At 30.7% G+C, this 72089-nt stretch overlaps 2 protein-coding genes across 4 annotated transcripts; one reads left to right on the top strand and one right to left on the bottom strand.

Moving 5' to 3' along the window:
• Nucleotides 1-22124: 22124 nt before the first annotated feature.
• On the top strand, nucleotides 22125-35967 carry LOC117911387 (polyadenylate-binding protein 2-like). Of its 3 annotated transcripts, none has more exons than XM_034825743.1 (6): nucleotides 22125-22230; nucleotides 22308-22389; nucleotides 27550-27605; nucleotides 35059-35250; nucleotides 35379-35491; nucleotides 35617-35967. In XM_034825743.1, the coding sequence occupies exons 1-6, from the start codon at nucleotides 22183-22185 to the stop codon at nucleotides 35663-35665; spliced, it is 540 nt and encodes a 179-aa protein (XP_034681634.1). In that variant the 5' UTR covers nucleotides 22125-22182; the 3' UTR covers nucleotides 35666-35967. The 3 variants fall into 3 exon arrangements, with proteins under 3 accessions (XP_034681634.1, XP_034681633.1, XP_034681635.1); XM_034825742.1 differs by having other exon boundaries at nucleotides 27529-27605; XM_034825744.1 differs by lacking the exon at nucleotides 27550-27605 and having other exon boundaries at nucleotides 22140-22230.
• Nucleotides 35968-43962: 7995 nt separating this feature from the next.
• On the bottom strand, nucleotides 43963-45291 carry LOC117911405 (protein EXORDIUM-like 2). The gene has a single exon (XM_034825766.1). It carries the CDS (start codon nucleotides 45274-45276, stop codon nucleotides 44353-44355), a length of 924 nt encoding a protein of 307 aa, XP_034681657.1. The 5' UTR covers nucleotides 45277-45291; the 3' UTR covers nucleotides 43963-44352.
• Between the last annotated feature and the right edge of the window lie 26798 nt (nucleotides 45292-72089).

Here is a 72089-nt window from a genome sequence, read left to right as displayed (position 1 = left end):
GAAATTTAAAAGTAGAAATCATTAAAAGAAAAAATGATTTTTGTTGTATTAAGTTTATAATTGAGGAAAATCTTATAGTACCTTCTTTGATTTTATTATAAAAAGTATGAAAATAAATTAAATATAATTAAAATTAGTTAAAACTTTATATATTTATAAATTATTTAATCGATTATAAAAGAGTTAAAATAAGTAAAAATAATTTATTGACTTGAAATGTACTTGTGGACTTCATTTTTCATGTCCATCTCCACTCGATAACAAGACTTGCTTATTTTGGTGAAAATTTTGATTTTTTTTTAAAAAAGACTTGGAGTCGTCGCTTATTTTAGCTTTTATTTTTCTATAAGGGAAGACAAAATAAAAAAGAAAACTCCATGTGACTCATTCTTTGAAAAATACATGTCTGCAAAAACCGAGTTTGGATTCGAGGATCGGGTTACTTATTGGGAATATACGGTAGTGAGTCATAACATCCCTCCAATTTCATATACATATGGCCTCTAGTAAACAAATAAAGGGAATTGTGACAATTAATTAATTAATCATGAATACCGATAATAGAATTATATGAATAAATATATACAAGTCATGGTAAAGTCAAATTATAAGAATAGGCAAAATAAATAAAGAGAGAAAGACATGAATCAATTTATTGAGTTAATTAAAAAATGATTTTATTAATTCAAATGTCACGACACAATTTTAAGAAATTTTGAAAGAATTTATTTGCATTAAAAAAACAATTTTGAGTTGTTGTCCCTTAATAACAATTAAATAATGAATCTAAGGTATGCTTGAAGCGTGGTAGACCTTGAAGAGGCAAACACATTCCTTAAAAGAGGAAAACACAAGGAAATATATATGAAAGGTGGCACTCTTGAAGAAGTTGCATATAAAATGGGTTATTAAAATGATTTATTTATCTCAAGCAGCCCTTAAAAAGGCACAATTTAAACAATTATGAAAGGCATATATTTTATGATTAGCTCCTAAAAAATGTACAAGGACCTGATAATGATGAAATCTCAATTATCTACTTATATATGGAGAAAAATGGGATTGAAATATTGTTGTCATTGACAATATATTTTCTTTCCAAGTGGCAATTGACATCATAAGAAATGATGAGGATCCCAAACCAGAAACTATGGATGAATGCCAATATAGAAAAGATTGGCCAAAATGAAAAGAAAATATCCTTAAAAAATTAGACTCATTAGAAAAATGAGAAGTATTTGGACCTGTAGTCCAAACGCCTGAAGTTGTCAAGCTTGTTGGATATAAATGAGTATTTATAAGAAAGTGTAAAAAGAAAAATGAAATCACAAGATCTAAAGTGTGACTCATAGTTCAAGGTTTCTTATAGAGACCTGGTATTGACTATGAGGAAACATATTCTCTTATGATAGATACAACCATATTTAGATGTCTAATTTGTTTAGCAGTCTTAGAAGAACTGGATATGCGCCTCATGGATGTTGTTATTGTATATTTATATGGATCTTTAGATAGTGACATATATATGAAAATCCTTGAAAGATTTCAAATGTGTGAAGCAACTAATTCAAAAAATTGTAACATATACTTAATTAAGTTACAAAGATCCTTGTATCGATTAAGCAATCCAAAAGCAAGTGGTACAATCACTTCAATGAATATTTGAAACAGGAAGTATATGTGTATTACCTTATTTGTCTATGCATATTCATTATGTTGAATATTTGCAATTGTTATAGTATATGTGAAACATTTGAATTTTGTTGGAACCCTTGAAGGGCTTACAAGAATAGTTAACTATTTGATAAGTAAATTTGAAATAAAATATTTTTGAAAACAAAATTTTTGCCTCGACTTACAAATCAAGTGCTTTTCAAACAAAATATTGCTTTATTATTCAACATATACAAAGAAAGTCTTGAAGCCCTTTCATAGAGGTAAATTATATCCATTAAGTTCTTCGATGATAGTTTATTCACTTGAAGTGAAAAATGATCTCTTATGCCTTAACAAAGATAATGAAGAACTACTTAATCTAGAAGTACCATATTACAGTGTTATTAGTGCATTGATGTATCTTGCAAATTATATATGACTAGATATTGCATTCTTTGTTGACTTACTTGTGAGATATAGTCCTGCACCAACTAAGAGACATTGGAATAAAGTTAATCATGTACTACAATAACGTGGGCCTATGTTATTCAGAAAGATCATAATCTTAATTGTTTGAATATGTAAATGTTTACTATCTTTCAAACCCCCACAAAGCTCGATCTTAAATGTATGTATTGACCTATAGTGATATGACAATATTGTGGAGATCAATCAAGTAAATAATGGAAACATGTGGATTGCCTTCCATTAGAGGTAATGCTACCAAGTTATATGAAAATAATGTTGTATGCATTACACAAATTAAAGAATGACACATTAAGGGTGATAAAATTAAGGATATATCGCCCAAGTTCTTTTACATTCATTAGTTGCAGAAGAGTGATCAAAATGTTATTCAATGAGTAAGACCAAGTGACAATTTAGCTGATCTATTCACAATGGCATTGTCAACTATAATATTCAAGAAGCTCATCGGAATATGTTGACTTAAAGATTTTCATGTTACGTTACTAGAGAAAATATAATCATGTCAACATGAAGAGGAGCTAAATGATAAGAATATCACTACGTTGTACTCTTTTTTTCTCTATTCAGGTTTTGTCTCACTGGGTTTTACTAGTAAGGTTTTTAACGAGATAATTGTAGTAGTCCAAAAGAATATTGTATTTTTTTTTTCCTTCACTAGGGTTTTTCCTAGTAAGGTTTTAAAGAGGCATATTCTTGTGATCATCCAACGGGGAGTGTTATAAAATATGAGATTTTTTACCATTATGGTAACTGTGGATGATCATCCATATCGATGTATATCTCTTTATGACTCCCTATAAAATGATGAAACCTTTAATGAAAAGTCATTCTGTTTTTTTTCTACATTCTTATTTCTCTTTTTCGATTTCTTCCCCTTCCACTTTATTATTTTACAACATTAATATCTTTTTTATTTATCAAAAATGATTTATTATTTGATTTTATTTAAAAAAAAAAAAAAAAACTGATCGAAGAAGAGATTTTATCTTTGTTTGATTTAAAGGAAAATTTTTCAATTTTATTAGAACTTAAAAAAAATAAAAATAAAAATAGAATAAAATAATAAAAAATATTTAACTTTATTTATATTTAAATATTTGGATTTTATAGATAGACAAATAAATAAATAAAATAAAATAAAATAAAAAGAGTTTATCCAATTTTATTTTTTAAAAAAACTAATTTTTCATATTTTACTCATGAAAGCATCCCATTTTAATTTTCTAATTTGATTTTTGTTTTCTTTTAAATAGACTTTATTTGCTTGAAAAAGAAGTTTACACTTTAAAAATTTTATCTATTCGATTTACTTTTATGATTAAAAAAAAAAAAGATGCTTACAAATTATTTAGAAAAAGAATTTACCTTTTTTTTTAAAAATCTTTCATAATTTAATTCAAGAAAAAGGGAATATTGTTTGACTTTTATCCAAAAGGAATTCCTATCTAACTTTATTTAAAAAAGAAAAAAAAGAAAAGAATTTTGTCTTCTAAAAAAAATAATTTTATCTAAAAAAGCATTTTACCTAACATAAAAAGGATTTTTTTTAATTTTATTTAAAGAGATAGCTTTGCCTAAAATAATAATAATAATAATGAAATAAAATTATGAGTTTATCTAAGAGGTTGAATTTTGATTTACTCTTAATAAAGGTAGATTTGTATAGTTTTATTTACAAAACTAATCCAATTCAATTTATTTAAGAACAAATTTAAACAACTTTTATTTGGAAAATGGAGTTTTATTTATTTATTTTTTAAAATTATAGCTTTTATTTTGAAATTTGAATTTTACAAACTTATTTACAAAGAATATTTGAATTCAATTGCACCAAAAAAGTAATAGGTTTATTTTGAAAAACAATATGAATCTATTTACATATTCCAAATAGTTTTTATTAAAAAAGAAAAGATTTTTTTTTTATAAATTTTATTTGAAAAGACATTTCAATTCAATTTCCATTAAAAGACACTTATAAAAAATATATATTTTATTTAATAAACATTATTTAATTTTATAAAAAAATTAGTTTGACTTTTTATTTATTTCAAACAAGAAAGTTTTAAAATTGTTATTTAAAAAATTGTTTTCGAGATTCATTAGCCATGACTTTAGTTTATTAAAAAATCAACTTTAAGATTTTATTTAAACAAGAGAAAGAAAAAAAAAACATTTATTATAAAATTTTCAAAACAAGAATATCATATAGTGAACCAATAAATAGATAATCCTTATTCATTCAAATAACCTATAACCAATACATGTATTCCATTAATAACAAAATAAATAAATATTAAACAAAAATTATAACAGAATAATGGTGGAATATTTATGACAATAATATGTCTACAGAACAATGAATAAAAAAAAAACACCCAAACATATGCACAAATATATATATATATATATATACAAATATGAGTAGAAACATATACAAATATGTACAGAAATAAATACAAATATGTACAAAAATGGGAGGATAGGGATGGATAAATATATAACCTTTTACAATGCAATCCCAAGAGCTCTCAATATCTTTAAAAATGAAGCCCAAACATGCAATCAATCTCCATACTCTTTGAAGATCTCCAAAATGAAAGAAAAAAAGAAAATACAAAGAGAACTTTGAATATCTCTAAGAGTAATCCCCTTTTTTTCCTTGCTGCAAGTGATCTTTTTATCCCAAATCAAGTTTCACCAACTTTCTGCCCAATCCCATACCTACCTCTAACTACTCCACTTACCTCCAATAGAAATGTCATTCCTTCTCTGTCTCTCCCCATTTCAGTGCAATACCTAGACACCGGCTTAAATACAAGCAAGCTCGATTAACAACAAAAAAACAAAGGATCAAAGGTATTCCAAAGCCCAAGATAATACCCAATAGCAAGCCTAAGAAAAAAATCAAAAGAAAATAAATTGTGAAAATCAAACCAAGCCCAATCTAAACCAAATACAAATAAGCTCAAAATTACACCAAACTAAGCCCAAAGCCCAATCTATTAAATTAAAACCAATAATCATAAGCCTACAAGCCAAAATGTAAACCACAAAAAGCCCAAGCTTTCAAACAATGTATTGTGAAAATCAAAAAGAAAAAAAAAATATGAAGATTTACCCATTTGTGTTTTGGGAAGGAATGGAGTGGCAATAATGGAGGACTTGATTGGCTATAGGAAAGTGTTTATAGATAGCGAAAAAGTCAACCATGGGTGGCATTGTTCTAAGAAAAAGAAATAAAATCAAATAATTAAAATAAAAATAAAAAAGGAAAAGAAATAGAGTGAGATGGAAAGAGATAGAAAGAAAAATAAATGGATGAGAATGTGTGGGATCGATGCCTGCTGAAGTGGGACGGGGACAGCAAATGGTCGGCATAGGGTCATTACATGATGATGGTGTCGCGATGGCAAGGTGGAGATAGGTGGTGGTAGGTCTGTGAAGAAGTAGAGGAAGAAGAAAGGAAAAGAAAAGGAAATGAAAGGAAATGAAGAGAAGAATAAGGAGTGGGTGCTGTGAAAGGGGCAACAGAATGGGGGAAATGGGTCTTTTATGGACTTTTAGGGTTTGCTTTATGGAATGGATGGTAGAGATTAAAAGACAAAAGAATTGCTAGGATTGGTTCTCACATATGGATATGAAAGTTAGTCAAAAATTGAAATGGAATGAGCAAAAAAAAAAACACAAACAAAAAAAAGAAGCCTTATAAATAAATAAATAATAGTAAAAAAAATAAAGTAAAATAAAAGATAATGAGTATGAGACAAATTTAGGAGTCTACAGTGTGGGACCCCCTCTACAAGGTCGTCTTGAAGTCCTCCACTATCTCATGACCATTTGGTTGGACAAGCCGTTTAGGATACCGCACTCAGTCGTATGACCTAATGGCCTTAAGGTCGAATAACTGATTCATCCCAAAGTAAATCAAGCAGAAAAATCCTACACAGATACAACATGACTAAAGCTCGACCATCCATCTACACACCCATTAATGCACAAATTGCACGTCAGGCACACTCCATATTAACTACTGTCATTACTGGAAAACATTTCATCCCCAACGGCTCATCATGGAAAAACGGTCGTTATGCATTGGCAGTTAATGCCATAATATCGTGGAATCAAGCGTAGTTAAGGTGCTATTAAGACATCTAGAAAGACGGTGCACCATAGAAAATATAAATAACTATGCGAACTCTACAAATGGTAGAAGCTTCCTTTTTGCAAAATTCTTTTTCTTAAGTCACTCACTAACTTTAGCATCGAAGGGACATGCCTAGACAAACCATCCAGACAACCTTTTGTGCAAGGACTATAGTTGTCTGTACCTGGAGAGACTTAGACAGAATTGTTGGTCATTTCTTTCATCTAGCTCTTAGCAGATAGATGAAACCACTTACTCAGATTTTGTAACAACATAGGTGTCGTCTGTGGAAACGACACAAAAAAAATACTAGCATGATGGCCAATACATCTAATGCATCCCAATCAGCCACTATGGCCAACCAATTCTAAGCTTGGTAAGCTAGAATGAAAAGAAAGCAAGAAGAGAATGAGCGTTGTATGCAATCACTACTCCAGCAAGTCAAATAGCTAAGATAGGAAAATCAGGAGTTACGAGCTCAAATGGTTGAGGGACATTGCTCGCAAATCCGATGCACCCCTCATCAACAGACCAACCCTAAACGGAGTCATAGCCAAACGACACACTTATCTCGACAGCATGTAGAGCCATCTCACCATGTGCATAAGGAAGACTTTTCCTTAAATCGCTCTTTTACCTTGCCCGAACAGGCTTATGCCTCAACTAACCAATCTCATCCCGACGAAGCCACTAGTTCTAGCAAATAAAAATGGAAAATAGGACAATGACAGGGCTCCCATTTGTTTGACGCCATGAGGGCCTGCTTGGGACCCCAAGACCAACGTTCTAGGCACTTCTACGCATATCTAAAGCCTTGAAGACCCGGTTGGGCCAACCAAAACAAGAGGCATCACCAAACTTCCAACCTCTGTAAGCGGAACTACCAGTAGTGCCTTAGTCTACAGGAAATGCATCCCTAGGCTCCATCAGTCGATAGTTGGATGATATACTCTCCATGTCGTTCGACCCTCATATCATAAGCTACGAACCTCCCAGAGGGTTATTGGTGCCCAAGTTCACTATGTACAATGGTACAAGTGACCAATTTAATCATCTACCACACTACCAATAATTGATGACACTGGACATCGAGAACGATGTACTACTCTACAAGGTCTTTTCTACCAGTCTCCACGGTTCGGCTTGGCGTGGTTTCATCGCTTTCCTCAAAACTCCATTAATTAATTTTGCGATGTTTCTAAGGCATTTTTTTGGTCATTACTTATGTTCTACATGCCAAAAGAAAAATATAAGCACCTTGCAAAACATTAAGATGCAAGAGAACAAATCTCTGAGGGACTTCATGAAGCATTTCCGCCAAGCGGTACCTCAAATCCTACATCATTGACACCATATTCCAGATCTTCAAATGGAGCATAAACCTAGGCACTTCGTTCTTTGAGTCCCTCACCAAAAAGTTGCTCGCCTCGATGGACGACTTGTTCAGGTGGGCAGATAAGTATGCTATGCTTGAAGATGATGTTCAATCAACTTCTCAGCAGGTTCTGGTCATGAACCGGCCAACAAAAAATAATAAAGCTAGAAACTCAAAACCTCTGAACAACCAGTTTAAACAAGGGAGATGAAAATAGGATGAACGATAACAGCAGCCCTTCAGGCTTACCCCACTGACCATCTCTTGTGAGCAACTCATTCTATTGATTCAAGAGCTGCCCAAGTTTAGATGGCCAAAGCCGATCAAGACTGATTCAACTAGGCAAGATTGAAAGCAATGATGCTCCTACCATAAAGAGCATGGACATACCATGGAGTAGTGCAAGAATTTGCACTACCTAGTAGAAGAACTCATTAAGGTCAAATACTTAAAGTAATATGTCTGTGCCCTACAACGAGTAAGCATAGGACATGTGGATTTTGGCTACATGATTTCAAATCCTCCAAAAGTCGTAACTCTTGTATTTAGTTGTCTAATGTCTATCCAGGCCCAACTACAAGACTTAAGGGCCATTATGGGACCCCCTTTACAAGGTCGTCCTGAAGTCCTTCACTCTTTCTTGGTCATTTGGTTGGACAAGTTGTCTGGGAAACCGTACTCAATCATATGGCCCAACAACCCTAAGGCCGAGTGACTGATCCATCCCAAAGTAGATCAGATGGACAAATCCTACACAAATACAACATGACTAAGGTTCGACCATCCATCATGCATTTATACACCCATTAATGCACAAATTGTGCACCAGACACGTTCCATATTAACTACAACCATTACTAGAAAACATTCCATCCCCAACGAGTCATCATGGCAAAACAACCATTATGGATCGGTAGTCAATGCCATAATATCGTGCAATCAAGCGTAGTTAAGGTACTATTAAGACACTTGGAAATACGTTACACCGCAAAAAGTATAAATAACTATGCTGACTCTACAAATGGTAGAAGCTTTCTTTTTGCAAAATTCTCTTACTTGCTTAAGCCACTTACTGACTTTAGCATCAAAGGGGCGTGCCCAGACAAACCATCCGGATAGTCTTTTGTGCAAGGATTATAGTCATTTGCACCTTGAGAGACTTAGACGGAATTGTTAGTCGTTTCTTTCATCCAACTCTTGGCAGCTAGACAAAACCACTCACTTGAATCATGTAACAACATATCGTACTTTTATTTTACTTTTTTTCTCTATTTTCTTTTGTATTTTTTGTAAATTTTTTAAAAACCAAGTATAAACTTAATAGCTTTTTTCTTTTCTTAATATTCCTTTATTTTTCTGCAAATAATTTAGAAAGTATAAGTTTCTATCTAGTTTTAATTATATTTATTTTCTTTCATATTTTTTTACTAATAAAATCAAACATGAGAAAATTATTTTCATCAATAATTTTTTCCTTTCCTCGCCATTTTTTTGAAACTGAACATAACAATGATTTTTTAATGATTGGTTTGTAAAAAAAAATTATTTTTAAAATTAGTTAGAAACTTTATATTTTAAATTATTTTATTTGGTTTTTCTAAATAAAATGAGTTAAAGAAGCATGTAAAAAATAATTTGTTAACTTTAATTTTTTCTTTTTTCTTTTCTTATATTTTTTTCTATTATTTTCCTTATATTTTCTTTCAAATTTTTCAAGAACCAAACATAGAATAAAAATATATAAGATTCCTTCAAGAAATAAATTAAATTTCCCAAATTACCAAGTGAAAATTATATCTAGGTTATGAAATTACAATGACACTATTCAGGCTTTTAGTCAAACAAAAATGATCTTTCTTGTGATTATTTGTTTTTTTTGAGTAGTTGATCTCAACAAAAAACTTATACAAAAGTTTACTTAACCCTTTATCAAAATTAGGTTTGAATTAAGAGCTAGTTTAATTATATCATTGAAGAAAGTCAAAAGTGTTCCCTAGTAATTAAAAATGTTATTCTTAAAAAAAAAAAAACTTTTGCATTTAGAAAAGTATGAGCTTCTAAAACTTTTCTAAACATCTGAGTTTTAGATGTTTTAAAATTCTAACAAATCACTTTAAATGATTCTTGGACTAACATCTAATTGACATTTTTTTTTTTCTAAAAATCTATTATTACTGGGTAATATATTACCAAAAATATTACAAAAAAACTCGGTTTATATTCAAATAATAATTGATTCATTAGAAAAAATATTTTTTTTATAGAAGTTCTATCGATAAAAGTGATTAATAATAATTAATCTCAAAATAATCATATATAATTCCTCATAATTTATATTTGATATGCCTACAAAGTTGTGTAGCCATGGATCTGCTTGCCATGGTTACCTATACGTCTATGTTTTTTTCTTTTTCAACTTAATGAAAATATTAGATGAAAAATTATAGATGCATGAAGAGTTCAATATATAGTGCTATGTTTGGTTCTCAAGAAAAAAAAAATTAAGAGAGAATATGTTCTCATGTTTAGTTTTTTTTTATAAAAAAAATATATCAAAGAAACTCAAATATAATTAAAATTAGTTTAAAAAAATTATATATTTTTAAATTATTTCATTTTTTATGTAAAAGAGCTAAAATAGGTGAAATAAGTTTGAAGTGGTATATAAAATAATTTATTAACTTCATTTTTCATTCTACTTTGCTTTTCTATTTCTTTCTCTCTTATATTTTCCTACAAATTTTCTAAGAACCAAGCACGGTTTAAATTAAACTCTTTTTCTCATTCTTCTTAATTTCTTTCTTCAACAACTCATGACCAATGAAGATTAACCCCCAAAATCCCTAAATTCTAATATTGTAATTTTTCATTTTTTTTCCCCAAAATTATTCACATTGCATGGTCCTCTATAAGACTATAACCAAGAGGGTTAGATTTCACAGGTTAGAAGTGGCTTTAGGGTGGTTGGTTGGTTGGTGGTAGCATCAAAAGAATTGGGTGGTACTAGGGGATTTTCAGGAAAAGGTAACCTTCAAGATAGTAAAATGGTATAGGTGAGCTTAGGCAGTGCTTACGCTTTACATTAGTGATGGTTCTTAGTATTAAGAGTTATGTTCACCCTAACGTAGATTGATCCTATGTAGAGACAACATGCGGATTGCACGAAATTTTGTATGAGTATTTTAAGTTAGGATATTTTGGGATTTTATACATGTAATTTGATTACCCTAATTTTTTCATATTTAGGCTACCGACTTAGTGAGTTTGTATATGCAATTAAGAAAGACAAAAAAAATGCGGAGAGAAAAACCTAGAGGGCAAGGCGTTTATGATTCTCTTGTAATCTCTCTTTTTCATCATAATTAAAATTTACTATGGTTATAAGTGGACATAACTCTCACATTGAGAGTGAACCACTATAATTCTCATGTGTTCTTATGCTTTAATTTTTCATATTCATTTATTATCACTTTCAAAAAATATGATTAGGGTATTTTAGTCCTAACAACTGTATCAAAGCTTTTGGTTGTGATTAAGAGCGATGGTTAGCAAAGAAGAACTCATGGAACTAAACACCTTTGTTTTTTGGTGGACTCAAGTGCATCTTTCCATACAACTACACACCATGAAATCATGGAGAACTATGTTTCTAGAAATTATGGGAAGGTGTATTTGACATATGACTAACCATTGGATATTATGGGTGTTAAAGACATCCATCAAAAAATGTCAAATGGTTATGTGTGAAAGATTCATAAGGTGAGACATGTACCCAAATTGATGCATAATCTTATTTTGATAGGGCAGCTTGATGAGGAAAGACATAATGTGACTTTCACCAGTGGTGCATGGAAGGTTATGAAAGATGTCATGGTTATTGCACCAGAGAACAAAACTGGAACACTATACATGACATCTAGTTGTAGAGATATGGTTTCTATTATTAATAGTAATGCTAATTCATATTTGTGGCATTTTAGGCTCAAACACATTAGTGAAAAAGGAATGAAAGTACTCATATCAAATCATAAATTTCCAAGGTTGAAATGTATTGGGCATAAATTATATGGGAGCTACATTTTTAGAAAACAAAAAAGGGTAAGCTTCTCCAAAGTTGGCAAGGAGTTGAAAGAAGAAAAATTAGAGTTGGTTCATATAGAAGTTTGGGCCCCTTTGACTGTAGCCTCTATTAGAGGATCTAACTTTTATGTGACATTCATTGATGACTCAACTATGAAAATATGGGTTTATTTTCTAAAGAATAAATTTGATATATTTGATACATTTAAAAAGTGGAAGGTTATGGTTGAGAATGAGACGAATTTAAAAGTGAAGTGTTTAAGTTTGATAATGGGGGGAATACATTAATGATGATTTCAAGTGGTATTGCACTAAGAATGGGGTCAAGATGACAAAAACTATTCCTAGAAAACCTCAATAGAAAGATGTGACTAAAATGATGAATAAGAACTTAAATGAATGTGTGGGGAGTATGAGGATTCACATGAGATTGTCCAAGACATTTTAAGCAGATGCAGTTAACATTGCGACTTACTTGATCTATAAAGGTCCTTCGGTTCCTTTGGATTATAGAATACCTTAAGAGGTTTAGAGTGAAAAAAAGGTAAACCTTTCTTTTTTTAAAGTGTTCAGTTGTCTTTCTTATGTTCATATTGATGTTGCTACTAGAAGTAAACTTGATCCAAAATTTACGAAATGTTTCTTTATTAGTTATGGTGACACTGAGTTTGGTTATCATTTTTTAGATGACCAAAATCGAAATATCATTAGCTACTCTAAATAGATCCATCGTCAATTATAGTTGATCAGTTTACCGTAGCTATGTCAGTAATTCATAAGGCATTGGTCAATTTGGGTTAGAGAATTGATAGTCAACATAGCAAGTAGGTAGTTCCTAAGGGTACACCATATGATTCAATACCACCACCATCTCCACCTCATAGATACCAACTCTATAGACCTCACCTATTACTTTACATTATTAGACCACTATTGTTCCACCCATCACCGCACCATCTACTATCATTGAGGATCCTTACTCTCATATGGACCATTTTGAGCAAATGATGAAGCAAATGAGAGTCTTTAAGGGGATTATATCTTAGGATGATTTTGATGGTATTTTGGCGGCCCCTTTGTCGACAAAGTTCAGGATACCTAACATTGAGAGATATATTGATATTGGTTGTCCCCATATCCATCTCAGACTTTACAACACAATTATGAGAGCTTTTGGTCTAAATGATGTGTAGTTGTTTTGTTTTTATTATCATTAAGTGACACTACATAGAAGCAGTATGCTTCATTAGAGTTATCTCATTGAAGGCTGTAGAAATGGTCGAATGACCTATAAAAAGAGATTAGATAAATATGATTTTAAGGAGTTTGTGGCCTAGATTTGCTCAACATCAAATAGAGATCCATTTTCACGATTTCAAATCATTGGTTCAAGCTTTGTTCGGTATAGAAAAAGGCATGTTTATAGGATTATGGTCAAATACAACTTCTTCCTACTCTAATGCTAAGGTAAAGAAGGTTGTTGAGACTTTAAAAAGACTAGGAGAGATTAGCACCATCAATTCTCAAATAGAGACCTACTTTCATGCGACCATTGATAGTGACACCTCATTTTCCTCATCGATCAACATCACTAGTACTAGCAGTCTTTCTCTCATCATTCATTTGTTCATTAGTCTGTGATTGCTCAAATTGGTATGAGACCATAGTTGACACATCCAAGAGTTATTGTTCCCTAACTATTGAGACCATACGTTCATAAGCCTAAGAGACAGTACACTTCACTTGGCATGACTTTGACTCAAGCTTTTCAAAAGCTTCAACATGTTGGACTTTTGATTCCATTAGCACCATGGTCCTACCAAAGCCTCTCCCACAACATTTTCATCTACATGAACACTGCTTGTTTCATTAGACTTAGAGACATGTTATTGATTATTGATCGACACTTTCCAATTTCATTCAAGACTTGATGGATCAGGGTATGGTCAATTTGCCTGACCTAGACATGATTGCCAATTCCCTTCTAACTTGTTCTTCACATGCAGTTCCCCTTTTTTCTGACTTAAATCATCATGTTTCAAACACCTATGTTCATGCAACACCTTGATTTTTATAGACCTTGTTAATGTACTTTAGGACTATAGTTTTAGTTAGTCGTATGAGTCCTTTTGTTCTTGAGTTCTATTTTGTTATTTAAAGTTTGTAACTTGGTCTTCAAATGTTGTCTTTGTTATCCTTTGCTTTGTATGATGTACTCATTAGTTCATTTTGGTGAAATCAGTTTCCTTTATGAGTATATGTTTATGTTTTGTAGTATGATGTGTCATACTTTTCAACTTAAGGCATCTATTCACTTACACATGGTGATCTTGAGGCCTAGCCCTTCATGGAAGTTATTGAGCTTATTGACTTAAGACCAAAGACTTAAATTAGGGAGCTTAAGTCTATGACTCATCTATCTTACCATCACATTAGTACTCTATTCTATCCTTCCACACTTTGACCTTATCTACATACATCCACTTATTCTGAGCTTTGCACAATATCACCCTTGGCACCGCTGCATGACCTTTCCATCTCTACCTATTCTAGCTTTCATCATTTCTTATCTAATCCAACCAAGTAGAGTTTGAGGAGATTGATCTTGAAATGAGTGTTGAATGATAAGAGGTAGCTTATGATGAGAGAGTAGTTTGATCACTTGATGAGATCATTAATTATTTTATAATTAAGATAAACATCTTTGGGGTTGTTTGTAAAGTATCTATATTGGGCCCTTACACATGATTTCAAAGGGTTGGCATGGCCATAAGGGTTAACTTTATGAAATGGTGATGAGAGGATTATGATATTTAGTTTAGTTGATCCTTCCACACTTTGACCTTATCTACATACATCCACTTATTCTGAGCTTTGCACAATATCACCCTTGGCACCGCTGCATGACCTTTCCATCTCTACCTATTCTAGCTTTCATCATTTCTTATCTAATCCAACCAAGTAGAGTTTGAGGAGATTGATCTTGAAATGAGTGTTGAATGATAAGAGGTAGCTTATGATGAGAGAGTAGTTTGATCACTTGATAAGATCATTAATTATTTTATAATTAAGATAAACATCTTTGGGGTTGTTTGTAAAGTATCTATATCGGGCCCTTACACATGATTTCAAAGGGTTGGCATGGCCATAAGGGTTAACTTTATGAGATGGTGATGAGAGGATTATGATATTTAGTTAGTTGATTGTTGAATGACATTGATGATTATTTTACTATTGAGAGGATTATCTTTAAGATTATTATGGAGCATTTAGAGTACAATCTTTCACGTGATTCTCGGGAGTTGACAGGGTTATGATGGATGGATACTAGTCTTTAGTGTCGATGTGATGGTTTGAGAACATGATGTTTAAGGTCATGATCGTAGGATAGGTGACCTTCATTTTGGTTAGTTTTATACCTTATCAGTTTTGTTGATATCTGGACTATTGCTAGCCCATTAAATCTCACATGAGCATCATAGACTTTTATTCTCTTTGCCTTACTTACCTTTTACACCTAGACAAGGACCCTTTAGTCTATACATGCTTTGTTTATAAGTCTCATGAGTCTCAAACCTATAGGTGTATCTTCTTCATCATTTGTTGTCATCATATTATCACATTTCATTATATCTCATTGTTTGTGATCTTCATTCTATTTTTTGTTTTTATTATCACTTGTTTTGCTTTGTCTCTTCTTGTCTCTTAAGTGGTAATCCTTCACACTTTAGTGCATGAAGGATGACTATATCCTTCATGTTTTCCTTCCCATGGATATTGGTTTAGAGATCCTTAGTTGAGAGGGTCATCTTATCAAAGAGAGTTCATGTACATCAATGTTTAAGAGTACATCCATTTGTTATGTTTTTCTCATTAGAGCTCATTTGTTCATATATGGAGCATACGCAGTAAAAGAAAAAAAAACTCATAAAAAAAAAAAAGAAGTAAATGCATGTATATGTATGCAATATCCTCTCCATTGAGCATGTATATCGACATTTGAGGGTTACCTTATTGAGTTTATTTGATGATGGAAGATTGCATGTGAGTTTTCTAAGACCCTCCTCTCCTTATGTTTACCTTGTTATACCTTTTAGGGCACAAAATATGAGTGACCTTTTCCTAGGAACTCTAGGTTATTGTCTCTTCCATCATTCCATATATTGGTGATTTGATCTTTCTCCATGTTTTGATATGAGTTTATCCATACTCCTTCACGTTTCTTTTTGCTTTCTTTTACCCTCATTAGTTCTCTTATTCTACCTCATTTGTTATCTCCTTGTTCTTCCCTTACATTGATACACATTTTAGATTTAATATTTTCTTCATATCACTCTTACATATTTTGTTGATCATTCGATGTTTCTTCATTTTCTTCTTCTCACTAGTACGTTAACATTGGACATCTTTAAGTCCATGGCTTATGATATTTTGTGTACATATTCTATTTTATACATAAGTATATGAGGATTTTTTTTTCCATTGGGATTATTAAGCCTAGTTTTCCTTTGTTTCTTTTACTCTATTACCCTAGCCTACATTACATGTCAAGTCTTAAGTACACCTTGAGCTCATGACATATGTATTGTGTTCGATAGTTCGCACATGGGTGATACTTAAGAGTGGTTTGAGATTACTAGGATTGTGATAAATCAAGAGTTATTGTATGACCTATACTAAGGCATAGCCACCTTAGAGAGCTTTTATGGGATATGCAACCAATTTGCTTGGTATATTTGGGGCATGCCTCCCTTAGTCGATGGTTGATTTTTGAGATGATCACTTACACCGAGGTATAAACCTCTTAGCAGTGGTTAATTTGAAGGCATTACTATACACAGGGGCATACTCCTCTTAGTTAGTGATGGATTTTTTAGATGATGATTAACACCGAAGCATAGTCTTTCTTTGGAGGAGACTAGACATTCTCTTCATATTGGGGCATGAGACATGGCTAGGAGATTTCCTTTAGTGTGATTATGCAAGGGTATAGCCCTCTCATCGATGTTTATTGGTTTTTTGAGATGATATGATCAAGACATAGCCACTTCAAAGAGCTTGTAGTGAAGCTTAGCCATTTCAGAGATTGCCCTACACTAGGGCATAGCCTTCTTAGTCAATGATGGATTTTTCATATGACAATTTACATTGGAACATGCTAATTCTTTGGAGAAGGTTAGATACCCCCTTGATGTTAAATTACGAGGAAACTTTGGGGAGTAGAGATTTATTTTGACCTGATTATGTATACTGGGTTAAATTGCTTTCATCGATGACTTGACTTAGAGATAATGGCTTTATACTAGGGCATAACCACCAAAGTGATTTGTTTTGACATTAGGATTCAACTATCTATTTATGATTTTTTTTTTTATGGAGCTCAAGAGATGATGGTACCTTAGGTTCAGTCTTCTTAGCATACCTGGTTTGATTTGGATACCCACTTACTTATGTTACATATCTAGAAATTCCACATTTGACACCATTACACTTGCATCCCTTGTATCAGTGCCTAGTTGATATTGAGCCTACTTACTCCATCATCTCACATGAATTATCCTACTCTCTTGATCAAAGAATGACCAATCCCGAGTTTTCTAGTCGAGTTGTCCTATGCCTTTGGACATTGAGTTCAACATCTTCCATGATGGCAGGGCTTGATAGATTATTGATGTATTTGTGATTATATTCATTTTGATAATTGATATTTCATGCCTTGACTAGCTTGCATTTAGACTTAAAGTCTTTGGTTAGCTTTGTTTTTGTCCATCATTTGACTTTGTTTTATCGACGTTATCTCCATGATGTGTGATCTTATTTTTCATTGTTAACTTAGGTTAGACATTTTCATTGCATGATTGTTGTGCATATTCTAGAGTATGGTAGTTTTTGTAACACTTTTCATAACATCATATACTAGGGTGTATCCTCCTTTTTGGGTTTATTAAATCTTCTGTGGATTTCCTCGCCACTCGATCCATTAGTTGATCCTTGCGAGTTGTCATTTTGAGGCGTACCTGTCTTTTTCATCGAGTTTGTTTGCATCATTATCCCAATCATTTTATTTTTATTTTTTTAGCTTTTAGATGATTTTGGTCATGACAACAACATCCCTCATTTTTTTAGGTGATTTTGGCCATGGCAATAGTGTCCCTCAACTTTTAGGTGATTTCGGTCATGACGATCGCATCTCTCAATTTCTAGGTGATATTGGTCATACAACCATGTCCCTCATCTTTTAAGTGATTTCAATCATAGTGACTATGTTCCTTAGCTTTTAAGTGATTTCGGTCATGATGATTACATACATCATCTTGTAAGTGTCTTCGGTCATGACAATCGCGTCCCTCATCTTTTAGGTGATTTCGGTCATGACAATTGCATCTCTCATCTTTTAAGTGATTTTGGTCATGACAACTGAATCTTGTCCTTTTCAATTTTTAGGTGATTTTGGTTATCATGATCTCAAATTTTAGGTGATTTCGGTCATAGTGATTGTGTCCCTCATCTTTTAGGTGATTTCAGTGATGGCGATTGCATCCCATATATTTTTTTGGTGATTTCGATCATAGCTACCATGTCCTTCATATTTTTGGTGATTTTGATCATAGTGACAACATCCCATATCTTTTAGGTGATTTTGGTCATGGTGATCTCATTCCTTAACTTGTAAATGACTTTAGTCACAACAATTGCATCCCTCATCTTTAGGTGATTTTGATCATGGAAACCATGTCCGTGATCGTGCCCTTCAACTTTACATGATTTTGGTCATGGCAATTGTGTCCTTCATCTTTAAGTGATTTCAGTCATTGTGAACGCACTTCTCATTTTTTAGGTGATTTCAATCATGACAACTAAATCCCTCATTTTTTTGTAAATAAAGTTGTAAAACTAATTTTCTTAAATAACATTTGAATTTGGAGATAATTTTATAAATAGAAGTTGTAAAAAAAAAAAAATTGGCTTGAAAATAGAAGTTGTAAAAAAATCATTTTGAATCAAAATATTCTTTTATAAATAAATTTATAAAAATCCTTCTTTAAATCATTTGTAAGCATCATTTTTCTAATGAACAAAAATGGAACTAAAATACTTTTTTTGAAAATAGGGTTATAAAAAGTCATTATTTTTCTAGCAAAAATAAATAAAAACCATTTTCTTGTAAATTAAAACAAATTCAAACATTTCTATTCTAATAGAGTTGTACTTAATATATTCTTTTAATAAAAACAAAGAAAAACATTGTTTTTAAAACCGGACCGAACCGGTCAGTCATAGTTTCGGTCTGGTCCGACCAATTGGACCAAAAGTGAATTGAACCGGGATTGGACTACTTAAACCGATGGTCCAACCGGACAAACCGGTTGGTTCGATTAAAATTAATTTTTTATTTAAAAAAAAAAAACAGCATCAAAACGACGCCGTTTTGGATGGTATATAAGGAAAATCACAACTACAAAACCCTTCCGCCTCAGTCCTCCCCCCACAGCAACTGTCGTCGGCCCCCAACGCATCGCGACCCACGACACCAAGAGCTTCCACCTGCGACCGTTACAAGCTGGCAACCGTCCCTGCAAATCTCGTCTTCCTATCGGTAGTCGCTGCCGCCCCCACCCCCCCCCCCCTTGGTCGGGCGCTGGAAAGCTCCCCACCCCCGACGACGCATTGGAAAGCTTCCCCCCTCCCGACGGCAAAAAGCCCTCTCACAGGCTGGAACCTTCCACAGAGCCTTGCCTGAAGCCTTTTTGTTTTTTAAAATTTAATTTTGAAACCTTCCAAGTAGCCTTGCCTTCCATTTTTGTTTTTAAAATTTTAATTTTGATGTTATATATTTAATTTCTTTTTTTTAATTGATTATAATTGTAGTGATATGTTTAATATTTATTTTTTTTTATTTTTGCTTTATTTATTACACATTGAAATTTTAATTTATTGAAATGATTGAAAATATTGGGTTGATTGACATCTACAACTAAAAAATTTTGTGAAAAAACTCAACAAACATAATAGATACTGTCAAAATTTAGATAGAATTTATTATTTTTATTTATTAATTTAAAAAAAATTAATATTATATAAAATATATATTTATGACGTCACCGGTTCGACTATCGGTTCGACCAATGAACCGTGAACCGGTAAATTTTCTGGTTCGATGACCGGTTCGGTTTTGAAAACATTGAAAAAAAAAATTTTAAATAAATTTGAATGTGAAAAAAAGTAACTCTTTTGTGAATAAATTGAAGTTTGTGAATAATTAAGTTGAAATCATAAATTGAAATCTTTTTATTTAATGTAAATAAATACTTTCAATATTTCTTAAAATTGTATCATGACAGTTGGAATAATAAACATTTTTTTTTCTAATAAATCATTTTGTACATCTATCTTTTATATATATATATAATTTTCCTGAGTATCTATGTTTAATTAATCAATAGTCATGATTCCCTACATTTGTTTAATAAAGATTGTAGGTGTATGAGCTTAGAGAAGTACTATATCTTATCACCATATCTTTCCAATGAGTATTCTTGAATTTGTTTTTGATTTACAAACTTGTCTTTTTTCTAATCAAGAAGTCACAAAAAGTGTTTTTTTTTTTCATTTTTAAAATAAACTAAAGTAAATGGTGACTCTAAATTTTAAATAAAATAAAATAAAATTTTCATATAAAAACAAGTCTTGTCATCGAATAGGAATGCACATGAAAAATATAAATACACAAAATTTCAATATACAAATAATTATGTTTTATCAAAATAAATAAACATAATAAGATTAAGTATTATTACCATGTAAAAATACATAAAAAAAATTAAAACTAGAAAGCATTATTCAAACCAAACACAACCTAATTATTAAAATTAATTTTCAAACATTAAAATCTAACTCTCTAAAATTACCATAATAAATTTTAATTTATCTATATAATCAAATATGATTAGATAATATATTTGATATCAATAAATATTATTTACTAATTAATATCATATTCTTAATTGAATTATTAATATATCATGTCATTTTATATATGTACACACAGATTTCGTAAAGATCCTACAATGTAAGCAAAATAATAGAAAAATATATTAAACAAAATATTTATTAAAATTGATAAATTGTGGGGTACAATCTTTGTGATAATATTCTTTTACAAAAGAATATATCCCTTTAATTCTTTCACCTTGATCACAATTTGGAAGATGACGATGAAAATGTTTATTTGATTTTAGAGATCAATTGAGGGTTATAAGTAACTTGTTCTCACATGAACTTGTTGAAAGGCGAAGATTGTGTGTGTAGCACTTCTATTGTTTCTTGGACTTGTAGGGAGGCTTTGCAATACTTTTTCTTCTTAGTGAAGTCTCTTTTCCTGTGTAAAGTCATTTTACCGATCCGAAAAAATCCTCTTATGGAAAGAAGTCATCCCTATTTATAGGTGAAATCAGGGGATCCTCGAAGATTTAGTTGTTTAATTTTAACAGCTTCTCTTATTCATTAAGAAAATTTGCCAATAATATTTTTTTTATTATTTATTCTCTTTTAATATTTATTTCCTTTAAAAATTTGTCAACAAGAGATTTTTTTTTTCTTTAATTGCAATTGAAAAATTTTATTTGGAAGATTAAATTTTGTAGTCTTCCAAATTAACATATGTTGTGTGTCAAATGTATGTAGAACCTATCACTTGTCGATCCCAAATTTTGTCTAATTGGGGAGTCATATTTTTTTTAAGATCAATTTAGTGATAATTTATTTCACTAAAAATTTTGATTTCTACAATATATTATTTTAATTAATTTAAATTATTTATAAATTGTTTAAGGAAATAATTTATCTCAAATTAATTTTTTTTTAATATATGAATATGTCTATAGAAAACTCCAAAATCTAATTTAAATTATTTCATTAAATATAATAAAAAATAATTTATAAAAGTTTCAATTTAAAATAATAAAATTAAATCTTCATCGCCACTAATTATTGTTTGAAGCATTATTTCTTTTAACCAACTCCATCTATACCACATATTGATTTATATAAAAATAATTATTTTTGAATATTTTAACATTTGTATTAAAAAATTAATTTTCAAATATTAAATCATTTCATATTTAAGGTTATTATAACAAATTTTGATTTAAATGATTTAATTGAAATAATGATAAATAAAAATCTATGTGATTATAAGAAACAAATGCATATGTTAATTTTAAATTTTATATAATAAAGTGAAACATTTGAAGATACATACATAATATTTTTTTTTAAAAAAACAAAAAAAAATGCATCATCCACGTGCATAACACGTGTCCACCTCCTGTGACTACTGCTATTTACGAAAAACAAGAGGCGCATAAGAAGAGAGATTGTGTGTAGGGTTGGAAACTTAAATAAGAAATGGTGTGAAGAAAGAGAGGGAGAGGGAGAGATGGAAAATGAAGTGGAGATGGGTGGGCCAGAGTCCCACGATGAACATGTAATGGTTGCCTTTCTCACACACTTTCTTTCTCTGTCATCACAAACCCTAATCACACCTTTTTCTGAAATTTGCAGCAAATTGAGGATTTGAATCAACGGTTGGAACAGATGATGGAGGAGAAACCCAAGGCCCACAATGACATGCCTTCTGTACAAGGTTAATCTTTCTTCTTCTTCTTCAGTTCTCTGTTGTTCCAGGCCTTCTTGTGTTACTTTTGCCAGCAATTTTTTTTTTTTTTATACGGTTCTGTTTGGTGGGTAAGAAAACTCAGGAAAATAAATTTTCAAATTTTGAATCTGCCATTTTTCCATTATTGAGCTGTGTTTGGCTTATATGTAAAACTTTGGTTGCCCAGCATTGTTTTTTAATGATCCTGTTTGGTAGATAAGAAAACTAGGCAAAAGGAAGAAGAAAGATTAAAACTTTGAAAAGTCCATTTTCCATTATTTGGAAGTATTTAGTTTAGTTGAGTTGAAAAGGTTGTCACCCAGGATTGTTGTTTTATGATTCTGTATGGTACATAAGAACATTAGGGAAAAGAAAAATGGAAAATTAAAACTTTGAATCGCCCATTTTCAATTATTGTTTGGCTTAGTTGAGCTGACACTTTTGTTACCTAGTATTGTTTTTTCATGATTTTTTTTGGTAGACAAGAAAACCAGGGAAAAGAAAAATAAAAAATCAGAACCTTGAATCTTCCATTTTTCCATTACTGAGAAGTGTTTGGCGTAGTTGAGTTGAAAATTTTGTCATCCGGTATGGTTTTTTTATGATTCTGTTTGGTAGATAAGAAAACTATGGAAAAGAAAAGGAACAGTTACAATTTTTTATTAAAATTTTTTATCTTCAACTTTTTCATTATTAGGCAGTATCTAGCTTAGTTGAGTTTTTTGTTACTGTTACCAGTAATTGTTTTTTTAATGTTCTGTTTGATTCATGAGAAAATTAGGGAAAAGAAAAAGTGGATTTTGAATGTTCAAGTTTTTCATTATTCTGTAGTATTTCCCTTGGTTGAGTTGAGTTTCTTGTTACTTTTACCAGTAATTATTTGTTTTATGATTATGTTTGGTCGACAAGAAATATTGGAAAAAGGTAAAAAAAAAAAAAATTAATTAATTTTGAATATTCCATGTTTCATGATTGAGCAGTATTTGGCTTAGTTGATTAGGCTTCTTACTTTTTTCTCTTTTCTTCTCACTCCTTTCTCTTAGCAACCAAATGGAGGGCCACTCTCTGTTCGGAACAATAAAACTTTAATTAATGTAAAGGGAAGGAAAAGGAAAAAACAGCAATTAGATTTGGCTTGGTTTGTCATCTTGGGCAAATAGGATTGCGATGATAATTGCTGGAACCAGTAGCAGCGAGAGTGAAGCAATAATTGAAAGAGACAGTTCAAATCTTTGGATGAATATATTGCCTTACAATGATATTCTGTAGCTTGTTGTTACCTATCAAAAAAAATATTCTGTAGCTTCTTGTTAAAATTTTTTAGGATTATTGACTGATAGTACTCAACAAAGTGAAGAAACTACCATAAGAGAGAGAGAGAGAGAGAGAGAGTTGTGATGAGGATTGTTTGTAGGAAACTAAGTTTTCCCTCTTATGTTATAATGAATTCATCCTTCCATGCTCAATCTCTTTCAGGAAATTGAAAGCTTTAAAAAGATTCACCAAATCATGAAGTCCGTTCTGTCCATAAATACCATTCATTCCAACTACTAATTCCAACCTTTCCTTTATCACCAAATTCCTCAATTCCAAATGCAGTGTGGTTGTATATTTTGTGCAGAGATGAGTATTGATGTAGCCATCATATAACTCATATCTTGTCAATATATTTTGATTTACCTTTTTGAAATGTATTAAATCAGAAGTTTACGTAACTAAAACCTTTTGTTCTTTTGTTATCTTTTGTCCACATAATTGAGCATTTATTTTATTTTATTTGTTTTTATTTAATTATTTATTTATTTATTTATTTTTTTGGGGTGAGGGTTGGAGGATGGAGAGTTGTTCTAAATGTTGAATTAGTTGTATTTATTTTGAGGTATTGAGTAGTATTTTGGTTCAAAGAATACTGTGTTTGGCCTACCATTTAGCTTTGTGATGGCTATACGAGTGATTGGAAAAGGTGGGATGATTGCCTTCTTTTCATTAGTTTGTCTTTTTGAAAGCAAAGGTTCTGAAGCTGAATATCAGAGTTTTTCTCCTTCAAGGACTTGGGTCAATCAGTCTCATGTGAGCTTCCTTTGCTAGTGGTTGGGACTGGCAATGGCTTTAGTTAGCAATGAGGCATTTGGTTTTGAAATTGTGTTGATGGCTTATGGAGTATATTCACTTGCCCATGCACTCATGCTTTGCTAAACAGTCAAGTTCAATTTCTGTCCCAAAAGACCACTAGGTTCTCCATTTTGAAGTAGTTCCTTGCAATATGATGGTGCTTATAGGTTTTAAGAAAGTGAAGATTGGAAATCGCCTTCATTTTGATGCATTTGCTTTGTTTGGTACTTAGGCAAAAATAGAATATAGAACTATCCATCTCGATTTTATTAGGACCAACACGATAATGATTTGAGATTGGCTTTAGATTAAATGAGCAGTATGTCTCACCCTAGGTTGGTGATGGACTCCAAATCTGTCTCAGCTTTCCCTTCCTTGAGGTCTTGTTCATTTTTTGACCTTCCTGATAGGGGCGCCTTCATTGAGCTTTGGAAGTTGTAAAAACTCTCACCAAATCCTTTGAATTCCCTTGATTTCAAATATTGGCATTGCTAGCTTCAGTTAATTTTTTCTGCCTGCCCAAATCCCTTGATTCCAAGCTTAGTTTTAATTATATTTAGAATTAAAATAGTTTTTCTTATAGTATATCTTACCAACATCTCTTTTGTAATGTGCATTTTTTTGGAAGGTTTTCATTAGTGCAGAACTATTGTTTTTAACACAGTTTATATGTATGTTTGAGAAGAAATCTTTGTGGGACAATGCATATTCTAGATGTAATCTTGTGGTGTTTTGACTATTTTTTTTATAGGTAAATTAGGAGGATATATTAAAAGCGCTTGCAAATTGGCACAACAGAGTACACACTGAGTGTACAAAAAAGGCCAAAGGGCAAGCAAAAGGGAGAGAAAGAAAAGAGAAAGCAAACACCAACCACCCTAACTAATCGACTTAACCCAAGCACAAAACAAAACTCTCGACTAGCCTCAAAAAACAGGTTCTATATCCCCAATGCTTCTTCCCCTTTCCTTGACAGTGATCGGAGACCTATAATTCACTGAACACTCTAGTTTACAAATTTCCCTCTTAAAACGGGAAGCCAAGGGGATAATCCTCTTTTCGCCTGAGACCTTAACCCACACCCTTTTCTTTACTCCAATTTCTGGAGCAGGGAACTGATCTACTTTTCAAACCCCTCAACATGTAACCCTAAAAGCCTACTAAACTTGAAAAAATTACTAAGGAGACTATCCAAAACCTCCTCCGGAACGCAACTGAGTTCCAAGGCCTTAGGTGGCTCCACCTCCTTAGCCAAAGCTACCACCTCCTTGCCCGAAGGGTCCTTTTCAGCATTTTCCAAAAACTCCAACAAATTACCATTTTGAAACAACATCCTTAGCAACCGATTTCCTGGGTCCAAAAGCCCTAAAGAAGAGAGTGGGGCAATCCTTGGAAACTTGTTAGCCTTCGCCGCGAGGGCTTTGTTAGTGAACGCCACGCAGGAACTCGCTGAGACTAACTTTGGCAACGCCTCAAGCCCCACATGCCCATCTTCAATGCAATTGAACTCCATCATTGCCTTGGTCTCTACAAAGAAAGCCCTTCCTTTGAGAAAACCCTAGAGAGTCCTCCCTTAACCAAATCCAAGAAGCAACAATCTCCACTTAAACAGACTAAACCCACCTCCCTTGTCGTACAAGACTTTTCTTAGGCCTGGCCCACTCTTAAATCCTTCCTCGCTTCATTAACTGAAGTTCTGAAGTAGCGGGTCCACCAAGCCGTTAAGCCTAGGTAAAAGCACGACCATTGGGACTTTGGGCTCCCTTCAACCACTTGCGGCCCAAACTTTGGGTCCCTAACTCAGCCCCACTAAAGGCGCCCTTAGCACAAAGTTCCACCAAACAAGCCCCTCTTACTCCAGTTGTACACCTCACACCACTTCCTTGGACATCCCCTCCTCCTGCAGCTTCTGTGGAACTGGTGCAATGGAAAGTTTGTTTCGAAACAAAACAAAAAAGCACTTGAGAAAAAAAAGAAAGATCACAATAGGATCTGAAAATTAGGGAATAATTATGATAAATTATATTGAATTAATTCTAACAATTACAATAAACCTTTAAATAATGTTTGTAATGCAAAAATAAAGAAAAAACTGAAATAGGAAACTAGAAATAGGAAACTAATGATGAACTTAAAATAGAAACTAAAGGAAACTAATGATGAACTTAAATAGAACTAATGATGAATTTAAAATAGAAACGAATAATGATCGTGTGCTACATCAAGAACAGTGATTTGCCACCTCTCCTGCCAGAGTTGTCTTGTCACAAGGCTGCAACATGTCAACGCTTATAAGCTGCCAGGAGAGCCCTTCCTTTCCCACTCCCACTCCAGTGTGTGGATCACCCTCCACACCTCTCCCTACCTCCAACTTGCAAGAATCACTATTACCGCTTCTCTGAGCCCCCAAAGAAAAGTTGGGTGGGGCTTCCCACCACAATTGTAAGGGGAAACTGGAGGATCCCACTACCACTTGCAGTGAGTTGGGCTTGGCTCTCCCATCAGCCCTAACCAAAATACTCGCCCATTGGAGATGAGACAAAAGCGTTGTGTCTTCGTCCACAATGACAAAATCCCCACAATAATGCCCTAGTTTCTTATGCACCTCCCAACTCCATAAATACAAGGGTAGACCCAACACCCTCACCCATACTTCCTTGGCAAATCCCCCTTTAAGCAAACGCCCCACTTCAAGAGTCCACTTTATTAGATGCAATACCTTGTCCTTGAGTCTTCTAGATTATACAGCATTTATTTATTTATTTTCATTAAAATTGGATGATGGGAAAATGGGATGAAAGATGATGAACAAAATAACTTTGAAAAGACAGCTGCAAATTTATCTTTTTTGTTTGTTTTCTTGAACGAGTAGTTCTATGATGCTTCTATTTTTTATTATTGTTATTATTATTATTTTTGTTTCTGAGCTGCTTAGCTAGTAAGATGGTAAAAAATAAATAGATGGATAAGTTATGCTTGCTCTTCCCCCCTCATTGTTTCTTATCTGCAACTTAGATCCTGCTGCTGCTGCTGCAGCTGCCGCACAGGCAAGCAGGGAGGAGGTAGATTCTCGATCGGTGTTTGTTGGTAATGTGAGGCTCTTTCTCCTTATTTAGTTTATGGCTTACCATGTAAATATATGAAACATCATTTTGGTAGGATTTCCTAGCTTTTGTGGATTTCCGTTAGTGGTCGTGGTTGGTATTATATAGTAGTGTCTTTGATGGCTATTGCCTGAACGCAAATTTCATGATTCTCTTTGTTTAATTTGATTTCAATTATCAATGAAAGAAGTTATGTTTGTTTTAGATTCTGGAAATACCATATCACATGTCATGCTTGTTTTATTAATGTAAACTTGTTATGGCTCGGTGGGAGTTTCTCCAAATGGTGGTGGTACATGCTCATACATGTATGCCAATGCCTATAAATGGCTTTGTGTGAATCTAGTCATCTTATGTAGAAATGTACATAATACATATATAATTCAAATTATTAAGAGAAAACACTTAATATTTGCACTACATTAATGAATTATGAAATATATTTGTAGAGCCAATTACTTTAAAAAAAAAAATTACTTGAAAACAAGAATAGTCAATTTTTTAAATGAAGAATATGCTAGCGCTTTCAATTTGTGACTTGAGCAAGAAGCTGTTAGGATTTATTCTTCTAGACCTTTGTATGCTAATTTTGTAGTGTTTCTTTTCCATTTCACACAGAACTGTGCAAGCTACTACATGTAAGAACTGCCCCTCAATGCCTTCTTCTTCACTCATGAGGTTTTAAATTCCATGGTGGCACAGGAAGACCTTTGAGTACTATTGACCTAAGAAGTGTTTTGGTAAACTTTGCAGTTGGAATGCCCTTTCATATATATATCTAGATGGTTTTTATGATTGAAACAATTTTAGTTTCTATTTTTTTAATAAAATTATAAAAAAGCTCAAAAAGAGTTGCAAACTAAGCGTCTATGATTTTTATAAGACATGCAAAAATGAGAAAAGGAAAAGAAAGCAAAAATGAAAAGTTATTCTTGAATCGTTATAGAAGTCAAGATCTGAAGGATTGTAACACAATCTCAAGCTTCCCTGCTTGTCAATTTAGTGCCCTCAGAAATAATTTTTATATCTGAAGCTTTTATTGAGTTAGCTCAAGGGCCTGCCAGGATAGATGTGGTTCTATCATGAGAGAACTACATGTCTTGCAAAATTAAGAGTGAGAAGAGCAGAATTTTGGTCTTGGAGTGGAAGAGTAATCTTCTTTAGGAGGTTCTGGCAACTACGCAGTGGATGACCATGCAGCAAAATTCTCTATGTAGATCACCTTATTAATAGATAATGGGTAATCCCTGACAATTTTTCAGGTATAAGTTGGGAACCACTTTTTTATCCATTGTCTAGTAGCACGTGAGCTTTGGAACTTTGTCTCTCTATCTTCAATGCTAGTTGGGTTCCTCCCAGAGCAGTGGATGATCTCTTGAGGGGGAGGAGGCATACTAAACCTAAATAATCCTTCAAAGGCCTGGAACATGGCTTCCTTTGGGCTTTTTCATTTGTGTATTCCAGTGCAGTGGAGGCTGATCTGACCAAGTTGACTTTAAAGGGAGCTTTTTGTATTCTATGTTAGCTACTTTCAAAAGTGGTTTGTGATATCTTGAGAGATTGGTGGCATATTGGTATATTAGGTTAAATATCTGTGCTTTAAAGGTTTCAAATGTGGCTTTTGTTGTGCATTTTACTGAGCATTACAGTTTATTCATAGAATATTTGAAGATACAAAGAGTTAGTTGTAACATTAAATTAGGGATTATACTACCATTAAAATTTACTAGTTAATTTACTGTAGGGATCCAAACTAAGTTATCATCAACATTTCTGAGATTTTCTTGAGAGATGATGAAACATTTGAATTTATTCAGATTTCTGAAATTATATAACTGTGACTAGATGGGACTACCAGATGGAAACACTGATCCAATATCCGTTGCTCTATCCTCTTTGACTTACACATATAAACCTATACTCAGTTGAGCAGAGTGGACACTTATGTCAAACTGTCAAACTATTGAGGATGTGTCTGCTGTTCATTAGTTGCGTGTGTATTTTACCTGAAGGGAAATCTTTGTTGTTTAGATCTGCAGGTTTTCTTCTTTGTCTCCTTGCAGAAAGGGGAAGTAGAAGGATCTCAATCCATAACTGAATTCCTATTAATCTCTTAAAACTTCATCAGAGGTAAATGTCTAGTAAGGAAGAAGTTCTTTCTTGTTTGGGGAGAACACAATTTGTTCAACTATGGTATGTACTTCTTAGAAAAAGGAGGGATGGGGATGGCACCATGAAGCTCCATTGCTGTCTTGACTTGCACATATATACATCGTATTAGCGGCCTATTTCTTTTGTTTCCTGCCTGGGTTTCCTGTTTGTTCTCCCTTTAGCCATTTCTTAACCATTGCATTAGTTTTTGGTTGCTAAGAATTCTATTAAGTGAGATGTCAGAAATATTATTATTACATGCCTTCTATCCTGACAAGCTTAAACTCATAAATTCTATGTGACTGATCTAACAAGACTGTGTTAACATATTCATATTCTTGTAGGCTGTGAGGTAAAGCTCAAGTGTTAAGGATTGGGAGGTTCCTGGTTTGATTGCATGTACAATAAAAGAAAAAGTCCCCTATCAAAGCAATATGTTGTTATTCTGGTTACTTTCTGGGTTTTAAGATGTTAAAATCAAGCTTTACTAGGATAGTGTTTGTGGTAATTTAGTGTGGATGGAGATGAGTTATGGAGGAAGGTCATCATTGGGCAGTTTGGTTAGGTGGGATGCTTTGGAGGGCTATTAGAAAAGGGTGGGATGCTTTTTGTACCTTGTGTGCAACAGGTTTTAAACTAACTTCTGGTTGACAATAGGTATGGGAAGTCCCCTCTCATAGATCATTTTCTTAATCTATTCTCCATTGTGGTGAATCCAGAAGCTAGGATGGCAGATTGTTGGAGTACGGTGAGCAGTCAAGGTCACTGGAATCTGAGATTCATTGGGAGCCTTCATAATTCGGAGTTGGAGATGGTGGTGTTGTATTGTATTTAAGATGTGATTGTGCTTCAGAAGAGTGAGAATAAGCTTGTGGGAAATTATTTAGTGATTTTGCTTCACAGGTTATAAGTTTTTTATTCTGAAATTGAAAATTGAGGTTGCAGGGTGTGGGATTGGCCATTGAGTCGGAGATCCTTGCTTTGGTAGAGGGTTCAACTCATTGAGCTTTATGAAGGGGGGATTTTGCATGGCAATAGCATGCATATCTCAAGTGAAATGTGGGCCACAGAAATTAGATTCATGGTCAGTGCAATTCTATTGACCTGGCAAGAGCTTTGAGTCGTTCTTCCCTTTGGACCCATAATCAGTCAATCAATTGTGAATCTTTTGGCCAAGTAATGAGCTTCTCGTTTATAGCCATTTCTGGGGGAAATTTTGCCGCATTGAGTTTGTAGTTTATCTTTTCCTGTGCTTAGCTAATCCTTATCCTCATCTTGTTTCATCATTCATCCTTCTAAAGGATAACTTGCCTTCTTGTATTGTCATATTCAAAATTTCTATGATGGTTTATTTCTTATAAAAATAGATAAATGGATAGATAATTAAATAAATAAAGTTGGTTTCTTTGTTTTGGGAGAAAATTCTCACTTTGGATTTGCTTAGAAAGGATAGGATTCTAGTCAGTTGGTGCTGTTTATGCACAATGGATGAGAATCAACCAATTATTTGCTCAAGCTGTGGGATTTCTTAGACTGTATGGGTCCCTATTCTTTTCGTTTTTTGGTGTTTATTGGATTTAGCATTACGTTAATGAAGGTTATTTTGGCCAGTTAAGAAGGTAGTTGTTTTTTCCAAAGTGGAAGGGAAGAATATGGAATGTGACACTATTTATTTTGGTGTTCATAGGAGTGGAACAGTATAATCTTCTATTGTTGGATGCGGCCAGTGTTGCAATTAAAAAATAGTTCTATGAACTCTCTGTTTGTGTGCTCTAGTAGATCTGTAGTGAATGAAAGACTATACTTTATATATTTGATTATGTGTTGTGCTGCACATAAGGCTTGGATACCCTTGTTCTCTCCTATTTGTTGGTTATACCTTCTTTGTACCTTGACTTCGTCTCCCTTTTGTTAGGCACCTATTAATTTAAACTCTAGTTTACATATCAGGGGAAGGAAGAAAAAAGAGATAGGGCACCATTCATTTTTTATTTTTCTTTTTCTTTTCCTTTTTAATGCTGTCCTTGTACGTGTACAGAATGTCAACTTGACAGCTGAGATCTTGTCCTTGGATTATTGCATTTATGGGTTTTTAATGTGCAGGGGTGTTTCTCAGTTCTAGAATTCAGCATCAACACTACCTTCTACTACAGTCAGAGGATCGTGCTTCATTCTAGGAGTTCTGTGATTAAATACTGCTAGATTGGTTATAAATAATTCTGATATAAGCATAAAAATAATTGAAAGTAATAGGTTATTCATGAAATACAACAAGAGAAAGGAGAAAGACTAAAAAAGGAACAAAAGAAACTAAGAAATACTCCTTACACCTAAAAAAGGATTGAAAGGACAGAAGAGAACTATAAGGTTTTAAGATGAGAAAAAGAAGAAAAAGGAAATAACTGGGGCAAATCAGTTTCTTCATGCACAATAAATCTATGTGGGAAACAAGAGCCATTAATGAGTGTATGTACTACAATTTCCTTAAACCATCCTCATTAATGCACAATCACCAATTTCCTTAAAAAGGTAAGCATTACCAAGAGCCATTAATGGTTGCTAGTTCCTGATGATCATAACCTTCTGGTAACCCGAGCCATCCCTTTGTTGTGCTGCGATTTCCTTGTTCCTAAACATACATGAATATAAACACATATTAGTCATATGCATAGAACAGGACACTTTTGAAATATTTACTAAAAAAATACATATGTTCTAGTATCATATTTATCTCAACACTGAGTTTTGAATCTCTTGTTCCAATACCAAATTCAAAAAAAAAGATGATGCAAAACTGCACATGCAAAAATTCCTTTTCCAAAGAGTACCAACATCTCGGCCCCTTCACACAATTAAACACATTTTAATTTGTGAATGAAAATCACGTATTGCAAACCCTAAGAAGTTCTTCTTTCATGTTGCTGTTCCTCTGTGTTGAAAGCAGCCATGCCATTGAAGAAGCTCTTAGAGGACCAATTCCCTGTGTCAGCAGAATCAGAGCTTAGGGAGGAGTGCACCTGTGACAAAGGTTCATTAGTTGTACTGAGCTTTTAATTGGTTGTATGAGATTTTAAAAAAATGGGTGAGCAAATTGATGGAAAAAAAGAAAGAAAAAGAAACTAAAACTAGGCAACAAATCTACACTACATTGATATATGATAGACATTAGCAATTCCTATAACCCTATTTTGGGATGTTATTGTTATTTGGGCAGGTCATTCTTATTACATTTTTTGTTTAATTTTTATTACTGGTGGGTGCGGATATTATATTCTCATTATTTTTCTTATGTTATCTTTCGATGGTGGGATGTTCTTCCAGCTAATCTTTCACATTTCCCAACTTCTAATAGTAGCAGAATGAGTGTATGTTTTGTGTGGTGAAGCAGTGCTGGATGAAGGAGAACATGTTTTCAGGATTCAAGATATGAGGTTTTTCTAGTTAAGCTGGCCTCGATGAATGATGCTCTAGGAACATTATCTCTTGCAGTGGATTGGGGTGGGTGAAGCTTTGTGATGGAGATAAGCCCGAAGCTCTCACTGCCAGTATCATCTAGAGAGAGATAATTGGGTCTAGTGCTTGCTTTATTTGGTTTCTTAGACAAAAAGATGGATGCTTTAGAAAGGGAAAACATAAAATCTTTGAAGAATTCCATACCATTACATCACAATGCTTAGGCTGTTATGTTAAACTATCCATAGTATTTCCTCAGAGAGAGTAACTTATCATCTTGTTCATCTTCATCTTAGATTAGCAAAGGATGTTTTCTTTTTCTTCCTTTCTTTTGATTTCTTCTTCTTCTTCTTCTTCCTCCTCTTCTTCTTCTTCTTTTTTTTATTTTTTTTTTTATTTTTTTTTATTTTAATTTTTTGATTTTTTGTTTATCTTGCTAATAAGAGGGATGGTGTATTCTGGAGGTTAAGGGGTTAGCTTGGTCCCCATCCCTGAGGAAAGTGCATATGGTTGGAAAGCCTCTTTGCTGAAGAGGAGAGTTAAGAGGCTGTTTTTCAGTTCATCAGGGAGGATGCTCCAGGTTCAGGCAGTTTTTCCATTGCTTTTTTTTTTTTTTTTCAGGATTATTGGCCTATTTTGAGAGAGGATTTACTCTTTTTTTCTTTTTTCGTTTTGTTTTTTTTTTTTTTGAATATTTCTTCAGTGGTTGTCAATGAGAGCATAAATTCTAACTTTATTGCCCTAGTACCTAAGACAGGCATTCACTATGTGCATTGCACCAACCTTGGACCATCGACTGTGTGACCAGCCTTTATAAGATCATCAATGAAATTCTTTCTAAATGGGTTTAGAAAATTCTTTAGGGGATTATATCCTTTTTCAATGTACTTTTATGAAAGGTAAGACAATTCTGGGTGCAGCTCTAACATTGAATGAGTTGGTGGATGAAAAATTGCATTCTGTGAAGAAGGAGATGATGTTTAAAGTTGATTTCAAGAAAGCGGACAATCATGTTAATTGGGTCTTTTGGGTCCATGTTCTTGTATAGGAGTTTGAATCTAAATACAGGGCTTGGATTTGGGGCGTGTTATTCCTCCATTGGTTTCACTATTCTTGTGAATGAGAAAGCAGGGAGCTTGGTTGTGGCCTCTCATGGTCTCTCTCTCACTCTATCTACTATTCTGGTGGATGTTCTAAGCAGCTAGAGAAGGGCTTCATTAAGGGATTTGAGGTGGGTAGGATTGGCTGATGATACAATCTTCTTTGCTAGAGCCAAGGTTGATGGGATTTCTAATAACATGCACTTTCTCTTTAGTCTTTGGTCTTTTAATGGGTCTTAAATTCTGCTTAACTTAAACAAAAGTATCCTTTCTCTCATCAGTATCACTCAAGTACAACTAACTTGGCTTCTTCTATAGGTTGTTAGACAAACAATTGGCTTTTGTATTCAAAGCTAAGAGGTGATTCCCAGATCTTCTAGAGGTACTGCCAAGACATTTAGGATGTTTAGCAGCTCAGAAGCCTCTATTCCTTTAGGGTGTCTATAAAACTTAACTTTGATAGTTATAATTTGGGGAATTCGGGTCATATGGTTATTAGGGGTGTTATTGGAGATCACACTGGTGTGGTTACTGCCTTGTTCTAAACTGTCAATTCTAGGTATCTTTATATGCTGAGGTTTTAGTCTTGTTGGAGAGCTTGTATGAGCTAGTCCTCTTACTGTTCAAACCGGCTTCAGTTGTAAAAAATTTTATTTGACCTGTTTCGATCTTTATTAATTTTGATTTTAGTCTGCTAAAGTTGTTTCTTGGCAACAACCCTGGAACTTGATTTGCAGGTGGATTATTCTTGTACCCCTGAAGAAGTGCAGCAGCATTTCCAGGCATGCGGGACAGTGAATAGAGTCACTATCCGATCCAACAAGTATGGCCAGCCAAAAGGTTATGCTTACGTTGAATTTATTGAAACAGAGGCTGTTCAAGAGGCACTCCTCCTGAATGAATCTGAGCTACACGGCCGCCAGTTGAAGGTCATACTATGTTTTTTCAGTTCACTTTTATCAAACAAGAGCAAATGAAAATCATTCATCGGGTTGTAGCTTCACTCTTTTCTCTTCTCCAGAAAAACCTATTTTTTGTTGTTCAAATGTTATTGCAGGTATCAGCAAAGCGAACCAACGTCCCTGGGTTGAAGCAGTTTCGTCCACGACGAGTAGGCTTCCGCTCAAGGAGCGCACATATGCCTCCTTATCTCTGCCCCTATGGATACGGGTATGTTTCTCTTATCCTTCCCACTTTGATTATCAATCAAAGACGATGCTTCCACCAGTATTTTTCTTGTCTCACCTGTAAAACCCAGATGGTTAAGACTATTAAGGATTACTCTACCATTTCAGGAAGGTTCCCAGGTTCAGGATGCCCATGCGGTACAACCCGTACTACTGAAGCTTCAGTTTTGGTCATTAAGTTTGATTAGTAGATGATAAATGGAATGGATGTATCCGAAAAATCTCCTCTCCATCCATCTTTCTTCGTCTGGATGATCATCGTTTGGGGGAGACCAGTTTGATGGATATTAATGGTTAGGCTGAATTAAACTTTGAGATCTGGGTATGTAGTTGAGATTGATGGTGAAACAGTGTAGTTATGTTGCATTCTAATCTACCTTCATGTTTGATGCTTCCTTTGAAGTGTTCACTTTGTACAAATGACTCTATTGTGGGGAAAGCAGCTTCCTTTTTTATCTTTGAATGTCTTTCATGAAATTATGGCCTGAATGTTGCGCTTTTTCAATAAGAAAAACCGAAGTCGTGGTATTTATTTCACTCGAGATTGGGTCTTTCCATCAAAGCATTTTGCCTGTGGCATATGCCTACTCTGGTTTGATGGAATGACATTGAAGTGTCTTAGTCTTATTTTTATTTCTACTTTTTTATTTATTTATTGTAGCGTAATTTGGTATTAAAAAAAAAAAAAGGTTAATGTATTTAAGAATGGTTTGAAAAAAATATTTTTAGATTAAAAACACTTTGGGAAAGAAAATTAGGGTTTGATAACATTTAGAAAATATTTTTAAAATATTGAAAAATCATTGGCTGTGGTTTTTAGAAAAGCATTGGATTGGTGATTTTTTTAAAAATTGATTTTAAATAAAATATTTCAATTAAAAGCATTTTAAATAGAAAGTTAATAATTGAATTCCTTAATTATAATGGTAAGATGAAAAGATTGAGAAGGAAACTATCAATTTTAAAAATTTAAGATGAATTTTAGAGATTAACCCTAGGGGGTAGCTCAGTTGGTTCGACCTTGGGTTTGCTCCCCAATGGCCTAGTCGTTAACTTTAGGGCCCTGTGAATTAGTCGAGGTGCACATAAGCTGGTCCGGACATCCACGATTATCAAATATAAAAGAAAAAAAAGATGAATTTTAGAGATTGAGAAAGAACAAGTTTAACAAATCGAAAGTAAATGTTAGAACATAATCCTAAGGCTATGTTTGATTTATGAAAAACACTAAAAGGGAAGAAAAAAAATGTTGAGAGAAATGGTTTTCTTGTGTTTGGTTTCATAATGAAAACTTATTTAATCTTTATATAATAAAGAAAAATGAGTAAAATGAGTCTGAAGAAACATATAAAAATAATTTATTAATTTTAAAACTATTTTTTATTTTTATTTTTATTTTTTTCACTTCTACTTTTCCTCTCTATTTTCTTTTCCTTACATTTTTTCTCAGATTTTTCAAGAACCAAACATAACCTGAATAAATGAAGAGATTCAACATTAGAGATTGTTTTTCTTCCTTCAAATGATAAGTGATAAGTGACAAGATTAATGGACTAATAAGCTATACTGATGACATCAATACCAACATGACGTTTATTAAGTACTATTATGTATATATTAAATAAGATATATTTAAACTTATATACCAAGTCATTAAAGGGGTAAACTTACTAATAAAACTATTAAAAGACACATTTATAGGATGTCCTGAAAATTCAATTCGATATAGATTTGTTATTTATCAAAATAATAGTTAAGTGGAAATAGTAAAAAAAAAAAAAAATGATGCCACGTATTTAGAAGATATAATTGATGCAAGAAAACCTATGTGATTAATAGATTTATTTGAAATTACTAAGGAAAAGGAATTTATAAATAAATAAAAAAAGTACAATCAAATACTAATCCGGATAATATTATAACTACTATGAAAAAATAAATAAATAAAAACTCAACTCATTTGAAAGACATTTTTTACACTCGTTAATGAGGAAGAATTGAATGATTCGTTAACTTTTTCGCAAGTCATGTCCTCTTCAAATTTGAATAAATAGAAAGAATGTATATAAGAAGAATTAGAATCAATAAATAAAAATAATGTATGAGAATTAGTTGATTTACTAAAAGATAGATAACCTATAGGTTGTAAATAGATTTTAACAAAAAAAAATTAAAATTAGATGAAATATTAGATAAATATAAAGTAAGATTAGTAGCAAAAGGTTTTATCCGAAAAAAGGTATAAATTATGAAGAAACTTATTTACTAGTTGCTAAATTTATTTTTATAAGAATTATAATGATGATAATTGCACATTTAGATCTAGAATTACACCAAATGGATATAAAAACAACTTTTTTAAAATTGTGAATTAAAAGTTAATTTCCCTTTATAAAAATTATAATGATCATAATTGCACACTTAGATCTAGAATTACACCAAATGGATATAAAAATAACTTTTAAAAAATTGTGAATTAAAAGGGTGCATATGTGTGTGTGTGTGCACGCATGTGCGTGTACGTGTAATTGGAAATTACCTAAGGTTTTTGACCAAGAAACTTATAAAGGAGGATCTTTTAAGTTTTTCTCAAATTACAAAATTAACATTGTTGAACAAACCATATGCTTGGAATAAGATGATTAGGTAATAAAACTTCTATATACCAAATCCATAGAAAGAGATAAGAATGACTACAATTTTATACACCTTGAAATGGTTCAAGTGGCCGCTAAGCCATTGGTCACAATAGGTTTAAATACCTCAATTGTTATGTGTATAAGAGATAATAGACATCTTGATTACGAAAATTCTATTATCAGAGCAATTTAAGCATGATTAAATGATAGACCAATTTATTTTCAATGTTATCTTAATTTAGCAATACAATTAAAAGATGTTGGCATCACAAATTTGGTTATCCTTCAATTAAAACTCATGAATTTAGGTTTAAGAAAGGAAACTATTTAGTTCTTGAGGTGATTCTCCATAACATTTCTAAAGAAAACACTTCAATTAAAAATAGTTCAAATAAAAACACTACCAAATGTATTCTAAGATTCCGCTTGACAATATTTCTAGAAAATGTTTATAATATAAAAAGTGTTTTTGAAAAATAAAATAAAATAAATCATTTGATAAAATTTAGAAATTACTTTTAAAAAATTAAAAAATCATTTATAACAATTTTTAGAAAAACACTCGAATATATGATTTTTATTTTTTTTATTTTTTTATTTTTCAAACACTTTAAGAGAAATTAATTCCACTAAAAACACTTGAAATAATTGAGAGGCGTTGTTAGAAAATTAAAATACTATAAAAACCAAGGATGAAAATATCGGTAATTACGGATATATCAGTACTTTGATTTTACGGATATATTGACGGATATTTTGGAAAAAAAATATTGGTAGGCTTAAAATTGTTAAAAACTTATGAACATGTAAGGAAACCTCATAATAATATAATTAGAAGTATAATAGACATTTTAAAGTTATTTTATTGAAAAATTTGATATATGTATAACATGATTTATGATATTTGATAATAATATCGTATGCATCGATAAAAATATGAATTTTATAAGTGTACATTTATTATTAAATTACATCTAATATTATGATATTTGATTATAATATGTCTAATTTTAAAATATATATTAATATTAAAATTATGATCCATTTAATTCAATTGTATTAAAAAATATAAAATAAATTATGATATACATGTATAATTTTTTAATATTTAATTAATTATTAATGATATTAAAAACATTATGAAGAAAATTATATAATTTTTATATTTTTGGTAATCAATTAAAAGAAAATTTTGTATTTAATTATAAAATAACTATAATTAATTTGCTCTTTAAAATATTCTTTTAATATTTTCTTTATATAATAAATTTAAGTATATATAAATTTAGTGCACAATATATAATAAGGGTAAGTTTGTTTGGATGGTAAGTGGAGTGTACCCCAAACCTTTTGGTTTGAGATTCAAATCCCCTCAGAAGCAAAAGGAAAAGACTGTAGCGGCACTGTAGCACATTGATTGTACTGTATCGTGTTTGACTCTACCTTACGATACACGATATCGCAGAAATTCCTCCTTGATAAAAACTAAAGCCTAGACAACTTTTATTAAGTGGCATTGACCCAATAAAGTTTTTAAGTCAATAAATCTAGGCAACTTTTATTAGGTGGCATTGACCCAATAAGAGTGTTATTGGGTCAATGTTGGTGGGTGTGGGTTTTGGAGCCTCCCTACTTAAGTACATGGATTCCTACTAGGTTTATGCCAGTTGGTTTTGAACAATTCAAAGTAGTCTAATAAGTCAGTGCCACTTTCCATGTCAACTACCTATTTCCTTTCAATGGGGTTGCTATTTCTTCATGGCAATTTCATCTATAGGCCCCACAAGTTTTGATTTGCTCTTGGATTGAACATGAAATTCATCTTTCATTAAAATATAAAAATTCTTTTTAGCATTTATTAGTTAAAAAAGAAAAGTTTTAAAAAATGAAATAAAAACTATTATTACATAGGATTGAATTTAATTTCTATAATTAAAATAAAATACTTTTATCAATGATAAAAATAATTATAATATTTTAAAATTTTTAAAATATATAAAAATATATTTTTCACTTCATGTTTAGGAAAAATGAGTCTTCTTATTTCTTCAAAACCCAAATTTGAAAAAAAAAAAAAAAAAAAAAAGAATTGTTAAAATCACTTCTAATTGATAATTTAAATATGAAAAATAGTTATTGGTTTTAGGAACAATTTTTTTATTTATTCTTTATAAAATACAATCCATTTATGTAGAATATAAAAGTTTCAAAATATTCTTTATATTTTTAATTAATTTGTAGAATGCTTTAAAATAAACATTCAAAGATATCTCAAATTTTTTTAATTAAAAAACTTTATTTTTAAATTAAAATTTTAAAAGATTATTCTTTTGTTAAAAATTTTGAAAAGATTGAGAAATAAAAAAACTTAAAAAGAAAAAAAAAATCCAATAATTTCTTTGCATATTTTTCTATTCTTTAAAATAGTAACATTTAATAAAAATCACAAAAAAAATATATATTTTTTTTTATTTTCAAAATTTATTGTACACACATTTTTTTTTTTTTTGAAGAAATTTCAGGTATTTTTAATGAAATAAGCAATAATTAATAAGATAAAAAATATTTTAAAATGTTTTGCATGGTATATAAGCATGTTATAGTTTATAGGGAATAAGTTGGAAAAGTAGTTGTTCATATTTGAGTCCTTAAATAAAATTTTATTCCTAAAAGAAATTAATAAATATTCTTGAATCCTACAAAAATTCACAAGTGAGAAAATTAAGGACCGGGTTATTTTCTTTTTAATATATTTAATTTGAAAATAAAAAATATTTAAAACAACAAAATTATACTTAGAAACTATATTTTTAACTTCTTTTGGAGAATTAATTTTGTTGATTTGTAATCGACACAGACTAAAATTTTTTGTCCTTCTGAAATGTTTAAAATCGTTTTTTATATAATATTATAATTTAATTGGATTTGATTCCAAGTTCTTGATGTGATTATCCCAAAACACTTCAATTAAAAGTATTTCAAATAAAAATACTACAAAATGCACTCTAAGAGTTCACTTAACAACATATCTAAAAAATATGTCTAATATAAATACTGTTTTTTAAAATTTTAAAAACACCTTAAAAAAAATTTAAAAATTACTTATAACATATTCTGAAAAAATACTTTATATATGATTATTTCAAAAACACTTTTTAAAGAAATTACTTGATAGAAAGGTTTTGTTAGAAAACTAAAATACTAAAAATGCTAAGACCTAGGCAACTTATATTAAGTGGCATTGACCCAATAAAGTTTTTTAGTCAATAAACCTAGGCAACTTTTATTGAGTGGCATTGATCCAATAAGTGTTATTGGTTCAATGTTGGTGGGTGTTTTGGAGCCTCCCTACTTAACTGGATGGATCCCTCTATATAGACTAGGTTTAAGTGTCATTGGTTCAATGTTGGTGGGTGTTTTAGGGCCTCCCTACTTAACTGCAAGGATCCCTCTATATTGACTAGGTTTAAGTGGCATTGGTTCAATGTTGGTGGGTGTTTTAGAGCCTCCCTACTTAACTGCATGGATCCCTCTATATCGACTAGGTTTATGTCGGTTTTGAACAATTCAAAGTGCTCTTAAAGTCAATGTCACTTTCCATGTCAAATGCCCATTTCCTTTCAATGGGGTTGCCATTTCTTTATGGCAATTTCATCTAGGGGGAATTACCCGATTGGATAGACGGGACGAAATAATTATTAGGAAGAGGACAATTTTTTCATTAAATGTGTTTTTTATATTATTTATAAATAAATTTGATATTGTCGATGATATGACACCCATACATGATAATAAGTACAGGTAATCAATAATATATTTTCTAGGCTCGAAAAAATTATTGTTCACTTTTAAACAAATCAAGTGACTGTTTAAAAATTTACAATTTTTTTTTTTCAAAAAAAATTGAGACTTTTTAAAGAACTTTGTAAAAAAATAATTATCAATATCTCATAACTAAAAATCATATCCTAAGGTTATTATATTGCTTTATATATATGAAACATACCATTAAAAACTTTATTACCATAATAGAATAAATAATTATTTTTTACAAACACTCATCAATTGAATAATATATAAATATTCAATTGACTATCACATAACTATTAAATGGAATAGCTCACAATTATTCATTGGATAATATAGCACGTAAAAAAAATTAAACAAGAATAAATGAAATTATGTTGTAATATATTGTAATGATAGTGTATTTGTATTATAAGTATAATGCATTTATGTCCTACTTATATTTCATTACAAAAGTAATAATTTTAAAAATGTTTATTCATATCCTATTGATATTAACACATCGTAACAATAAATTAATAACATTCATCCGGTGCATTGAAATTATTTAATAATTTTTGTATATATAAACTACGAGTCTCATGAATTCAAATTAGTATTTCATTTGGTTTCAAAAAATATTTATGATATGAGTATGTTGTGAAATATCGTATGATCATACAAAATAATCATTTTTATAAAAAATATCAAAAATGATATTTTTGTTGTACCTATATTTTATGATAAAAGTAATAATCTTGAAGATCACTTTTTATACCTCATTATATTCAACATATCAAATGTATTAACATCATCGACCCGATGCATTGAAAAAAAGAATATTTTTGAAAATTAAGAAAAAAAAAATACTATGCAAAAGGGAAAAAAAATCATATAAGTTTTAAAAATTATTTTATTATAAAAAATAAAAAAAATGATTAAATATTCTCTATTATTTTCTTATTTGTTTTAGATAAATCTCAATGAAAAATTTAACATTTTATCTTTTTTGAATTTAATACAAAAAACATAATTTATCAATTTATTTGAAAAAAAAAATCATCATTTTTATTATATAATTATAAAACTCATTTTTTTCTTAATAAAATTAAAATTTAGAATAAAAAGAAGTAAAAAAAAAACAATAAATGATATTTTAAAAATATTTTTGTTTTAAATAGTAAATTTAAATAACAAATTATACTATCATTATATATAATAATGGTAAGAATTAAATCCAAAATTTTGATTTAAAATTCAAATATCAATAATTATAATAAATATGAAATTCATACACCATAAATTTAAATAAAATACTTTAAATGTTTTGAATTTTAAAAGTTTTAGCGACAATTTTGACATTTTAACCTATTAAAGTCCCTCCCCAAAACACCATTTCCCATCATTATTCCACCGTACGGAGTAATTCTCCCTTTCATCTATCTATGGGCCCCACAGGTTTTGACTTGATTGAACATGGAGTTGTTTTTCATTAAAAAAACCTTTTAGCATTTAATAATAATAAAAAGTAAAAAAGAAATGATTATTACACACATAGGATTGAATTTTTATTTCTATTTATTAATGATGAAAATAATTATAATATTTTTAAAACATTCTTTATGTTTTAAATACTTTTAAATTTCTCTAACTACCCATATTAATTGACACCTACTCCTCTCAAAATCCCTACTGGCACTTAGAAATATCTACCCCTCACGAAAATATCTTCTTTGTTTGATTGGGGAGTGATTTTACTAATCTTTCAATCAAATGATAAAAAATTTTAAATATTAAATACAAAAAAAAAAAATTAAAATCAGACTCCGAAGAAGAAGACTACGATTCCTTTTGCAATGTTTTTCAAAAACACTCTTAGTACAAAAGGTGTTTTTATTTTTTATTTTTCATTAATACACCCATATTTGAAAGTAAAACATAGAAAAGAAAGGAGAATGAGGGGAGCAATCCTATGACAGATATGAACGAGTGAACACTCTTACTAACAAACTCCCTCGGCCCACCATAATTCCTCTGCAACAATCATCATCTCATTTGAATTTAAAATTAATTTGGAATTTTCATCATGAACTTCCACTCATCTCCTTCATGGATTTGATACTTAAACCAACCCACCCACCCACCAAAATCCTTGCCCTAACAACACTCTAATTGAACGTGGTCGGTCAAGCTGCCCACTCCTTTATTTATTCCACGCCCATCATCATCGTCGATCCATACACATTCATAATCATTTCCCGTGCCAATTCCTATGTCCTTAACTTTATAACACTCTCCACTTTATTATTATTTTTGTTCTTTTCCATTATGGGGGAGGCAAGGCAATTTACAGGTCAAGCAACACGACAGACTTTGCGTATAGAAGAAGCCACCAGTATCTACATACTCCCTACTACTTTTACACAAGAGTGGCGCATGCTGAAGTCTCTGGGTCCCACATCGCTGGCACCAGGTACCTCCTCCCATTCACTCCTTGCGCATTGTAGCTCGCCCCGCTGCTCTTCTCCACCAGCAGCCGCCCTGGATATCCCGGGTACGCTCCGCTCCCGAACACCCCCGTACACGCCGACACCGCCTCCAGCGGCGCAGTCGGCGGACCCTGGAAGTACCCGCCGTTGAAGGGGTTCGTCACGGTGTTGGCCAGAAGGGTGGCTAAATTGATCACCATCCCGTCCACTCCCACGTCGCCGTTCGGCGCCACCAGAGGCGGCGTCTGGGGGCCGTACATCGGCTGGTGGAACGGCCACGCGCATTGACCCGGGCACTGGGTCTCCGAGTTCCCGACCCACACGTACGCCGATCGGGCCTTCCCGGAGTGGGTCCATCCGTGGGTGCCGCACCGGCTCATGCAGAACCCATCCACGGCGACGTCCTTCGCCGTGAGAAGGATAGTGACTGAGCCGATGAAGTTGGGCTTCGATGCCAAAGCCGTGAGATGAGAAGTCTTTAGCACCTTCCCTAACGAGTACCTCTGGTCCAACACCTGCTTCCCCACCACGACGGCGCTGGAGCCGCCATGGTACTTCTCAGTAGTTTTCCACCACGACGCGACCGAAGGCGACGGGGGTGTGCGGCTGTTAAACGATTCGAGAAAATCGATTATGATCGACCGCTGGATTGCGGAGAAAGAGCCGTACCATACGAGATTAACGGTGACCTTGCCCTTGAGAAGAGCTCCGTTGTGGTACTTCATCGGGAACGGCTGCTCCTTGACCAGAGCCGAGAGCTTCCTCGTAGAGCCCATGGCGGGCTCGACGAGCGATGCCAGCAAACAAGACAGATACAGGAGACACCCATACCTGAAGCCATATTTTGGAGCCATGTTGATATTTTGTATTGGAGCGAGAGAGTCTGAGAAAGAAGAAATTTATAGTGGGAGAAGATAGGAGAACAGCTGTGAGGAGCAGAGGTGTCCATTTCAGAGGGTGACACGTGGAAGGACGAGGTTGGGTGGGCATTGAGATGGAGGGCTGCCAGGCTGTGAGGTTCTAGATGACGTGGTGGTTCATGAGAGTAAAAGAGAAAGTTTGTGCAGTGATGGTGACTTTAGACTCATTTTCAGTCTGATTTCTCTGAGCAAAGCCCCCCTCCTTCTCCCATACGCTACGCTCCATCATTTTATCCTACTTCCTTCTTTACTTCTTATCATATAAAAAAAAATATGAGATAAAATTAGGGCATTATATTCATATTTTTAAAATATAAAATTATTTTTTAATTTTAGAAGAATAAATTTACAGCCCCACTTCACACCTGAGTCATCCCTGTGGGCCCACTTTTTCTTCTTGGAGGAATCGTGAGCGTCCATTTCAAACCAAAGCTGGCCACTATTAGGATGGATAAATTACTTTGAAAAAAAAAAAAAAATAGAAATCTGGAGGCTTATCTCCAGAAGGGTAGGGACCACTGGATTATGGTACGGGCCTGCTCCAGAAGCTACTGTATAATTGGAGGGGAGGGGCCAGGGTGGGAGGGAGGGGGGGAGGAGGCCCCACATTGGAGTTGATGGATGAGGATGACGTGTGACAAAGAGCTCGAACTTCGATGCCCATTTACTTTACATCCTTACTCCCTACTTAAATATTAATTTATTTATTAAAATAATAATTTATAGTGTATGGCTTTGGGGTTTGGGAAGCAAAACCACTTGTTGTCGTGAGAGGGTTTAGTCTTACCCACCATATATTTGGTTGTTGCTAAGCCTTTGATTTTCCAATTCATGAATCGAGAGTGCCGATTACGATCTCGAAAAGATACGTTTCAAATAAATCGTTATCAATAAGCTCGAATCGCGTATGCATTTTGTTTATTTATTTATTTATTTTTTATTTTTTTGTTAAAAATGCTTTTAAGATAAGAATATTCATTTCGTGTTTAGATATAAAAAAGTTGTTTTGATACTCCAACATGTATAAAAAAGAGATTTTTAAAAGAAGTGATAATTTAAAAATCACTTAATTAAGTGAATTTTTAAAGATGATTTTTTTATTAAAAAAAATATATTAAATACCTAAATTTGATAAGGAAGTGCTTTAATCAGAATCACTTTTAAATGAGTCGTAAAACCTACTTTGAAAATATTCTCGTTAAAGCATTTTTAGGGTGTATTAATTTATTAATAATGGTTCAATTAAAAACATTTTGAATAAGAATCACTTTATATTTGAATATAAACAAAACAACGGGCTCTTATATTATTTAAAAAATTCATAATAAAAAGATATTTAAGGTTTGTGTAGTAACGGTTTTCAAAAATAATTTTTTATTTTTTAAAAGAAAAAAAATAAAAGTAAAAACATATTTGATAATAAAAAAAATATTTTTTTTTGTTAAAGAGTAGAAAATATGGTGTTTTTAAAAAATATATTTTACTTGTTTTCCTTGTTTTTTTTATGATTGTTTTAAAAAAATAATTATAAAAATATGTAAAATAATTAAAAATAAAATACTAAATGTAGAATTTATTTTTAAAATATATTTAAAAATATTAAAAATATTTTAGGTTTTCAAATAGATTTTTTTTTACAAAATATTAGAGAATAATTTTTAAAAACTATTTTCAAAAATTGTTTTTCAAAACTATTTTTTAGAACAGTTTCCAAATAAGGTCTTAGAGTCCATTTGACAAAAAAAAAAATAAATGTTTGAAAAATTTTAGGAAATATTTTGAAAAATCTGGAAAAAAAAATAACAAAAAACACTTATAATAATGAAAAATCACTTAGAATCCGTTTGATAGTAATTTTAAAAAGTATTTTTAATATTTTTAATATTTGAAAATTTTCATTATTTAATTATTAAAAATATTATAAATGTTTATTAAAATCACTTTCAAACACATTTTTATAATATTTTCTATAGAAATATTTTAGAAGAAAAATACTTTCACTAAAAATATTTCAAATAAAAGCATTGTAAAACGTAAATTTATATATATATATATATATAAATTTAGCCTCAAAATAATTAAAAAGGAAAAAAGAAAAAACCTCACTTTAATTTTCATATTTATTTTGAATAATTTTGCTTAGTTGGTCATGCCCATTTCTAGCTTCGCCACTTGGCTTACCTTTAATATTTTTTTATACTAAAAATATATTATAAAAAAAAATATCAAGACTAGTTTAGTAATTACCACATTTATGTCAGATTAAAATGGTAGTTCTTTAATTTAAATTAAAAATGTAACCTCACAATTAATTTTTAAAAAAAATGAAATGAAATTTAAATTTGCAATTTGTATAAATTACTTATTTTAAAATAATAAAGGCTTGGATTTGCGAGACGGGACATGTTTTAGTAGATAATTGGAGTACAGAGAGGAATCATCAACAACAAGGTTGGTGAGCTTTTTCTAAAGGCTTTGGGGGTGGTCCATGGCCTAGAAAGTAGAGACGGCGTAGTTTTGAAAATTTTCCCACTTCCCAAACACGCCACTCACAAAATGGGACGGTGCCGACTCGTGAGTTGCCGCGCGTGGCTCGCCTTGCATTGTGGTAGCTTAAAAGATAATTTTTAATATGCATTTGTTTTATGAAAAAAAAAAAAGATTAAATGATCTAAATTATCATATTTAAAGTAGAAAATAAGGTTTTGTTCCGAAAGTGTTTTAAAAAATATTTCTAAAAAATAATCTTTGAGAATTTTTTTTTTCTAACTATTTTGTAACATTTTATAAAACAAAAATCAATTTAAGGATAAACATCTTTAACATATTTTTTATATTTTTAAATATATATTAAAAATAAAATTTAGATATAACAATTTATTTAAAAATAAATTTCAGATATATTGATTTATTTTAGTCATTCTTCATATTTATATAATTATTTTTCAAAACAACATTTAGAAAATAAATAAAAATAATTTAAAACAATTAAAATATATTATTTGAAAACACCTTATCCGTTGTATTTAAGAACAAATTATTATTTTTTGTTTTTTAATTGCTATCTATCTATATATATATATATATATATATATATATATATATATTAGAGAAAAAAAATGTTTTAAAAATAATTACCAAACATTGTCTAAGGGATTTGTTTAAAAGCCATTTTCAAAAACCCTTTTCATCAAAAGATATTCCCAAATTGTTTTAATTAAAAATATTTTTAAATAATTTATTTTATAAACTTATTTTTTTAAATAAAATTTACACGTTTTTAAAACTATTTTAAGAACAATTTAAAAATTAAAAATGAAGAAAATATTTTAAGAAATTTTAAACTACACATATGTATGCAAAACAATTTATTTTATAAACATATTTTTTAAAATAAATTTTATACATTTTTAAAACTTTTTTAAGAACAATTTAAAAATTAAAAATATAGAAAATATTTTAAGAATTTTTAAACTATACCTATGTATGCAATATATATGAATTGAAAAGTTGGCAAACCTTTATATTATGTTTGGTTACCGAAAAATGGTAGGGAAAATACGAGGGAAATAAAATAAAAAAGAAAAATGAAGGAAAATAAAAAATAGATTCAAAATCAATAAATTATTTTTATATGTTTCTTCAAACTAATTTCATTTAATTTCCTTCATTATATAAATATTAAATAATTTTAAAATATATAAATTTCTAATTAGTTTTAATTATATTTGATTTTTTTTCTTATTTAATTCATATATTATAAAGGAAAATAAGTAAAATGAATTTAAAAAAATATATAAAAATATTTTATTGATTTTAAATTTATATTTTATTTTTCTTCACTTTTTCTCTTTTATTTTTTTTTTCCTCACATTTTCTTTCAAATTTCCCAAGAACCAAACATATCCTAAAAGTTCAAATTGGTTTGTTATCTCTCCTAAAATCGGTAAGAAAACGTATTTTTGTATTAAGTTTAATGATTTTCTATAACTATTTTATTAGTTTAAAAAAAAATCATTTTCAAAATTAAAAGTAAATAATATTCGACATGTTATCTAAATTTTTTGGGAAAGGAAATAAGAGGAAATCAAATCAAGATGAAAAAGAAGGGAATAAAAAATTTAGAATCAAGAATTTTATTAAAGGGTATGTTTGGATTTTGAAAAAGTATTAAGGAAAAAAAATATATACTACAAAAAAATATTTTATCATATTATTAATTTTTTTTAATTTTAAAATTATCAAATCTTTGTATAAAAAAATTAAATAAATAAGAAAAGTTTGAAGTAATATATCAAAATAATTTATTAATTTTAAATCTATTTTTTTTTTTTTTTTTTTTACTTTTTCTTTCTATTTTCTATCAATTATATTTTCTTCAAGTTTTTCGAAGCAAACATAACCAAAATGTTTAAAAACTATCAAAAAAATGATCAAAGGAACGAAGATGGAATGAAAATTATTCATTTTATGCATTTACTAATGAAACAGAATGAAATTATTTTTTAAATAATAATAATAATAATATTATCTTTGATTAAAGGTTGCCCTTTTAAAAAATTATACTTTTTATTATCTTAAAAAAAAATGAGACAATTGAAATTAGTCATGCAAAAATGTTAGACCAATATAATTAAAAATATTTATTTTTATTTATTAAAAATAATTACTAAGAAAATGGTATTTTAATATTATTTATAAAATTGCATTATAAAAAACATTTTTTTTCAATATAATTTTGTAAATTTATTTTAAAAAATAGCAATAGTTTGATTTTCCACTCCTAATATATTCTCTTATTTCACAAAAATTTGAGAAAAATGGTAACATTTGATATAGTTTTAACTTGCTTTCCAAAAAACACTTTTTCCTTTTCCTTTGTTGTTAAAAATTATAAATGAAAAACAGGGGATTTTAGTCTCAATCGGAAGCTTTTCTCCACGCTTATGTTCCACGTGGACAAAACTATTGTTTTCACCCTCACTTTTTAGCATGGAAAATTATGATAAAAATTATTCTAGCTTGGGTTTGGAAACTATTTCTCACCCTCTCATCCACGCAAAGGTTATGTTTGGTTGATAGAAAATTTAAAGGAAAATACTGGGAACGAAAATAAGTGAAAAGTTGACGAGAAAAGGGTGAAAAAAAATATGAAATATAAATTTAAACTTAATAAATTACATGTTGAACTTTTTTCTCTTATTTATTTTTTATAGAAATTATATTAGTCTAAAAAATGTTTTGACCAAAAATCAAATGTTTTTTGGAAATAATTTAAGAAATATTTTTAAATTTTTTTAAAATCATTTATAATATTGAAAAATCACTTATAGTATTTTTTTTGGAGAAATGCTGGTATAGTGATTTTCAAAAAAAAATAAAAAGTGTTTAATAGTGTTGCTATTCAAAATATTTGTAGTGAAAGTGTTTTTAGAAAAATTATATGTTAAATATTTTTTTTAGAAATTTTATAATTAATTTTTTAATATTAATATTAAAAGCGTTTGATAATAATTTTAGAAAGTGTTTCTAATCTTTTTAAGATTTAAAATTTTTATTTTTTAAATATTAAAAATGGTATACACTTTTTAAAATCAATATTAAATGTATTTTAATATTTAAAAATTTTATTATTTAAGTATTATAAAGGTTAGAAATGCTTTTTAAAATCACCCATAAATATATTTTAAGTAATTTTTTAGATTTTTATAAGTGTTTTCTAAATTTTTTAATAGTGTTTTTTAACATTTGTTAAATATTTAATTTTTTTAAAAATCACTTTTTAAGGCGAAAACGTTTCATAAATCACTGTGATAAGGGCCAAAAAATACTTTAAAAAAAGGTTTGAGTAAAAGCACTATCAAACGCTCTCCAGAAGAGGCGCATGTTTCTCGCGTGTAATTAATAGCACAGGAAGCGTCGGCAGAGGAGACAAACTCAAAGTCAAAAGCGAAGGAGGGGAGGTGGAGCCGCCCCACAAAAGGCCGAGGGACATGGCGGAACGGGAGTAGACGCTGGTGCAGCCCCCGCCCCCCTTCATAAACATACCACTTTACTTAATTCGGTCACGTGCTCAGTGGGGGAGGTGGTGGTGGGAGAATAGTGGGACCCACTCACCCACCACCACCACCACCACCACCACTAGGCATGCACAAATTTGAAGTGCACGGGCAGGAGAGGAGGGGGAGGATAAGCTCAACCCAAAAGAGGGCACAAAAAGCTAAAGAACCGGTCATCCCCCTGCTTTCGTATTTGTGTTAGTGTTCGTCTTTTACTGGCAGCAGGAATCGGAGTCCGTGTTTTGTCTTTCACTGGCACATTAATAGGGGTAGTTGTGTGTTGTGACTTGTGACTTTGAGCAAAGGCCCCATCTCTCTAAAAATACAAAACAAATATTCTGTTTTTCAAAAATGCTTTGTGGGTTTGGTTCTTGAGGTATGACGTAAACTTTTATATTCTTTGGCTGGTGAGTGTGGGTCATCCTAGACATGAGAAAAATATTTCATTTGCGATGATGTTTTATCCTTATTATTATTATTTTTTTTTTACCATTTTTATGATGGGAAAACCCGGAAAAAGTGTATTTCCATATGCTAATATGAAAAACAAAGGTAATTTAAGTTTTCATAAAATATAAATTTCAAATCATTATCTAAAAATAATTAATATTTTATATATTTTTAAGTCAAATACTACCTTGATCATTCTAATTACTATCTTTGATCTATGAGTGTATAAAATAGAATTTGAATTATTTTTAAAGGTTTTTATTTTGTAATTATTTTTATACGAGTGTGTGAAAACTCATTTTTTTTCCAACTCAATAATCATTTATAATAAAAATAATTGTATCAAAAGCCACTGCATTTCTTTGGTATTTGTCCAAAACTCATGACCAATTGTGTGATACAAATTGTACAATTCAAGTCTCATTCTTTTGTATTCTAAGTCTCATTTATTTTCATCATTGGTTTCATTATGTTGTATTTTGATACCGTGATATTGTAGACATGAGAAAAAAAGATTTACCTATGAAAATATTTTTGTTTTGTTTGGATTCGGTTTTTGTTTTTCATTTGAAAAAAATATAACTTTTAAAATGAAAAATAGAAAGTAATTTTTTTAATACATTAATTTTTTTTAACCAATTTTTAAAAATCATTATTTTTTTTTATATAAGTTTATAACAATTCTTGTATTTTATATTGAAACTATTATAATTTTTGTTTCAAAAAATAGAAAATAAAAAGCATATAGAGACAAACTTCTTACGATTATTTTTACACTATTAATATTTGCAAAAACTAATAATCATCAGTGATAAAAGTAATTATATTAAGGGTCTCATTATAATATTGAAGTGTAATTTTTTATACTTATCAAAAGGAACCGCAAATAAGATGGTGTCATGTATATAACTCATGTCTTATTATTTGCATTGGAGTGTCGGTTATATACAATTTGGTTTTATTTTTTAATTTTAATTTTTATCTTCATCTTATTTATTTGTATCATAATCCTTGTATCTGTATCTTGATATCGTATTAAAATTTAAAAAATAAAGCTAATTCATGTGACTATTCCAAGTGTTGACATAAATTTGGTTGATAAATATTTTTGGCCTAATATAAAATTGTCAATAAGTTGTTGAGTTAATTGAAGAAATAAATCAAGGTTTGGCGTTATTTATGGTGTGTTTGGATCCACCCATTTTTAGTCTTTAAAAAATAGAAAATAATAATAATTTTTAACTTTTATAAACTTAATTTTAAAATATAATAATTTTTAACTATTTCAAAATATTAAAGTATTAAAAAAATAGCATATTATAAGGTAAATTTATTTTTTTCTCTATGTAATGATTAATATTATTTTTGTTTTTTAGGTTTTGTTTGGATGCTCTCTCTCCTTTTTATTTTAATAGAAACTCTTATAAAAAAAAGTAGAGATTTATCTTAAAAACATAGAAAATAAGGCTTTGTTTAGTAATTATTTTTTTAAAAAAATAATTTTTCATTCTATATGGAAAAATAATAATTAGAAAATGCATTTGTCAACTAAAAAACAAAAAACGATTTTTTGTTTTTGAAAACAAAAAAAGAAACATATTTTCCAACTAGGAAATAATGATATATTCCAAGAACGTGTTTTAGTTGTTTCACTTATTTTTTGAGAAATATTTTTAAAAAGAATTATATAAATATAAAAAATGATTAAAAATAAAACAGACAAATAAAAGTTATTTTTAAAACATATTTTAAAAACATTAAAAAAATATTTGAAGTTCTCAAATAGAAAACACATCATAGAAATATATATACAATATATTTGAAGAACCAAAATCCAACATTAGAAGTTTTCAACTACTAAAGATTGATATTTATAAAAATTAAAAATAATTAAAATATTATTTATAATTTCTATTTTAAAAAATAGTAAAAACATAAATGTGTCCAAACAAGATATTTAACCTATCCCAATATTCTAAATATTTTTATAAAAAAAGTATATTTTAAGTTTTTTTTTAACATAAATGAAATAAGCACAAACAATCATTTAAATAAATCTGCATTACAATATTTTAGGAAACATGAGTGTTATATAAACGTGGCTTAATTTTTTTTCTTAAAAATAATATCCATTAGTATTTAAAAAAAAAAAAATTTAGGACCTCTTTTCAAAATGAACCATACCAATGATTATTATTAATTACAATTTAAAATTTAAAATTAAAGTCAATTAAATTAGTGGTTGAAAATTGTTGAACTAAATTCAAGTTGGATAATACATTTATCCATATATTAATGATGAAAGAGGTTGGTTCATGCATGGAGGGAGTTGTTGATTCATGTACAAGGTGGAATGGTTTCATCATGGGCCATATCAACCCAAACAATCATATGCAATAGCCAATTCAATTTCGTTTTCCCTCATAAATGTGTGTTAATCCCAAAGATTCTTACCTAGAAAACGATATAAATTAATTATTATTATTATTATTATTATTATATAAAGGGATATTTAGTTAAAAGAGTACAAATACTGTTGAAATGAGAAGAATAACCTTCTTTCTTTACTTTTTTTTAGAAGACTCAGTTAGGACAATATTATCCTTTTTCATTTCTTCATAATCACCTTTCATTCTTATTTCACGAATTCCCTCTCGTTCTTTCAATGAAAATTTCAAGTTCTCTCGAGCACTTTACCATTCGATTTAAAATTTTCTGATGAAGTTCAAACCCATAGTAAAGAAAATTGGATAAAAATATGTTGCAACTCTTTCGTCTTTCTTCTTCTTCAAGATCTTTCGCTTTTTTGTTGGTTAGGGTTTCTATATTGTTTTTTTTTTTTTTTTTTTTTTTTTTTTTTTTTTTGCAGTTTTCTTCGAGATTCTTTATCATTTTTTTAATATGTTTGGTTAGGTATTTTTTATTTATTTATTTTTTTTTTGTGATTTTTGGAGTTTTTTTTTTTTTTTTTTTTTTTTTTGAGATTTTTTTATAGTTGCTTTTTATTTGAGTTTTTTCTTTTTCTTTTTTGTTTGGTATTTTTTGCAATTTTATTATTGGGTTTTTTTTTTTTTCTAGATTTTTTCCATTAGGATTTTGGCTGAGGTTTTTTGTTAGAGGTTTTTTTTTTTTTTTTTGGGTTTCATTTAAAACTTCCAAAATGTGAAGATGCGATTATAGATTCTTATCCTCTAATATTTAAGTTTAGACATCATTTTAATAACATTTTAATCAAACCAAAACTTAACTCCAATTAAGCTTTTTTCAAACAAAACTTAAAATAGTAGAGTTCAAGTCATTGTAATCAAATTTTATTTTTTATTTTTTTTATAAATGAAATAAAAAAACTTAACCTTAGTTAAATTATTCATAGATGAAACTTAACTATTGTATAGTTTAGGTTCTCATTGTAATTAAAAATTGAACCCTAGTTAAGTTTTTGGTAACCAAATTTGCCTCATGTGCAGTTCTAGTGAACATAAATTTAATATTTATTAAATTTGTAATAAATAAAATTTAATCCAAATAAGCATTTAAAATAAAAACAATTTCACTTAGAATTTTAAAAATAAAAACAATTTAATCCAAATTAATATTTTTCGTATGTTTTTCTTAACTCTTCTATGTTTCTCTTAGCTCATTTTTAATGGTGAGTTGCAATAAAGATCTAAAACGACTACTCGTGAGAGTGATGAAGTGTTGAACTTTCACAGGTAAATAAATAAGAGTAAAAATATTCAAATAAGACCATATCCTAAAACAATAAGGTGAGATTACTTTTTTAATTTTACCCTTATTTTGAGTCATCTATCCAAATAACTTGAACAAATAATAGGGATATTATTTTTTATTTTTACTTTTTTTATTGCTAGTCAAATATTAAAAGACTACAAAGCTACAATAATTTCAAATAAATTTTAAATACACATCATTAAGAAAGAGTTTATAATAATATTTTACATTTCTTTTACAAATGATTTTAAAAAGCCTTTTCATTTCCAATTTATATATTGCCTTTTGTATTTATATTACAAATTATTTTAGAAGTGTTATATATATATATATATATATATATATAGATAAATCAATTCTACAATGTCTATATATCTTCACATTTTTTAGATTTATTCCTTAAAAAAAATTGATATGATTGCTACCAACAAGGGTCCCAAGTTTCCAATTATTGAAAGAGTCAAACGATTAATAACTAGTGGCAAGCTAGCCAACAGATATGCCATCAAACTTTCCCATATTAAATTATTTGTTTGAAAATAATGAAGATGGGTGCATACCCCAAGGCATTTTTTTTGGAAAATGTAGGGCCAATAGTTTACCAAACATTCCCATGCTCTTTGACTAATAATCTTCAAAAAATGGATTTTAATGTCTACAGTCAACACTTGAGGATATGCATGGATCACAGCTGTCTCCAATCAACACTACATTGCCCTTTCTTTGTCCCATTTTCTTGAGCCTTGTTTGGTTGGAGAGAAAATCTCACAAATTTTGGATGTAAAATGCTCACATGATCATTATACCAATCTTAATAAACCTTTTACATAACACATTTTCTAAATTTAGGGTTTTTGTATATTATCAAAGAAAGCAACTTTTTGGTCTAGTAGTAACTAATCAAGAGCGATTATTTGATTAAGATCTTGTTTTTCTAAGAATAGTTTTTTTATTTTTTAAAATAGAAAATAGTTTTTTTTTTCATTTCGAAATGCATTTTTTTTTAATTTTAAACTGTAAATAAGATTTTAAGAATTTATTTTAAAATAAGATAGTTTTTAGAATAAATTTAAGAAGATTTAGTTTTTTTAAAATAACCTTAAAAGTAAATAAAAACAATTCAAAAAAATTAAAACATGATTTAGAAAACACTTTATTTTCTATTTTTAAGAATAAAAATTAAATTTTTAATTATCAAACATATTTTTATATTTTTTTTAACAAAGAAAATTATTTAAAAAAATAGTTTTTAAATAAACCCAAACACTCAGGGTTTAAGAACCAAGCCATAAAAAATAAAAACAAACAAATAAATAAAACTATAAAAAATTCCTTACACTTATCACATCGTACCGACAAGACGTTAGGTTAGAACAAAAACACCCCCAATAATGCAAGGAGGAGGACCCACCAATCTTAAAATTTATTTGGTTGATTTATTTTTGTCCACATCTTAAAATTGATGTGCGTGTGTTTTAATGCATTTTGGGACCATTCAATTAACAATAAACTACTCACAGTCACCAAGTCAAACTCTTTGTCTCATCTTTATTCCTTTTTCATTTTGGGGACCCCAATTTCTCATACCCACCTAGCAATGTGTACCTTCATTTTCAGCTCCCTAATTTCAACAACTTTCTTTGGATATTAAAAGTGGGAACATTTTCCAATATATTTGAGCCCCTCTTGAACAAAATATAAATAAAAGTAAAATACACAAGAAATAAGATGTAAATACAAAGAAATATTTTAAAAAATAAGAGTTATTTTGATTAAATTTTCATTTTTAATTGGATAGAACTTTTTAATATGCATCCAAAAACAATTTTGCCAAAGAAAAACTCCAACAATCAAGTTCACTCTTCTATTTTTGTTATGAGATTTTTCTTTTTCTTTCTATACTATTCTTAATGCATATTTTTAATGTAATTGTCATAATATAGTATTAAAAATGATATTTGGAAGATATTTTTAAACCTTATAAGTCATTTTTACGAGTTTTTGGATATAACTATCAATTATAAATTACGACTCTTATTCTTCTTTATATGTGTTTTGAAGAAGTAGGAAGGCATATTCTTTTCCTCAACACAATCCTGAATTAGGAAAAAATATATTTTTATACACTTATATAAAATATAATCATAAAATAAGAATTTTTTAAAAATAATTCAAGTTTCATATACTCATCCATCAAAGATAGTATCTAGAATGATAAAATGTAGTACTTATATCATTCAAAAGTAGTTCCTAAGTGGTGAAAGGTAGTATATTTGATAAAAAAAAATATATGAAATATTAATTATTTTCAAATGACTATTTGAAATTTGTATTTTATAAATTTGAGTTCCATTTTGTAATTTTTGTCATTTAGGTGTATGAAAATATATTTTTTTCCTTTTTTAAATTGAATTAAAATATTAAAAAAATATCATAATTATCTTTAATTCTAATAATTTTTTTAAAAATATAATTCACAAACGCAAAATTCAAAATAACAACACTTTGATAACCAATGAATTACAACAAAATTATCATTTTTTTTTCTTATGATGATAATTTATTAATTTTTTATATGATCAAATATAATTCATAATTATAATTATCTTGAATTAAACTACAATATTATTTAAATTAATTCAAAACATGAAATAAATAAATAAATAAAAATTCAAGCTAGAAAATCTCCTTTCAAGTTAATCATGAGTCCCTTTTAATGTGTAATAACATTGTAAACTATGGATGTGGATTCAATTGGTCCACACCTTTTAAAGACCTTTCTTTCTTGTTGGTGGCCATTAGTTATCAAATTAAAAATAATTATGTCTTCACACGTGAGACAAAGACATGTCATTCATTATTAAATGTCTCAAATATAGACAAAACATAAAAAAAAAAGAAGATAAAAGTTGTAATTCAAAGCTTCCATGAACCATACTTTGACCAAATCTATAAAATTCCAAACTATAAGGTAGAAAATGAGCAAGGGTGTCTCAATTTAGTCCAATAGAGTGGTCCTCTCATGCATAAACTTTTCTCCATTTGATTATTGAAGACTAGAAGACAAATAAGTAAAAAAGAAAAATGAAGAAAATTCTATTGTAGCTGCTCATATCATTTGTATCATTATCCATTTTTTTAAATCTATATTTAGGGTATGTTTGGTATCATATCTATATTTAGGGTATGTTTGGTAATTATTTTTGAGAATAATTTTCTATTCTTTATAAAAAAAAAAACAGATTTGGTAATAAAAAACTATTTTATGTTTTCTGTTATTAAAGAATATTTTTTAATTGTTTTATATTGTTTTCACTTTTATAAAGATTGTTTTATAAAATAATTATATAAGTATGTAAAGTGATTAAAAATAAAATACTAGTTATAAAAATTATTTTAAAAAATATTTAAAAATATTAAAAAGAAGTTAAAAATTTTTGAAGTTTTCAAATAGATTTTTATTTTACAAAACATTATAGGATAATTTTAAAAAATTATTCTCAAAAATGATTTTTTATAGTCTAATAATTTTATTTTGATTTTGATCATATTCTTATTTTATTTGTCAAGCCAAAGTGGATGAGAGAATTTTTAGTATCTAATCATAATTTTACTTTGGGCATCATATTAATGAAGTCTGAATTTACACAAAAATAAAAATTGATGGAAAAATATCATTTGAAAATTAAAAAATTGACTTTTTTATATTAAGAAAAAAAAATCTAAAAATGAAAATTGACTTGAAAAAGAAAGAGTGTAAAACATGTAGATTTGGATGAGGGTGTGGTTCATGCATGTTGTGAATAACGTGGAGCTCAGTTCCAGATTTACAATCTTGAGTTACAATGATGAAGGAGATATGGATGTGGATTCGCTTGGACCACATCATTCCAAAGGCCTCCATGTTTGATGGTGATGAGGAATGAATATATGATGAAGAAGGAACACGTGAGACATAGACATCTATTAAATGACTCAAAATTGACTACACATTTTTTTTTTTAAAGAAAAAGAAAGAAAGGAAAAAAAAAAAGGTTGAAGTAAAAAACATTTCTCAATTTAGGGTTTGGCTACTGTATCAAAAGCTGATTTTTTTTTTGTATCCATTGAAAAATTAGCACCTTAAATGATAATTTTTTAGTACCCGTCGAAAAGATATCATCAATTAAATAGTATCACATGTATAATTTTTGATGCTATTATTTATACTTTGATCTTGTTTATTTATATTTTGTATTCATTTGTATATTTAGTTAATGCCCTATATCTCATATTATATATATTTCAAGAACCCAAACCTTCTGTTCAATAAGTAACACTTCAGCATCTTAGCATTTTCTCCCAATTTAACCCATAAAATGGTCCTCACCAGTGGGTGTTTGTATGTAGTGAAGAGTTTTCTTTTTTTCCTTTTTTTCTTCTTCCTTTTTTGGTCATAGTTCTTGAGCCTAAAAGTAGAGAAGGGCAGCCTGCAAATTACAATGGAGTAGTAGTCCTGACTCCTGAGTTGGTAGATGTTATGGGTGCGTTGCTGTGAAGGGTTATGGCAAAAAGTTTTTGGGCTAGATCAAGCTCTAGCTTGTAGTGATGAGTGATGACCACTCGGAGAAAAAGGATGAATACTAGGAAGAGTTAAATGGGAAATGTTGGTATTTCAGCAAATTATATCTACTATATTGTTTCAATGAAGGGGTTTTTATTTTATTTTTATTTTTGAAAATTTTAAGTAAAATTGTTAATAAGATATAGATTTTATATTTTGTTTTACTAAAGAGAAAAATAAACAACTAGTAATATTTGTTGATGAGATTATGAGGATGTTTGGTAAATTAATTTATTAATTTAATTTAATTAAAGATTTAATTTAAGTTATTAAAAATATCAATAAAAAATATTTAATATTATAACTTAAAATTAAAAATAACTTTAGTAAATTAACTTAATGACTTAAATTTAATTAATTTAAAGTTAATTTAAGTCGTTAAGTAATTATAAGTATTAGATTTTATCAAATACCTTCTAACCCATGTTTTGTCTTTTTATATTATTTTATAAGTTAGGTTATATGTATTATGGATTGTTTAGATGTAACCATAGCCCAATAAAATGGGATTTTAAGGAACTTAATTAGAAATAATCTCACTTAATTGATCTTTGACAGGCCTTACTTAGAAATCAATTGACTTTCTAATTATTTATCAAGTTCTTTGCTCTTTTCCTTTATCGGGTATGTTACATGATCATGTTGCTCTTGTCTTTTCCATTCTTCTTGAGATTTATGAACATGAAGAGTTAAAAGGTGAGGCTTGTGACAAGGCTCAAACCTACTTAGAGCATGTTTTGAATGTTAGAGCAAGGGATGTATTCTATTTTCCATTTGTTATTGTGCTTGAATGACTTCTTAGCTATGAGAATAGGAATAAAAAGTTCATTTTCATGAAAACCAAAACCCGTTCATGCTAGGATTTTGAGTTATTTCTCATACATGATATTATGATAGCCACCCTAATTCCAATTCTTATTTCCATTACCATTTTGGTATACCAAATATATCCTTATTAGTAGTAGGATTTCTAGCAACTTGATTCCAAAACCAATTAATTAGGTTCTATTATCTTTGTTCAAGATTCAACTTTGTCTTTATGGTTAGATTTTATTTAATATGATAATATGACCTAATCTTACTTTCATAGAATAAACATAGGGAATGTGATTTCAAGCTATCTATATAGAAAACCAATTAATTAGGTTCCATTAGCCTAATAAAATCCCATCCCCTATGTTTATTCTATGAAAGTAAGATTAAGTCATATTATCATATTAAATAAACATAGGGGATTTCGAGCTTGAAGGTTCGACTATTATGATTTTGATTAGCTTAATGTGAAAAATAACACCTCAATCAAAACTCTAATTGATTTCGCATATTGTATCACCATTTAGGTTTTTCTTACTATTTGTATAATAGTTTTATGCCTTTGCCTTTTTATTTTTATCCAACAAACTACAAATCTCATAATCCATTTGGAGGCAAGAGCTCTTGCCTCCATTATTTTTTTAGCTTTGTTGAGGTATTTTTTCTATTGTAGGCATGTGTGATAGGATTTTTACAGCACATTACTCGGAAATCAAACCAATTAACTAATTGCTATTCATGGTGGAAGTAGGGATAACAACAGGACTGGTTTGGGACAGGTCACCCCATTCCAATGCTGCTTCATTTATTCAAAATAATTCTTATCCTTACCTCGTTAGAAAGTTAAACAAAATGGAACGAGACAAGACAATATCCAAATCCATCCCGAACTTGTCCCGGGTTTAAAAAAAAATCCTAAATCTGTCCTAAACCCGTTTATTGAAATTAAGGTGGAGTGGGTACCCAAAAAAACCCACCCCTATTACCATTCCTAGATGGAAGTTCAATCATCGTTGATATTTCCATATATAAGATGATGAAACACAAACCTAAACTATAGATGTGGATTCACTTGGACCACACCATTGTTTTTAGTTAGAAAGAGAATGACCTAGACATGCTACTATCTAGATATAAAAGACTTCTATTAAAAACTATTTAACTATATATATGGATTCACTTAGACCACACCATTGTTTTTAGTTAGAAAGAAAATGACTACTATCTAGACGTAAGATCTCTCAATCATATTATAAAAGACTTTTATTAAAAATTATTTTCAAGAAATCCCTTCAATTCCACACTATTTAGAAGACCTTTCTTAGTGTTGGTGATGAGCTATACTACTAAGATGTAGAAGTAATAAGTGAGATAAAGAAATGTATTAAATGGCCTCAAAATGGACAATAAAATGGAAGCAATAAATGTTGGAAAATTATTATAGCTTTTGTGACCTTCATGAATGTATACTTACATTTTCCATATTGTACATTTAATATATGTGTGAAGATTCAAGGTATAATGTTTCATGAATTTTATTAAATTCTGTATAAGGTACAATTACCTAAATCATATACCTACATTAAAGTTCCATATACAATGAGTGTTATATGAAATTGGAATAGACAAATTCATATAATCTAGTATGAATGAATTTTATGACTTTTGATGGGCAAGCTTACTTGATGTTGTATAAAAAAGGCTTTTGGTCCCTTTCTCCATTCATCCCGAGTTTGTTAGATTTTCCATTATTTATGTAAACATTATAAAGATAGGAAAGGAGAGATACAAGGTGTCAATATCAATATAAGGTGACAAGACGTTACTTAAAGTGACATAATTTCATAAATAATCTTTGTAAGGTAATTTTTATCACAATGACACATAATGAATTTTGTGGATTTATTTGGTTCTTTATACCAAAATTGAAAGATTTTATTTACTTGATTTTCTAATAATGAAATTATATAATAGTTTTGGTATGGGAGCAAAATGTCTTAAATAAAAATATTTTTAGTGATTCATCCATCTTTAATACCTAATGTCTTTATCACCCAAATGTTTGTTATGACCCCATATTATCTTATCTCTATATTTTATAGTATTATAAGTCAAAATAAGTTTAAAAAACTATGCATTAAATATACTTATATAAATTTATATGAGATATAATTCAATTAATGAAACCAATAAATTAATTTGTTCACATTTTAAAATATAATTATTTTTCTTAAATCATTGTATAACATGGAGAGTCAATGACTACAAAATTAATGACCACAAGGTTTTGGATATTAGATTTATTTTTGAAAAATAGAATATTTTTAGTTCAAAATCAATGACAATAACAATAGTTTAAAACCCAATTTTGATTCATGCAGAGTTGTTGATTCATGCATAGGTAGGGATGGCAATGAGATGAGCTCAGAACAAGTCACCTTCATCCTAATCCCGTCACATTTATTTATATTTATTCCCATCTTTGCCAAATAAATAAATAAATGGCGTCCCATCTCACCCCATTTAATTTTTTTCAACATTTTTTTTTCAATTTTTATTTTAAAAATTTTAAAATTTATTAAAATAAATATAATTTATAAATAAAAATATTATAAATATTTATAATTTATTTTTATGAAAATTAATATTTATTTATGTTTAAAAAGTTGAAAAATAAAAAAATCAACTAAAATAATTTTTTATTTAAAATGATATACAATTAAGGTAGGGCGGGGCAAGACAAAGTTATACCCATACCAACCCTAAACCCTATAGGAAGAGTGTAAATCTGAAAAAGTGTTTTAACGATTTTGACTAATTTTTACAAAAATTCAAAATAATTTTTATTTTTATTTTTATTTTATTTTATTAGCCTTATATTTTTGGGAAGAGTCCTATTGGGATTGTGCTAATAGAGTCCTATTCCACTTATAAGTAGAATCCCATTCCTATTTGAGTCTTGTTTTGATTACAAGTATAGTTTCGTTGAGACTGTGTTAGTGGTCTATAAAAGCAGGTCACCTTTCACTCTTAAAACATGAATGCCAATTTTTTCAGAGTTTTTCAAAGAGTCTTTCATACATCTATCTGGAAGATTTTTTTTTTTAGAACCTGAGCTGTACACGTCTCGCTTACAGAGTGCACCCAAGGAGAGATCTGGCTGTTGAATCCTGGAGGTAGACCACTGACACCCTAGTGCACCGAGTTCCTCTTCGAGGAGGGTGGATCTATTTCAAGGACAATGCTTATCACGCTTCAACTGATAAGTTTTTCTTTTTATTAATTATGTTATTTGTTTGTATCTTTTGGGCTAGTCTTTTGTTTCCATAGCCTTCACCCAACAATCTTGAAATAAATCCAAATGGAAGCTTCCCTAGTTCACACCCGTCTTGACACCTCTAAAATTGATCCTTCAATGGGATATTCTTTAAGAGATGGCAGGAAAGGATTTTCTCTGCAATTGATGTAGTGAACTTGGGACACATTTTGACTAACCCAAAACCAAAAGATGGTTATAATTTTTACCAACCTAGGAAATTGAAAATAAACAAGTTAGACATACTATTCAGAGTACCCTTTCTAATGAACTTTTTGATATTTATTGTCAATTTAAAGTTGCAAAAGAAATTTGGGATGCAATGAATAAAAAACATATTTTGGAAGATGTAGGAACTAAAAAATATGTCATAGCGAATTTTAGAAATTTCCAAATGACCGAGGATAGAGATGTATCATCTCAAATCCATGACTACCACTTGTTGATTAATGACTTAGCTATTGAAGACATTAATTGCCCGCACCTTTTGTGGCTGGTTATTTAGTAGAGACTTTTCCAAAGTCTTGGAAAGACTATAAAAATAACATGAAACATAAAAGGAAACATATGTCCCTAGAGAATGTTAGAATCCATATTAAGATTGAGGAACAAAATTGAAATAGGAACAATGTTGAGAAAGCTAATGAATTGTCTTCTAAGGCTAATGTAGTAGAAGAAAAACCTAAACCCAAAAATAATAGGTCCATAAAGCAAAATTCTAGGACTAAGCCTAATGCATCAAACAAGGTTCATAACCCAACTATTAAAAAACGGGGTAATTGCTTTGTTTGTGGCAAATTTGGACACCATGTAGCTCAATGTTGCCATAGGAAGAGAACTGAGAAGTCCAATTCAAAAGCAAATCTGGTAGAGGCAGAGGTGATCACAACAGTAATCTCTTCTAAGGTGAGCATGGTCACCAATATGAAGGACTGGGGGGTAGACTCTAGGGCTACCAGGCACATCTGTGGGAACAAAAGTGCATTTACTTCCTATACCACTATAAAGGAAGGAGAGGAACAAGTGTTCTTAGGTGATTCTAGATCTACTCCAATGATTGACAAAGAGAAAGTTTTCCTCAAGCTAACCTCTGGAAAAGTGCTTGCCCTTAGTGATGTTCTTCATATGACAGATATCAGTTAGAACTTGGTGTCAGTATCTCTGCTTGGAAAAATAGGAGTGATGATCTTGTTTGACTTTGATAAAATAGTTTTAACCAAGAATGATGCATTTGTGGGGAAGGGCTATTGTAATAAGGGTTTATTTATGTTGAATGTTTCCGATATTATCAATAATAATGCTTCTTCTTCTGCTTACATAGTTGATTCTTATGATATTTGGCATGGTAGACTAGGACATGTGAACTTTTCATATATGAAGAAAATGGTTGAATTGAGTTTAATCCCTAAAATGCCCTTAGAAAACCATGGAAAATGTGAATCTTGTGTAGAATCTAAAACCACAAAGAAATCTTGCAAATCAGTTGAAAGAGAATCAAATCTACTAAGTTTAATACACAGTAACTTAGGAGACTTAAAAAATACAATGACTAGAGGTGGTAAACGATTCTACATAACTTTCATAGATTCACTCAAGGTATACAAGGGTATATCTTTTGAGAAACAAAGATGAAGCAAGAGATGCTTTCATCAAGTATAAAAATGAAGTGGAAAATCAATTAAGTAAGAAAATTAAAAGGCTTAGAATTGATAGGGGAGGAGAGTATGAGTCCAACCCCTTTAATTCTTTTTGTGAAGATCATGGGATCATTCACGAAACTACTCCTCCTTATTTCCCTGAGTCTAATGGAGTAGCAGAAAGGAAAAATAGGACCTTAAAAGAAATGAGGAATGCAATGTTGGTAAGTTCAGAAACACCCTTGAATTTGGGGGGGGGGGGGGGGGGGGGGGGGGGGGGAGGGGAGCTATCCTATCCGCTTGTCATATTCAAAATAAAATACCTTACAAGAAAATTGGTAAAACTTCTTATGAGTTGTGGAAGTGTTATGCACCTAATATAGTATACCTGAAAGTGTGGGGGTGTTTAGCTAAAGTTCTTTTCCCTGAACTTAAAAAATGAAAACTAGGTCCTGAAACCTTTGATGCAATATTCATTGGCTATGCTGAGAATAGTGCGGCATATAGGTTTCTTGTTACTAAGTCAGAAAACAATCTTGTGGATGTCAATACTATAATAGAAATAAAGAATGCAGATTTATTTGAAAACATCTTTCCTATGAAGCTAAATGGTGAACAACAAGTTCAGAAAACAAGTAGAGACAAGTCTATTGAACCTTCTGAATTTGAACCTAGAAGGAGTAAAAGAGATAGGAAATAAACAAACCTTGAAGATGGTTTCTACACCTTCCTAATAGATGAGGACCCTAGATCTTACAAAGAAGCTATAACTTATCCTGATGCACCATTTTGGAAGGAAGCCATTAACAGTGAAATCGAATCAATCATGTATAACCATACATAGGAGTTAATAGATTTACCTCCTGGTGCAAAGACTATTGGTTGTAAGTGGATCTTTAAAAGAAAGTTAAAACAAGATGAGTCCATAGAGAAGTATAAAGCTCGTTTAGTTGCCAAAGACTTTAAACAAAGGAAGGAAGTAGATTACTTTGACACCTTTGCCCCTGTGACTAGAATAACATCAATTAGAGAATTGATTGCTCTAACTTCCATTCATAATTTGGTGATACACCAAATGGATGTCAAGACTGCATTCTTGAATGGGGATTTGGAAGACGAAATTTATATGGAACAACCTGAGGGTTGTGTAGTTCCAGGGAAGGAAAAAAAGGTGTGTAAGTTGGTTAAATCACTATATGGGTTAAAACAAGCCCCTAAACAGTGACACAACAAGTTTGATAATGTGTTTGTAACTAATGGATATTCCATTAATGATGCTGATAAGTGTATCTACAATAAGTATGAGGATAACACATGCATAGTCATCTGCCTTTATGTTGATGACATGTTGATCTTTGGAACTAGCCTAGAGGTTGTGTGTGAGACCAAGAAATTCCTAGGTTCTAAGTTTGATATGAAAGACATAGGAGAGGTAGATGTGATTCTAGGAATTGAAATAACTAGAACACCTAATGGGCTTAAAATTTCTCAAGAGCACTATGTTGAAAAGATCCTAAGGAAGTTTGAACACTTTGATTGTAAACCAGTCTCAACTCTTTATGATACCAGCTCACAGTTGAAGAAAAATAGAGAACATAGTGTTGCCCAAATAGAGTATGCTTAGATCATAGGGAGCCTAATGTACATAATGAATTGTACCAAACCTGACATTGCTTATGCAGTAGGTAGATTGAGTCGGTACACCCAAAGTCCTAATCAGGACCATTGAACTACTGTTCGTAGAGTCCTTAAGTATTTGAGAGGCACCATTAACTATGGTTTGTGCTTTAGTGGATTTCCAAGTGTCCTTGAAGGATTTAGTGATACAAATTAGATCTCGGATTCAGATGAGATGAAATCCACTAGTGGATATGTTTTCATCCTTGGTGGAAGTGCAGTTTCTTAGAAGTCTGCCAAGCAAACTCGCATTACTCGGTCTACTATGGAGGTTGAGTTTATTGTCTTAGAAAAGACAAGTTCTGAGGTTGAGTGGCTTAGAAACCTCTTAGTAGATATCCCTTTATGGATGAGACCAACCTTGTCTGTGTCTATGCGTTGTGATAGCCAAGTTGCAATTTCTAAGGTTAAGAGTAAAATATTTAATGGGAAGAACAGCCATATACGCCTAAGGCATAAGATTGTTTGACAACTGCTCGAAACAGAGGTTATATCCCTAGAATTTGTGAAATCAGAGTTGAATTTGGCCGATCCTTTGACCAAACCACTAAATAAGAAACTAGTGGAAGAAACATCACAGGGGATGTGACTTATGCATATTATAAAAGTCAAGAGTGGTGGTAACCCAACCTATTAGAATGGAAATTCCGTTGAAGTAGGTTCATATGGGTAATAACAAATCACTTGTTGACTTGAGGTGTTTTATCAACTCTAATTGTATAAGAGTTTATCCCTATGGTGTAAATAAAGCATATTCTGCATTGACTAAGGTTGAATGTTTACTCTTAATGAATACCATATTTCTTATGGATGGTATGTTTAAATGCAAAACATACTTGATGGATTCACTTATATGAGAGTGGAGGTGGGGTCGCTTCCTATGAGAACCTAGGCAGATTCTCTAGAGCTCTCATGAATATCCAGGTAGGGCGCATGACCTATTTGTGCCAACCCGTTTTGTATAGCTCATAGTGAAGTTGAGAAAACCAATGTGGATAAAAGTCCATTGAGTTACATCAATAAACACTGGTTCATAGAAATTTATTTTCATCGTGTTTAGTGATTCAATACTTATTTGTCCTAAGATTGGTTCATAGCCTTTGGGCACCAGTACTGATGCATTGGATTCTTTTTTTTCTCTATTTTTTTTTCTTTCCACATATACACTTTGTGGGGGATTGTAGGAAGAGTGTAAATCTAAAAAAGTGTTTTAACGGTTTTGGCTAATTTTTACAAGAAATCAAAATAATTTTTATTTTATTTTATTAGTCTTATATTTTTGGGAAGAGTTCTATTGGGATTGTGCTAGTGGAGTCCCGTTCCACTTATAAGTAGAATCCCGTTCCTATTTGAGTCATATTCTGATTATAAGTAGAGTTCCATTGGGACTATGTTAGTGGTTTATAAAAGCAGGTCACCTTTCACTCTCAAAACATGAATACCAATTTTTTTAGAGAGTCTTTCATACATCTATCTAGAGGATTTTTTTTTCAAAACCTGAGTTGTACACATCTTGCTTACAGAGTGCACTTAAGGCGAGATTTGACTGTTGAATCATAGAGGTAGATGATTACTACCCAAAAAGTGCTATTTTACACCTTTAAGTCATTATGTTTTAAGCACTTTTGTGTAGTAATTCTCCATCTTTATTCCAATTGGCATGTTAAGGACCTAGCAATGACTTCTAATCATATTTGTGGCTAGTTTTAGTGTTTTAACAGCTTTTTGGATCATTAAGACAAGCCAACCAAAGAGAAGCAAAGAGAAGCAAAGAGGAAAATAGAGGACAACAGCTGCAGTCTTCTTTAGCACTTTTGGAGTACTTCCCGAAGCCCATTTTCTACATGCTATATACCATGTCAAAGCTCAGGAAGTCAAAAATCCAACGCTTCAAACCGTGTACAATTTGGAGCTGAAACGAGGAAGATATGGCCTTCGGAAGACAACTGCTTCAAGTGTGTGTGAAACTCGCACACCCCCTCAGCTGTGCGAATGGTGTGCGAAACTCGCACACCTCCTCAGCTGTGTGAATGGTGTGCGAAACTCGCACACCTCCTCAGCTGTGCGAATGGTGTGCGAAACTCGCACACCCCCTTCCAAATTCGCACACCCCATGCGTGGTGCGAATTTTCCTCTGTTTTTGCCGACTCCACTTTAGATATTTTCTTATGTATTTTTTTGATGTAATTTCCTTTCTTATCCTTGTAACAAGCCAATCACAAGCTTTGATTTTGTAAAGACTATATAAGGGGTGGAAATCACCTCTCGATCATATATCATATGTGTATGCTTTACACTTAGAAAAAATACAAAGCTCTCTCGTTTTCCCTTTTCTCTCTACTATTTTTTTTTTCTTGGAAGCCAAACAACCTCTGAGGATGTTTTCTTAGAGGATGAGAGGCTAAACTTTTGGTTTATTGGAGTGAAGGAAGCTAGGTGAAAAGTCCAGATGCAAAGGTGGAAAACGCTCGTGCATTAAATACAGGTAGTTGGAGTTCATAAATGGCTTTTAAATCCAAAGTTTTGCTTTAAATCCCTTAGAATCACTTTGAATGGCCAATACATGGTAAGCTTCAAGTCTCTGTGGATGCTTATTGCTAGATCCATATCAGTCCATTAGTTATCATGTACGAGCCATTGGAAAGTGGTTCAAGGTGAAGACCTATAGTGTCTAAAGCCATTAATGGACCTTGACTACCATTTCTATTGATTTTTATGGATTAAATCTTCATTGTTAAACCTATACCGGTTGGGGAAATAACTATAGGTTAAATCCCCAATGCGAGGAGAAAAATCCGGAATTTTCCACTTTGCATTCTAAACTTGATCCTAGCAATCCTTAGCTCCGGGAGACTTTCTTTCTTCCATTTTTAATTAGTTTATGTTAATTTAGTTTCAAACACTTTCAAAACAAATTTTATTTTCTTTTAAACTTTAAGTTTTTGATAAAGGAAATCATTAAATTCAATTTCTAATCATGAGTATATCACTGGTAGAATGAAAACCCATCCCAGAGTTCGACCCTAGAGCCACTATACTATAGTAGCTTTGCTACACTAGTATGAGGTCATAGGTTTTATAAATGTTTTTGATTAAATGACCCGACTGGATTTACACGCGAATCAAAATGGCGCCGTTGCCGGGGATGGTGCCACGATACAGTAATACAACCTTTTAGAGGCTACTTATGATTTTTGTCACAAGTTTGGTGAATTCCTTTTTCACTAACTTTATTTCCTTTCTTTTAATTGTAGAATTTCTTTTGTTTTATTTCTAACCTTAACTTTCTTCATGTTTTCTTTTGTTTTTGTTGTCTTTGTTTTGTTTTCAGGTAAGTAGTGATTTGTGCATGCCCTATTGGATTCGGGACCAAGAGGGAAGATTAGTAAGGATTGAGAATCCTCAAGACACAGAGTTGGATATCTGTGTAAACATCATGGACCCTCCACAAGAGGATCAGAATTCTCAACAAGGTCAGGGGGATAATCCAAATGCATATCTATCCATGAGAGATAGAATGCACCCACCAAGGATGAGTGCACCCTCATGCATCATACTTCCTCTTGAGCAGCTGATTATAAGGCCCCATATTGTGCCCCTTCTACCAAATTTCCATGGAATGGAGAGTGAGAATCCATATGCCCACATCAAGGAGTTTGAGGAAGTGTGCAATACCTTTAGAGAGGGAGGAGCTTCAATAGACTTGATGAGACTCAAGCTATTCCCTTTCACTTTGAAGGACAAGGCAAAAATATGGCTTAATTCTTTAAGGCCAAGGAGCATAAGGAATTGGGTTGATCTTCAGGCCGAATTTTTGAAGAAAATTTTCCCCACCCATAGGACCAATGGGTTGAAGAGACAAATCTCAAACTTTTCTGCAAAAGAAAATGAGAAGTTCCATGAATGTTGGGAAAGGTATATGGAGGCCATCAATGCTTGTCCTCATCATGGCTTTGATACATGACTCTTGGTGAGCTATTTCTATGATGGGATGTCTTCTTCCATGAAGCAAATTCTTGAAACCATGTGTGGGGGAGATTTTATGAGTAAGAATCCGGAAGAAGCCATGGATTTTTTAAGTTATGTATCTGATGTAACAAGAGGATGGGATGAGCCCAACTCAAAGGAATTGGGAAGGATGAAAGCTCCTGTAAATCCAAAGGGTGGAATGTACATGTTAAGTGAAGACATGGACATGAAAGCTAAGGTGGCAACAATAGCAAGGAGGTTGGAAGAACTTGAGTTGAAAAAGATGCATGAAGTCCAAGCCATTTCCGAGACTCAAGCCCATGTCATGCCATGCACCATTTGCCAGTCATGTGATCATGTGGTAGATGAGTGCCCAACCATGCCAGCTGTGAGGGAGATGTTAGGTGATCAAGCCAATGTTGTGGGGCAATTTAGGCCTAACAACAATGCACCTTATGGAAATACCTATAATTCAAGCTGGAGAAACCATC

Source organism: Vitis riparia, chromosome 3 (assembly GCF_004353265.1).
Source record: "Vitis riparia cultivar Riparia Gloire de Montpellier isolate 1030 chromosome 3, EGFV_Vit.rip_1.0, whole genome shotgun sequence".
Classification (NCBI taxonomy): Eukaryota; Viridiplantae; Streptophyta; class Magnoliopsida; order Vitales; family Vitaceae; genus Vitis; species Vitis riparia.
The sequence above is the reverse complement of the archived record's forward strand: the minus strand, read 5'-3'. Positions and strand labels throughout refer to the sequence as shown.

What these genes read in the sequence shown, in the direction of transcription:
- LOC117911405 (XM_034825766.1), bottom strand. Translation starts at nt 45,276, where the DNA reads ATGGCTCCAAAATATGGCTTCAGGTATGGGTGTCTCCTGTATCTGTCT.
- LOC117911387 (XM_034825742.1), top strand. Translation starts at nt 22,183, where the DNA reads ATGGAAAATGAAGTGGAGATGGGTGGGCCAGAGTCCCACGATGAACAT. An exon ending in TACACGGCCGCCAGTTGAAG is followed by an intron (nt 35,251 to 35,378) that starts GTCATACTATGT and finishes ATGTTATTGCAG; the next exon opens with GTATCAGCAAAGCGAACCAA. An exon ending in CTCTGCCCCTATGGATACGG is followed by an intron (nt 35,492 to 35,616) that starts GTATGTTTCTCT and finishes CTACCATTTCAG; the next exon opens with GAAGGTTCCCAGGTTCAGGA.